General features: G+C 36.3%; 3 protein-coding genes and 1 non-coding gene across 5 annotated transcripts; 1 reads left to right on the top strand and 3 right to left on the bottom strand.

Annotated features, from left to right (window-relative positions):
* Positions 1-36,611: 36,611 nt before the first annotated feature.
* On the bottom strand, positions 36,612-36,718 carry LOC141676338 (small nucleolar RNA R71). Its single transcript, XR_012556935.1, has one exon. It is a non-coding gene; the product is annotated as a small nucleolar RNA R71 (small nucleolar RNA).
* Positions 36,719-46,749: 10,031 nt separating this feature from the next.
* On the top strand, positions 46,750-49,287 carry LOC141671865 (cytokinin riboside 5'-monophosphate phosphoribohydrolase LOG8). The gene is made up of 7 exons (XM_074478274.1): positions 46,750-47,064; positions 47,504-47,601; positions 47,721-47,751; positions 47,932-48,031; positions 48,130-48,200; positions 48,280-48,423; positions 48,993-49,287. Exons 1-7 carry the CDS (start codon positions 46,951-46,953, stop codon positions 49,068-49,070), a joined length of 636 nt encoding a protein of 211 aa, XP_074334375.1. The 5' UTR covers positions 46,750-46,950; the 3' UTR covers positions 49,071-49,287.
* A 10,655-nt stretch (positions 49,288-59,942) lies between these two features.
* Positions 59,943-60,715, bottom strand: LOC141672791 (uncharacterized). The gene has a single exon (XM_074479467.1). The coding sequence runs from the start codon at positions 60,502-60,504 to the stop codon at positions 60,121-60,123; it is 384 nt and encodes a 127-aa protein (XP_074335568.1). The 5' UTR covers positions 60,505-60,715; the 3' UTR covers positions 59,943-60,120.
* A 1,868-nt stretch (positions 60,716-62,583) lies between these two features.
* On the bottom strand, positions 62,584-65,703 carry LOC141671406 (eukaryotic initiation factor 4A-2-like). Of its 2 annotated transcripts, none has more exons than XM_074477645.1 (5): positions 65,511-65,703; positions 64,678-64,772; positions 64,446-64,552; positions 63,688-64,118; positions 62,584-63,451 (listed from the first exon to the last, which is right to left on the bottom strand). In XM_074477645.1, exons 2-5 carry the CDS (start codon positions 64,743-64,745, stop codon positions 62,816-62,818), a joined length of 1,242 nt encoding a protein of 413 aa, XP_074333746.1. In that variant the 5' UTR covers positions 64,746-64,772; positions 65,511-65,703; the 3' UTR covers positions 62,584-62,815. The 2 variants fall into 2 exon arrangements, with proteins under 2 accessions (XP_074333746.1, XP_074333745.1); XM_074477644.1 differs by having other exon boundaries at positions 64,678-64,755.
* Between the last annotated feature and the right edge of the window lie 6,386 nt (positions 65,704-72,089).

Raw genomic sequence — 72,089 nt, 5'->3', positions numbered from 1 at the left:
GCACACCTCACTTGGGAGTATAAGTTTCAATAATCTGGCCTCAGGAGCCCGAAGCCTTTTGTGAGGATTAGCCTCAGACTCAGAGGCCTCCGGTCGATTCTCCCCATTTAACTCTAGAGAAGGAGTGGGAGAATGAGCGGGAGAAGGGATAGGTGCCCAGGTATCGGCGTCCTCAGGATGAGAAGTCCTAGCCTCCGCCTTCTCTAAGGCCATCTTTTCTTCGGCCTTCTTTCTTTTCCTTTCTAGAATGACATGTCGGGAAGACACTGCAAGATATAAAATAAAATAAAAGTCAGGTACTGAAGTAATAGGTTGTAATAAATATATGAACAGAAAAAGAAAATCATGTAAGGAAAAGGTGTTACCACTACCCCATAGAGCAAAGAGCCAGTCTCTATCCCGACTACTAGATAACGGGACCTTAGTCATTTTCAGGGACACCAAAGCCCATCGCCTCTTCGGAGGATAGCTCTGGCATTACTAAGCAAGTTGATTTGACCTCCCGCCAAATACCAAACTCCTCCAGGTATATGCCGGATATATAACACCAATGTGTGTGGCTCTTCTTGTTGCTGGCACACCAATCTCCTTGGCAGTCCCTGCGGCCGATGGTATAGAACCCCAGACTTTTCCCACTCCTCCGGAAGTCGTAGTGGAACCAGAAAAGATGGGTAGACGGCTAGATGTTGTCCGCCAATCAACGATAATGGAAGGTGTTAATATGGATGAATCCATTTGGATCCATCAGGGCGAATATTATCTTCATTTGCTGAAAAAGCTTCTTCAGCAGTTTTAGAAGGGGAACTCGAAAGCCACACTTGAAAGCAGCCTCGGAGATCCCTGTCTTGTACTGTCTTCATAATGTCATCAACCACAGAAATTTGTCTTCCTTGAGCAATTTCAGGAATAGTCAGATGTGAGAATTTGCTTGCACCTACACTTTGAGCAAGTGGTTCTTGTGTAGCTGGGGCTTGAACAGGTGCATCTTCACTTTGAGAAGATGGTTCTTGTGTATTGTACCCCTTCTGTAGTGATTGAAGTTTGATTTTCTTACTTTAAGAAATAAATGAAGTCTTTTCTTTCCTCTTGATAGACTTCTGTAGATCAACTTCCTTAACAATTTCAACTTTCTTGGTTGTGTGAGATGTAGAAATTGTCTGATCAGGAATTGTCACAATTTAGTCAGGAATTGCTTGAGACCTGTCAGGATATGATAAAGATTTATCAGAATTTGTAGATTCCTGATCCAGAGCAATATCAACCAACACTTGAAGACCATCTGGTTTTTTGTGAACCTTTTCTACTAACTTTATTAATCTTTTTTTCTTAGGTTTAGCAGCTACAATCAAATTTTGATATTTTCCTGCACTAGCACCAGTAACCTCCACTGGTCTAGCAGGCTTCTTGAACACAATTGGACCATAACTGTCACTTTCAGTGTATGATAATTAATCAACCAGCTTCATATCAACTCGAATTTTCCTTTTCTTTCTCTCTTCAATTTTCTTAATGTGTGTTACTGAGGAAACACTTTTCTTCCTTACTCCACCTTGTTGCTTCAAAGATATAGGTGAGAGTGAACAACCTTTAGACCTGATTTTCTTTGAGACAATTAGACTTAGCTATTGTCTTTGATTTTTCAAATGATTCCTTTTGAGAAGAATAAAAGGTTATATTGTGTTTCGATTTAAGTGAAGAAAAATGGACATTTTGGTCACGAGCAGGGTTGGATGTGCCCTGTCCCACAATGTCAGGATTTGGAAAATTATATTTGTTAGACATTTTGTTAGACAAAAACACCCACATTCTTGAGGCAAACACAATTTCTGATTAAGTGAAAAGTAAACAGTGTGTATGCAATACCAATTTTCTTTATCAGAATACCCTTTGTAAAATTTTCTGATTCTTGCTCAAGGACCTGTTTTCTTGATCTGTTCCAATATCATTTATATGAAGATATCTTGAAAACGATTAGTTATACAAGTGTAAAATATGAATTTCGAAATATATGAATTCAAAGTTACATATACAAATATCAAGATAATGAACACTCATAAGTTATGAGCTAGAGAGTAAACAAGAAGAGAACTTTCATTAATAATATTTAAATTCATTACAAGACATACCACAAAAGATTTTTAATCCTAATTTCTAAGAACTAGAACTACTCTTCCTTAATCTTCTTGTTGTCCTCCTTGTTCTTCATCTCTCGCCTTCGATATATGTGAGAGATGGATGACGCAAGAGAAAAAAATATTCTCTTTAAGTGCCAAGAGTTCAAGTCGACGTTCCTCTATCTCCTCAGCTCGCCGAACCTCTTCGAAGCGAACCTCCAGATTAAAAAGATGTAATTCAAGTTGATCATCCCAACACAGATTATTAAAGATCATCTATGGAATTTCAGCAAGATGAAAATTTTGCACATTGATTAGGACTCTTAGTCCGAAAGGGTCAAAGTAGAGTCTTCCTTCTATAGGATTAAGAGCAAGCAAATATATGCCATATTTTCGAGTGAAGAAGTAAGCCATTGTGAGAATGGGGGTGAATTTTTGAAGATTTTAGATTTAGAGATTTGATGTTGTGAGAGAGACGATTGAGAGTGATTGAGATCTATGGGAAGTAGGAGACATGATTTTATAACCAAAACTACTGGGAATCTAAAGAGACACTTTGTTTAACCGTGTAATAATGAATATTGCATGCATAATATTATGTGTATCTAGGAAAATAACACATAATATCTTTTCATGCACCTATTCCTAATATAAAAAGAATAATGATGACAATTTGAACATGATTATTCAAAATAGAATAAAAAAAAAATTGTAACACTTAAAAATCACAAAAGAAATAATGTTACCGTCCTTTTAAAGAAAAGTCATGTCTTGTCCATCACTTGCTGAGATAAAATTTACAATTCAAAATCAGAAATTTAATCATGATTTCTCCCCCTCAGCATTTGCATTATTGAATTTATTAGAAAAATCAACAAATCTCACCAGCCTTATCCTTAGGGTTTCTTTGATTTTCACCCTGTCCATCACCTAACTCACTCTCCTTCACACTCCCCTCTTTGTGTTTGGTAGTTTTTGCAATTGGTTTCTTTTGAAAGAAACCAGAGGGGGCTTTCTTAGCTTTGGATTTTGAAATTGTTGATTTGGTAGCTTGGGTAGGCATCTGTTGGGTCATTGACACAGATGCCATAACTATACTTGAAGGCAAAGAAATTTGTGAGGTTGGAAGAGTAGAGACAGTGGTGCTTACCTCACTTACTTGAGGGCCCTCCATGATTGGAAAGTAGAAGAGGGGCACCTCTTTGTGGTGACTTACTCTGTTTAGATCTGCAATAATTCTCCTTTCTTGAACCCAACAATTCAGTTTGTTGGTTGGGTTCTCAACAAAAATGTTCTCAATGAGATGGTTAGCAAGCATCATAAAGAATCTAGCATAGTAGACACTTTTACCTCTCTTATTAAGTTCCCCTAACTTATAACCTAACTCAAACATGATCATGTCACTGAAGTTAAAGTACTTATCAATAACTAGCATGTAAAGCATGTTAAGCATATCAATGTTAACAGAATCAAAATTACTCACTTTACCAGAAAATACCTTAGTTACAACATCACACAGATGGCTCCATTCTTTTCTAAGACCTAGCCTCCTAATTTCACTTAACTTAGAGGTAGAAAGTGTATAGTGTGACGCCCTCCAAACCCGGATCAGAAATTTGGGGTTCACAACACACACACTCAATATATAAATACTGCTTATGAAAGTAATGTATGCAAAAACCCTTCTTACCATAACCATGGATTGCAACAGGTTAAAGTATGAAAACAAGCCACAACCTTAACTTCTATTATATCGTACTAAATCTCAACTAGTTCTGCTTGCAACTGCTGATATCATTCTTACAATATTACATAACTCATCTACATTATAAAGCTCCTGCTAACTCAGTCCATCTTAACCTGGAATCCTAGCTCGCACTCTGGACTGGGAATCCTCGTTACCAACAATTTCCTTTTTAACTGTAAAATAAGATAAACATATTTGCAAGAGTGAGCTAACCAGCTCAGCAAGTCATAATAGCAATAAATGAGGTTCAACAATGATCAGTTGAAATGATTCATAAGAATCAAGTTTCTGGATAAGCAATGAATAAAATTTGATATTCTTTTCATTTTTAAAAAAACCAAGGTTAGGCTGCTGATCAGTGACGCACTAACCCCGAGTAAGGCTCCCGGCTTTGCTCTATATACTGGATCCAAGGCACGTATTGGCCTAATCTGACCATGAATCTGGTCTGACCACGAATCTGGTCCACATTTATAAAACCATCCAATTCTAAAACAATTCAATATGATAGCCATTGCAATTCAATAAAAACAGAATCATAATTAACATTGATAAAGCATTTATCTCAGAGCATAAAACATTTCACAGGTATCACCAGGGAGTATCAAGGTGTAAGTATGAAGAACGGCTTCAAGCCTGATGAAGAATCAAGTATCTGAAGAAAAATGGTTCAATGATAATACAGGGTATTGATCTTTGATGTGATAGGTTATTCCAGGGTGTATAAGTTTTTGTATGCTCAAGAAATTATGTTGAAAACTTGGTTCATGGTGTGTATGTATTTGTGGAGTAGTATTGTATTTGAGTGGTTTAATATCTGGAAAAATCAACCAGTGGTGGTTTACAAGAAATAAAGCTTACAGCTCAAGCTCAATGATATGATCAGGGTTCAAGGTTGAATAGTCTAAAATGCTTGCAATATAAAACAAGATTTATTTTGAATAATAACAACATGTTATGAGAAAGTTCAGAAATATTTACAATACATCTCGAAGAAAGGTTCAGAAGGACTTGCCTTATCATAGATGATTTCCAACTTTACTTGTAGTCATTTAACAGTTCTACTCATCAATCACTTTTCTTCTTTTTCTATGCCTTGCTTCTATTCGTCAATCACTTGCCTTCTCTTTCTATGCTTCAATTTTATCTACGGATCACTGACTTTCTTTTTCTATACCTCTCTTACTCTGCTTGATTTCTGCACAAAAATAGATGATTGATTCAGAAAGAGGTTTTCGAGAGCTTCGTTTTGATATATTGCACGCCCGAATCAGAGTTTGATAACGCCTTCGTTTGTGCGATTGATTTTCAAAAATGCGGTATTTTATTAGGGTTTTCTCTGATTTTCAGTGGTTTGTACTATCTGATTATGACTTTACGTGTGAAAATGAAATAAGAAAAGGCTATTTATATTTACGGAATATTAGTACGCTCTGGATCGTGTTGGATCGATAAATATATTTCTTAGCCCCTAAGTAACTATAAATAAGATCGTTTTAGATAAACATTATCCCGTTTTGGATAAGCACTTTTCTATTTTGGATAAGCACTATCCTGTTTTGGATAAGCATTATCCTGTTTTGGATAATTATCAAAACCGGGATTTTATAAAATGATTTGTGCGAAGATAATGTTATCGAAAAGGGTTAGCATATCAAAAATATTGCGTCGGGCCGCGCACGGGTCAAACCATAATCAGGATCGAAAAGTCAAAATACGGAAAATGTCTGGAATTACCAAATTAGGTTAGGGGAGTTTTCGGAAGAGTTTCGGGTTGTAAAAATGTAAAAACGGTTGAGGTTGGATGATTCCCGGCTTTAGAAAATGATTTTGTAATTATTCAGAAAATAATTAATAAATTCATAAATTAATATAAAATCAAATAACACTCCAAAAATTACCAGAAAAATACCTTAATTATCTATATTTTATTCTGGACATAATAAAATTAACATACTTATACTTTACCATATATAATCATTCACATAACAACACCAATCATCAGATAATTCACCAAAAATCACAATAAAATCACATAATAATTATTTAACAATAAAAATAATTACACGTTATGTCCCGGATATTACATCCTTCCCCCCTTAAAAGGATTCTGTCCTCAGAATCACAAGGATCTGATAATGATATATTCCAGTATCTCACTTCCATTTTTCTCAAGTTGAACTCTCAACCTTACAACTTTTCATAAACTTTTACTCGCAACATCATTCATTACTCAACAACCTCTCGCTGACATCATATTCTATTAGTTGCTCCTATGACTTAACTCAAGTCTCCATTTTATATATAATGGAGCTTAATTACTTTCCGTGAATATACACATATAAACACCCTATTAACCATGTATACGTGTGGCGGTGAAGCCAACTCACTTACACTTAACTTGCCTATTTTATCATTTCAAAAAGACCATCATAATGCCTATTAATTCTCTTTTCTTTCTAATTCTAGTAATTCGTGCTCATGAACATTTTCAATAGTTACTGGTCATTCAAACCTCATTCCCACATGTTTCTCTGTTCAATCAACCTAATTTGTAATCGCTCCTAATCGCATTCGAGGCTCTTTTATCGTCCCCTTAATCTTCTTGTCCATCTGCGAATGATATATTGAACCCAAGGCGTATTCGATTTCTAACGTTCTCAAAATTACTTTAGAATTAAGAGTTAACAAGAAAATCTTGACCGGATGTGATTGGCGCACAGCCGTAACATCATACCTTAATTTCCTTGGATCACAATCGAGTAGATTTGCCGAGCAAAATTCTCTTACTACTTAGAAGAAAATATACTAATCTGGAGGCATCACCCACTTATTCTAATCCATATTATCATTTTTTGGTTTTAGGGAGTCCTCATACGAACTAACTGTAATGCTCTTTCTTGACGTCTAGTCACATATAACGCTTATTCTTTCTTTGTACCATCCTATCAGAAATCTTCTTTGACATCTATGTCTCGTAACATATTCTCGGAGTACCTTGAATCCCTTGAGTAATCGTAGCCAAATTCCTATCTTTTAATTCCTCCTTTCTTACTGCCCGTTCATCTAGGAGTAGTATATACTATTCCGGTTTAACATAATTCATTGTATTCTGAATACTCCTGTCAAATCTCAAATCAAATAATATTGATCACTTACAATCAATTTCTGGATCTGATGACGTACCACCATTTCTTCAAGCAGCAACTAACCCACTGATTGGACAAACTTTGGTTCTCAAGTGACTTTACTACGACGTTTCTTGGCAAAATGTATCCATCTAGTCTTTGATGTCCCGCCTTAACTCTTGGGTAGGTATAACATTTATCTACATGTTTCTCCCTCATTTCATCCTTATGTCTGGTCACTAGATAGCTTCTTTTAGCCCTTGGTACTTAGTCATACTTCTGGGACACATCCCCTACCTCAATTTACAAATGTTTCCTAAAATTTATCATCTTACTTCTGTCCCTCAGGTTACCCATATCTTACCTATAAAGTTTCTTTATCATCCTTTTGATTCCACTTTCTTTCATATTTCCATTCTTCATTCTCATAGCTCATTCATAACTGAACTCCTGATATTAATACTCATTTTGATGTCATATCAAATTAGATATCAATACAAACTTTGATGCTCACAATATCCCATATTGAAGTAAACATCAATCATCTATATTAATACCACTTTTGATATTTAACAACAACCTAAGTATCAATATCAATCAGAAACTGAACTAAAATTGTATCTCACACTTTATCTAAAACAGAATACTTGTTAAATCATTTATTATATGATTACCAAAATAATTTGGAACCAAGATATCCTTTAGTAAAACTTTATTACCGATGATAGAATCTCTTTGATTGGCTAATAAAATCCATATTGTTGTAGGTACTTATCTCTTCTTTATTCCACCTCCCTTCTTCTATTTCTTCCTTCCTTCTCTTTGCTCTATCTTAAATCTTTAGTTCTTAAAAACATTCTTCTCACTTGTCCATACAAATAACTTTCTATTTCTCTTACCCATTACTAAGGCCATTTTCATCCTAGTATCACACACTTGCAGCAATTTCTAAACTCTACTGGTGTCCTTACCTTCTCCAAATTCCTCATTGCTTTGATTTCGGATTTGAAAGTCACACCAAATTTGACTTAATCTAATTGAAATCGATTTCCATCAAATGGCCATTAATTGGTAAAATTAACCAATTAACTCACTTAATTGATCAATTGCACAAAGTGATGACTAGCTAAATAAAATCAAAGACCAATTATATATAGTCAGACTGGCTGTAACAACCTCTTTCAAGGATCGAGATCAAAATCATTTGGAGTATTAACATGAATATCAATAACACACGGAAGTATACTTTCTATCTTTAAGAGTAGGGTATTTTCCGAAAATTTGGGCAGCATCTCCTTTATATTATTGACTAACATCCGGACTCAAGCCGACACCAACAATCAATCAAACAACCAACAATCAACTCACAAGTAGACCAATCAACTCACCATTTCACCATCACATATAATATTAACCAGTACAACCCATATTTTAGTTCAACTTAAGATTATAGCGAACAATTCTTATTAGATCATACCCTTCCTCATATCATTTGATTATAACCGAATATCACTACTGAGTACAATTATAAATTATTCTAATTTTTTTTCCAGTTCATGTTTCTTTTCAAGCTCTCTCTTTAACAATTCGTCTATCCTCGACAATACTTGTTCTTATTAGTTAACTCGTTCAAATTCTAATAACCAACACATGGTCTCAACCAACACTCTCATAATATTGTGGAAGAATTCCTTTGGTTTAAAAACATCACTTCTTAAAAATCCTTGCAGTTGAATTACCATATCTTCATCTCCCCTTTATGTCTCTCATACTGAACTTCTTTCACTGGCTTAGTTACGAGTATCAAGTTTACCATAACTCATTTACTTAAGTGGTAAAATCCAACCATTCCTTGAAGAACACCTTTGAAGTTTATTCGTATCTAGCATTTCTTCGATCTTGAACCTTCATGACCAGTATCTCTTACATGATTGAGGTATACTTCATCTTCAGAATGTATTAATCGATTATCTTGTTATTATTAATAATTTCTTCTTTTGCTTCTGCTGTCCAATCAATCATTTGCCTTATCCGATATACGCAACTTTACTTTCTTATTCCTCTAATTAATTTACCTCATACGGTTCGCCAACTATTCCAATTCACGCCAAAATCTCATACTTGCAACGTATCATGTATACAGATTTTCGCCTCTGATTTGATGTCCTCGCAATAATCCTGTTATTGGCATAATGGTTCTTCTCTATACGTAAATGTCCACCATTTTTCGGCTTGCAATTATCCACACTTATCATATAACTCCATCAGCTACACGAGTTCATTTCACTTCCTTTTAAAACATTCAAGGAATAAACATTATACAAGAAGGAATTTGTGTATATGATTCTGATTAGAAACTTTTTGTAAGGGATAACAGTACAAGGAAACAATCGAAAGGATTCATAAATCAAGAAATCAAATTTGAAGAAGAAAAAATGAATGATGATTTAGATATGAGTGAGACAACCATATTTGTACTTCAGATGACCAGTCTTTCATACTATATGGCATACAACACATGATTAGGTGGCGTCCCACCAGACTCTTCGTTATTCCGACAAAGAGTCACACCATAAAACTGCTTGTCTCAATCAGAAAATAAGTCTTGATGGGAAAAATGATTTTTTGAAAGGAATACAACAATTTTCTTATCACCTCATAGAGCTGATTGTGAATTAAGTTCATACTTTATTAAAGATTCATAAGAATATATGGTATTTTAGAAAAGAATGACAACATTGGTCGTCATCCACATTTCATCTGTTTATAGGTTCAACGCTTGTTCGATCAATATATTCCATTCCGAGTCATATATTGACTTTTAAAAGTTCTCTGAAATGCCTTCTTCAATCGATCATTAGAGTAAATTCCCATGTATTAGGTCTTGTATCTTTAGCATCGCACTTCCATGTTTAATATTTTTATAATTCGGCCCTATTTGCACTCTTATGAGATTTACAATCATATCTTCCAATTTCTCTTATGTTACTGACCATTCAACATATCAACCCTTTTGTTAATAACATTCTTCCTTTAGAAAAGTCTAGAGATTTTCTCAATCTTCTTTGATCATACTTGGCTTCTCGTGAATCGACGTATTCTTTGAACTCTAATCGCCTCAGAACTTGAATAAACAGCTTCTCCGTACATTGGTCCTGTTGTTAAACTTATCGAATAATATTTGCACTCTTCTGCTAGGAACAATCAAATCTTCTCCATAATGGTGGGTCCACTTGGCTTTCTAAATGAACCACACTAGCTTCTAGAACAAGCATTCTTCTGAATAATTTAAATCTTATTACAAACAAGAAACTCAAGAAGTAGTTTGACAACCAAGTTTTTAAATCTTGTTTTGTTTAATGGACTTTTAGAAAATTTTGTGAAGAAAAATCTCTTTTGAAAACTGTTTAAAATTTTGAAAATCATACAACTGGTCGTCATTACTATATGAGTTGGTTGTTGTCCTTCTCAACAACTATAAGATATCAAATTAGGGAAACACTCAGATAAGAGCTCATTTATTCTTGTATACCCTCTACCCCTTATTGGGTCCATTTGCCTTTATTGGTTAACAAAAACTCTAGTTACATTGTATATTACCTTATTCGTTGCTTCACTTCTAATCTTTCATACTGGTAACATTCTCATCATCATCTCTTATGATTACTAAGTATAACAAATTTATCCAGTAATCATCAGATCTATTTTATAACACAAAGTCGATTTATATCACATTACTTCTACACGTATCATGTTTGGTCATAACATCATCATCAAATTCCAAGAAAACTCTCGATCTCCAATCCTCTCAAATTTATTTTAAAAAAAAATCCCTCTAGCTTACTCCACAAGATAATCATAGAGGCATACTCATCAATAGATCCATATAACCTGGTAGTAGCTATCCTTCGGGATAACTAAATTCTCTCTCTAGGTCTCTTCGTACCCCTCTTAATATCTCGTGTATTCACCATATGTTATAGCTCTCGAATCCATCCTCCTAGGTGCGGTTACTTCATAAGACGGGTTTTAAATGGATGGTATAGAACAAGGCGTGGGGTAGACAAAAGAGATGCACTCACAGCTGAATATCCGGTAGAACCAGAATCAGCATGTGGGGAATTCTCGAATAGGTAGTCTCACATCAGGGGATGGGATAATAACTTGAAAAGGTGCAACCGCCGCGACAGGGGTGATATGGATAACACCGGTGGAAGATTAGGGCATGAATCAGATGATAGTCCTCCAACTAAAGGTTCCGAATGATCAGACGATCCTAGGATAAAAGAGTCTTTCATAGCCCCTATCTGACAATCGCATCGCTAGATAAGAATCTCGAATCTCATCACGAATCATACCGAAACTTATTATACCATCACACTCAACCTCTCGACGTCCTATCTTTCTATTTCTTACTTCTAATCTTACCCTCTACCCATTCCCGAAAATCTAGGCTTGTTTTAGTGACTTATTACCTGTAGCTCTGATACCAAACCTGTGACGCCCTCCAAACCCGGGTCAGAAGTTTGGGGTTCACAACACACACACACACACTCAATATATAAATACATGCTTATAAAAGTAATGTATAAAAAGACCCTTCTTACCATAACCATGGATCGCAACAGGTTAAAGTATGAAAACAGGCCACAACCTTAACTTTTATTACATCGTACCAAATCCCAACTAGTTCTGCTTGCAACTGTTGATATCATTCTTAAAATCTTACATAACTCATCTACATTATAAAGCTCCTGCTAACCCGGTCCATCTTATCCTGGAATCCTAGCTCGCACTCTGGACTGGGAATCCTCGTTACCAACAATTTCCTTTTTAACTGTAAAATTAGATAAACAAATTTGCAAGAGTGAGCTAACTAGCTCAGCAAGTCATAATAGCAATAACTAAGGTTCAACAATGATCAGTTGAAATGATTCATAAGAATCAAGTTTCTGGATAAGCAATGAATAGAATTGGATATTCTTTTCATTTAAAAAACCAAGGTTAAGCTGTTGATCAGTCACGTACTAACCCCGAGCAAGGCTCCCGACTTTGCTCTATATACTGGATCCAAGGCATGCATTGGCCTATCTGACCACGTATCTGGTCTGACCACGAATCTGGTCCACATTTATAAAACCATCCAATTCTAAAAAAATTCAATATGATAACCATTGCAATTCAATAAAAATAGAATCATAATTAACATTGATAAAGCATTTATCTCAGAGCATAAAACATTTCACAGGTATCACCAAGGAGTGTCAAGGTGTAAGTATGAAGAACGGCTTCAAGCCTAATGAAGAATCAAGTATTTGAAGAACAATGGTTCACTGATAATACAGGGTATTGATCTTTGATGTGATAGGGTATTCCAGGGTGTATAAGTTTTTATATGCTCAAGAAATTCTATTAAAAACTTCGTTCATGGTGTGTATGTATTTGTGGAGTAGTATTGTATTTGTGTGGTTTAATATCTGGTAAAAATCAACCGATGGTGGTTTATAAGAAACAAAGCTTACATCTCAAGCTCAATGATATGATCAGGGTTCAAGGTTGAATAGTCTAAAATGCTTGCAATATAAAACCAGATTTATTTTGAATAATAGCAACATGTTATGAGAAAGTTCGGGAATATTTGCAATACATTTCGAAGAAAGGTTCAGAAGGACTTGCCTTATCATAGATGATTTCCAACTTTACTTGTACTCATCTAACAGTTCCACTCATCAATCACTTTCCATCTTTTTCTATGCCTTGCTTCTATTCGTCAATCACTTGCCTTCTCTTTCTTTGCTTCAATTCTATCTAAGGATCACTGACCTTTTTTCTATGCCTCGCTTACTCTGCTTGATTTCTACACAAAAATAGATGATTGATTCAGAAAGAGGTTTTCGAGAGCTTCCTTTTGATAAATTGCACGCCCGAATCGGAGTTCGATAACGCCTTCATTTGTGCGATTGATTTTCAAGAACGCGGTATTTTATTAGGGTTTTCTCTGGTTTTCAGTGGTTTGTACTGTCTGAGTATGACTTTACGCGTGAAAATGAAATAAAAAAAGGCTATTTATATTTACGAAATATTAGTACGTTTTGGATCGTGTTGGATCGATAAATATATTTCTTAGCCGCTAAGTAACTATAAATACGATCATTTTGGATAAACATTATCCTGTTTTGGATAAGCACTATCCTGTTTTGGATAAGCACTATCCTATTTTGGATAAGCATTATCCTATTTTGGATAATTATCAAAACCGGGATTTTATATAACGATTTGTACGAATATAATGTTATCAAAACGGGTTAGCGTATCAAAAATATTGCGTCGGGCTGTGCACGGGTCAAACCGTAATCCGGATCGAAAAAGTCAAGTAACGGAAAATATCCGGAATTACCATATTAGGTTAGGAAGGTGTTTTCAGAAGAGTTTCGGGTTGTAAAAATGAAAAATGGTTGAGGTTGGACGATTCCCGGCTTTAGAAAATGATTTTGTAATTATTCAGAAAATAATTAATAAATTCATAAATCAATATAAATCATATAACACTCCAAAAATTACCAGAAAAATACCTTAATTATCTATATTTTATTCTGGACATAATAAAATTAACATACTTATACTTTACCATATATAATTATTCACATAACAACACCAATCATTAGATAATTCACCAAAAATTATGATATAATCACATAATAATTATTTATCAATAAAAATAATTACACGCTATGTCCCGGATATTATACTTAGCCCATAGAATTTAACATGGTAACTAAATTAGCATTAGTGTGTGGAACAGTAGTAGTGTAATCTGGAATTTTAAAGCATGCTTTGATAATGTCACTATTAATGCAGAATTGCTTACCTTTAAGAGAGAAAGTTATGGTCATGTTAGAAGATTGGTACACAACAGTTGTCCATATCTCCTCCACAACTTCACAGTAGATTGTGGGTGATTCCAGCATAGCATAACTGAGTTTGCAGCTCTTCACAAAGTCCATAATTTTATGAAAGTCTCCAGATTGTGGAATCTCCTTGTTCACAAGATCTACGAAGTTGTTCTTTTCATAGATGAATCCAGAGCGGGACATGATTTTGATTACTGATGCCATTGTTAAGATATACAAATTTACAGAGAGAGTATTTGCTTTTGAGAAGAAAGGAGTTAGAGAAATTGATTTGAGAATGATAAAAGAATAGAATAAAAATGAATTCTGCTTTTATACCATCTCAGAAATAAACTGTCAAAATAATAAAGTGAAATAAAGTAACCAATCAAATTAGCCCAAGATAGCCATTTAAAAACTAAATAAACTGTCAAAATTCTGTCAATTATCCATTGTGTTATACTTACAAATTGTAAGTATACCCGATGGATAATGTTCATAATTTTAACGGCTAAGATTGAGACAATTCGACGGATGAGAATAAAACAATTATCCGTCGGGTTATAAAATAATCCAGAAAAGTAATTGGTTTTTATTAATAAATAATATTCTGACGGATGGTCAAACTCGATGGTCATGCTCATTTCATACATACTTTGCATCAGTTTGGCAAACTTCTTGCAAAGTTATTAATCTGTAAAGCCAAATATAATATCATCTACATAAAATTGAACAAGTATACTAGAGCCATTAACATTTCTAAAGAATAAAGTTTTATCAACAGTACCTCTTGTGAAGTGATTTTTCAAAAGAAACTTTGATAAGGTCTCATACCAGGCTCTAGGTGCTTGCTTCAGTCCATAAAGTCCTTTCAAGATATAGTAGATATATTCTGAAAAATTTGGATCTTCAAAACCAGGAGGTTGACTGACATGGACTCCCTCCTCCAAATCTCCATTCAGAAAGGCACTTTTGACATCCATTTGATAGACCTTGAAATTGGCATGAGCTGCATAGGCTAAGAAAATTCTGATGGCTTCAAGTCTTGCAACAGGAGCAAAAGTTTCATCAAAATCTATTCGTTCTTGTTGACAGTAGCCCTTAGCAACCAATCTAGTTTTGTTCCTAACCACTATGCCATTTTCATCCATCTTGTTTCTGAATACCCACTTGGTGTCAATTGGATTCTTTCCTTTAGGTTTGGGTACCAGCTTCCATATCTTGTTCCTTTCAAATTGGTTTAGCTCCTCCTGCATAGCTAAAATCCAATCAGGATCCAACAAAGCTTCTTCTACCTTCTTTGGTTCTTCCTTAGAGAGGAAGGTGCTATATAAACATTCTTCTTCAGTTGATTTCCTTATTTGAACTTAGAAAATACATCACCAATGATAAGCTCAAAAGGGCGATCTCTAGTCCATTTTCTTTGTTAAGGTAGATTAGCTCTAGATGAAGAGGCTCATTATTGTCTTGAGGTGTGACTGAGTTTTAATTATGAGAAGCTCCCCCTGAGTTTGTGAATCTTTGATTTAAGAAAGGGGAATTTTCTGTAGGTGATCTATTCTAACTTTCAGCTTCTCTCATTGTTCAGACAGGTGATGCAATTTGTATCTCGACGGATGAAGCTGATTGTCTCCCGACGGATGAAGCATTTTGTTACTCGACAGATGTTGAATTATTTAATTCATTAGTTGTAGATTTTTCTGCATTATCCTTAGACACTGTTTCTTGATCATTTTCATCATCATTGTCATCACTAACCATCTCCACATTATTAAACTTAAGGCTTTCATGAAAATCTCCATCTTGCAGTCCTTCAATCTTTTTATCATCAAACACAACATGTATTGATTCCATAACAATGTTAGTACTTAGATTGTAGACTCTATATGCTTTTCCCACAACATATCCAACAAAAATTCCTTCATCTGCTTTAGCATCAAACTTTCCATGTTGATCAGTTTGATTCCTTAAAATGTAACATTTGCAGCCAAAGACATGAAGAAAATTTAGGGTTGGCTTTCTATTCTTGAACAATTGGTAGGGTGTCATGCACTTCGCTTGATTAACCAAAGAGATATTCTGAGTGTATCAGGCAGTATTCACAGCTTCAGCCCAAAAATATATTGGCAACTTTGATTCTTCAAGCATTGTCCTTGCAGCTTCAATAAGAGATCTGTTTTTCCTTTCTACCACTCCATTTTGTTGTGGGGTTCTAGCTGCAGAAAACTCATGCATAATCCCATTTTCTTTACAAAATAATCTCATCACAGAATTCTTGAACTCAGTTCCATTGTCACTCCTGATTCTTCTCACTTTGAAGTCAGGATGATTGTTGACTTGCCTTATGTGATTGATGATGATTTCACTAGCTTCATCTTTGGATTTCAGAAAATATGTCCAGGAGAACTTTGAGAAATCATCTACAATTACTAGGTAAAATCTTTTTTATTTGAGATGGACAACACATTGACTGGTCCAAACAAATCCATGTGCAATAATTGAAAAGGTTCTTCAATTATTGAATCAAGCTTCTTTCTGAATGATGCTTTGATCTGCTTTCCTTTCTGGCAGGCATCACATAATCCATCCTTAGTAAACTCCACTTGAGGAATACCTCTAAATAGTTCTTTCTTGACAAGCTCATTCATGGTCTTAAAGTTTAGATGGGACAACTTCTTATGCCATATCCAACTTTCATCTTGACTTACTTTACTGAGAAGACAAGTTACTGATTCTGCATTAGATGAGTTGAAATCAGCTAAGTACACATTTCCTTTTTTTACTCCAGTGAGAACCACTTTGTTGCTCTTTTTGTTTGTCACAACACAGGCTCCTGAATTGAAAGTAATTGAGTTGCCCTTATCACAAAGCTGGCCGATACTCAACAAATTATGCTTGAGACCATCCACTAGAGCAACTTCTTCAATAATGACATTATCTTTTGAAATCAAGCCATATCCCATAGTATAACCCTTGTTGTCATCTCCAAAAGTGATACTTGGGCCAGCTCTTTCCTTAAACTCAATGAGCAGGGTAGAATCTCCAGTCATGTGCCTTGAGCAACCACTATCCAAATACCAAAGATTCTTTCTGTTTCCATGCACACATCAAAATCAAATCAAGTTGACTTTGGTACCCAAGTTTCCTTGGGTCCTGCCTTGTTAGCTTTCTTCTTTGGGTTCTTAGGTTTGATCTCATTTAACTTTAAAATTTCTTATTCATCCTTAGTCATTTGAGTTGGACCTTTGAAACCAATCATTAGAACATAATTATCATGCACATTTTGATTAACAGGAAAAGGTATGCTATTTGCAAATATGTTATTCTAGTAAGGCATGCTAAATGGCATTTGAGGTATACTAAATGCGGGATAATAAGGATTAGGTGCAAATGGCATATTAGCAAATTGTGCATTCATATTCTAAGCAGACATAGCATTCATAGGCATGGTAGGCATGGCAGTCATGTTGGGAAAAGAAGAGGGTGCAGACATGGAAGTAGGCATAGCAAGTTTGCAAATAACAGACAAGTGATTAACACTACCACACTTTACACAAATTTTTCTTGGTGCATACTTATCAGGTGTGTATTTGTTATGTTTGTTAATTCCTACTTTCTCATTTCTATTTTTTTTTCTTTTTAGCTTCTGTTTTAACCTCAATCTTTTCTAATCTGTCATTCAATTGCTTGATAGACAGATGACCAACATTAACTTTATTTTCCTTCCCGACTTGACTTGATTCTCCTGGATTAAAGTTCTTAGAAACTGATCCATATTTCTCATTCAATTTAGCTAGCTTAGCTTTGCTAACTGGTTTATTCACAGCCGACGGATGTGGCTCCTTGTCACTCGACGGATAATCCTTTTGATAATCCGATGGATGATTTTCATCATCCATCGAGTCCACATCTATAAACAATCCTTCAACCAAATTAGACTCAAGCTTCTCTTTACTCTTTTTCCAGGCTGCATCACAAAAGGACTCAATACGTTGAACTTTAGTAATTTGAGCATGGACATCTCTAGATGATTTCCATGCCTTAATCACTTCCTGTTCTCGTTCAAGCTTCTCTTCTTTCTTTGAGGACTCAGTGTATTCATCCTTAGCAATCTTACACTTAATTCTCAATTTCTCAAATTCAATAAACTGATACTTTATCACACTATTCCTCTCACTTAAAAATAAATTATTTTCTTTAATTTTAGCATTTTCCTTAGTGAGGGACTTAAGTGTAACACGCAGGTGATATAATTCTGTGGACATGTCATTTATTGCATCATTACACTCAGATTTAGATTAATGTGCTAGGTTAGTGGTGATTACCTGATTTCTTGAAGAACTTGTTTCTGTTTCATCAGATTTGGCCATTAGGGCTAGATTGACATAGCTTGTTTCTTCATCTTCATCCAATCCATCTGCAGCCCAATCATTCTCCTGTGTGATGAAAGCCCGTTCCTTTTGTTTGAGCAACTCAAAGTATTTCTGTTTATAATCAACGGGCTCAAAATTCTTTTTGCTGGAATCAGACTTTCTACATTCACTGGAAAAATGACCAGCCAAGCCATATTTGAAATACTTGAATTTTGACTTATCAACCATGTTTCTGTTTGGCTTAGCTGCTCCAAAATTCTTCTTGAATTTGAGCTTGGAAAATATTCTGGATAAGAATGCTAGATGTTCATCAATATCATCCATGTCATCTTAGCTCAAGTGATCTTCATTTTCAGCTACCAGCCATTTACCCTTGTTTTCACAGACCTTTGATGTAGACTCGACAGCTTCTACCTTCATCTCTTTCTCCTTCTCTAACTCTGTAACCAGTGCTATGGACCCTAATTTCTTCCTTCCTTTCTCCATCCTCTCATCTTGCTCTATTTCAAGCTCATAGGTTTTCAAGATGCCATACAGTCTCTCCAAGGTGAACTCCTTGTAATCTTGTGAATTTCTCAATGAGACTGTCATTGGTTTCCACTCTTTTGGAAGAGATCTAAGGAACTTGAGGTTAGAGTCTTTTGTTTGATAGACTCTTCCATGCAATTTCAGAGTATTTAGTAGCTTTTGAAATCTACTAAAAATATCAGTGAGAGACTCACTTTCTTCACAGTGGAAATGCTCATATTGTTGAATTAGTAGCTGCATCTTGTTCTCCCTTACTTGCTCAGTACCATCACAAATAATATGGATTGTGTCCCAAACCTCTTTGGATGTTTTACAATTAATGATGTTATCAAACATATCACCATCAAATCCATTGAATTATATATTCATGGCCTTTTTATCTTTCCTGACTTGCTCAATGTCAGGATCTAACCATTCATGCCCAGGTTTTGGAACAGATGACTCATTGCAAGTTGCAGCTCTCATTGGTACATGAGGACCTCTCTCTATGCAATCCACATAGGCCTCATCTTGGGAAAAAAGATGTAGGTGCATCTTCACCTTCCAATAGTGATAGTTGTCTTTGTCCAGAAATAGAATCTTTACTCCAACATCCTTTTTGTTCATCTTGTTGTTTGTTGTGATCTTTATACTCTTTGTTCTTCAAGAGCTTACTCTGATACCAATTATTATTCCCTAACAATACAACAAGAATTACAGAAGAGGGGTTGAATGTAATTTTGGCTACTTTTTCAAATTTAAATAAAGTTTTAACTTGATAATATAACAGTGTTTGATTAGCAATGGTGCGGAATAGAAGAGTGATAGAAATCAAAATACTATGTAATAAAACACAAGCTTTTAAAACTTTCTGGTGGATTTGAAAGTATCCACCATATATATATTGTTAGGTCACACTTTCACTGTAGAGGGGGTGAATACAGTGTTTATTACAATCAAATCAAACTTCAAGAACTTATGTAACAGAAAACAAACTTTATTGAAACAATAAACTCTGTTACAATCTGGAACTGTTATCTCTCAGTGATGAACAAATATCACGAGAGCTGCTAGGGTTACAGTAAATAATATTCTCGATAATGATAACACTTATAGTGTAAACCCTATGTCTGTGTTTATATATTACACAGTTACAAGATAATCGCTAATTGATATGGAATATAATTCTGCTTCCTAATATATATCAATCAGATATCTTTTCTTCCAAGTATTCCATTCTTTACGGAATTCCTTCTTCATGCATATCTCTTCTTATGTTTATCTTGATCTTCTTAACTTTAATCAGCTACTGTCCTTATCTTATCGTCCTTCAGCACTTAAGTTCTGATATCTATCTCCTGATGCTTATCTCCTGATAACATAAGTACTGATATCCCTTAAGTCCTGACGTCCAGTATAAGTACTGATCAGTTAAGTACTGATTTGTCCTGTTCAAATAAGATCTGAAATCTAAACATAAAACATATTAGCCATGACATTATCAAATATATCTAACAATCTCCCCCAACTTGTAAATTAGCAAAATATACAAGTTTTAACAGATATTTGATGATGTCAAAAACATTAAGTACAAATGCATGAGAATTAGACAAGATAACTACAACTTACAGTCCTTAAAGCTTTTACCAATTCAACTTCTGATAACAACTTTAGTCTGTATACACATCAGAATTTAAGCAGTTGTAGATCTTCGACTTGGCTTCATCATTTTCTGATCTCTCTGATGTCAGGAGTTGTTCTGAGATAATTCTTCAACAAACATTTCTCAGCATATCTGAGTTCATCAATCATTCTCCGTTTGACATCTTTAAGCTCTGCAGTATCTTCACCAGTTTGAAATATTGCAGCTCTGAGATCATTAATCTTTGCTTTTCTCAACTCCTGATCTAGTCTTATGACATAAGCTTTATCAAACTCTAGATTAAATTCAAGCCCCTTAATACCAAGATATGTTCTGATCTGTGCAGTATTAGGCTTCATATCAACAATATTACCATTGTGATTTCTGTACTTTGGAACATATATGCTGTCAGACTTAACAAAATAAAGTCTTTTCTGTCTCTGAATCTGTTCTTTCAAATAGTTTGCAGCAGTCCCTGTCAATCTGTCATCCACTTGAAGTAAGAATAATACATGCTCCAATTCTTCAAAATACTTCAATGGAATGGCATTTTGTCTTATATGATAAACCCTACCATCTGTCATGAAATACAACAAGATGTGTTCCTTCAAGTAGGTATGGTAAACCATTTGTACAGATTCCAATTGATTCAATCTTTCAGGAGTTGCTCCAATTCCTGGTTCACTCAAGGAAGTTGGATCATTAGTAGTATTGTGTACTCTTCTTTTATCAGCACTTCCCAATCCAGTTTGCTTCCTTTCCAGTAACTACTCTAGCTTCAAAACGACTTGCAGTAGTCTTCAAAGGTTGAGTTTGTTTTGCTTTAGTGAATCCTGGTAGGAGTGTTTTTGATCTTCCTTCTGATATCAAGTTAACTTGAGCTGTGTCAGAGGTTACTTGCTTCTTTTGAATATCAGAACTTTTAATTTCTTGACTCTGAACAACTTGAGCTATGTCAGAGGTTGTTTTAAGAACTTTTCTTGAAGTCAGAGCAAGATTATCTTCTTTATCAATAATTTCTTCATCAACAGGAGGTACATAAACTTTAACAGGTTCACCAACCTTTTCTTTACCCTTGGATCTTGGATCTATCTTTGGTTGTGATTTAGCAAATGTTGCTTCAGTTTGTGCCTTTTCTTTAATCACAATACCTTTCAGTTTTGGAAGTGACTTTTTACCAGAAGCTTCAGATTTAGATGTGGCTTTCTTTGATTTAAGTCTAGCTTCTTCTTCCTTTAAACTTTCCAAGTCCATTCCTGGATTTTCTTGAAGAAATAACTGTCTTGACATTTCTTCATCAAGATCTAGAAGTTCATCAGAATTTATTCTTTTACCAGTATCAGAACTTATTCTCTTCCCAGTATCAGAACTTATCCTGTGACTTGCAATTTCAGCATTTCTTGATGAGAATCTTTTACCTTGACTATGACCTCCACCCATTCCAGAGTTTCCTTGGTCATCTTTTTCATCATCCTTTCCTTGCAGTGTCTTGTCATCCTTGCATTTGGACTTAATCACTTTCTCCCCCTTTTTGGCATCAGCAGGAAGAAGAAGAGAGATAAGCAATTCCACTGAAGATTGGATTTCAGTCAGTTGTGATTGCTGAGAAGATTGATTTTGCAGAATTTTATCAATTTGTGCTTGTTGACGATCTTGAGTCTTCTCAATATAAGCAATCCTGTCCATAGATGGTTGAAAGAACTTTTTCTTATCAAGTTTCCAAACTTGTTCTTGTTTGAGAAAGTTCTCCTGAATCTTGTGTATTTCTGCATGAGTAGTTGAATGAAGACCTTGTAGATGTTTAGTACTCAATGTAGTGACACGAAGCTGAGTTTTGAAATCATCATAATTTAACATTTCATCAGCTTTAGTCAAGTGCTCAGTAAGATGTAACGCGGATGGAATACATGAGACCGAGTTCCATTCCTTAGTCCACTCCTGTCCTGCAGGAGTTTCACTCCAAGGCACTGGTGGTTCCTCTGTAACAAACTTCTTTACTAGTTCAGACTTAGAAAGAGGAATGTGTCCTGAAGGACCTGCTGCATCAGTATTTGCAGTTGGAGCAGCATCACCAGTATCTCCAGCATGTGCAGCATCAGAACTTATAGAATCAGTATCATCTGATATAATAGCAGTGTGAGTAGCAATGGAGGCATCAGCATCCTCTAATTGCTGATCTGATGCTAAGTTCTGATCAACAGCCATATCCTGATGCTCACCTAAAGTCTGATCATCAGTGTCTAGATGCAGAGAAGGTGACTTAGATAATTCCGGAGTTTGAATAGCATCAGTAACAGGTGTTGGCAAAAGATTTGTTGCTGTTGGAGCTTCTAAGAAAATTACTTCAGGCACAACTAAGTGTTGATCAGCAATATCAGCACTTGTGCCTTGATTACCAAGAGACACAGATGGGAAATTAGCCTTGTCAGATACAGTTTTCTGAGATGGAGTGGATGGAGAAGAAGTAACTGGATCAAATTCTTTTTCTTGTGAGATCAGAGATTCCTGATCCCCTTCCTTAGCTGCTTCCTCCTCATCATCTGAAACTGGCCTTTTTGCCCTCTGTTTCTTGTATTTCCTTGGTAATTTAGAGTCCTTGGAAGTTACCACAGGTTCTGAAGAAAGAATCTGGTCCTCAGAATCTGATTCATCTCCTATCTTCAACAAACAAGATAGCGAGTCGAATGAGTCGCTCTTGCTGACGGATAGCTTCCCGCCTTTCCTCCTCCAATCGATCAAGATGAAGCTGGTAGTCCATCTCGAAGAACAGAAGTCGGTTCAGCACCGCCTATGGGACAGAGCCCCATATCTCTTCAGGAATGGCAGTGACATGCCACTCCTACTGCCAGTCGGCGCAGCTTAGCTCCATATGAAAATTTTGGTAATTCAAAAACATGTTGAATCGGACCATGATGTTTTTGAAAAAGAATATGAAGTTAAGATTGTGAGAAAAATTGATGGAAAGACTAATGTGAAGTGGCTGTTTATATAGGCAAGAGAATGCCAGGAGACGCGAAGATATTTAATGCTGACGGATAGAGTTAAGTCTACCTCGTCTCCCTAGACTTGAAAAAGAATAACAGTCATTTGAAAAGGAATGTGCACATGTAACAAGAGTGAACTGTTCAAGGACGAGTGCCATTAGTCCTAACCATAGACTATTAATCTTCCACTTCAACATATTCTAAATTATTCTGAGACTGTTACCAAATTTTACTCACAGATAAGTCAAGTAAAGGGTTAGACTGAAAAATCAGAACTTAGACCTATACCAGAACTTAACAGTCATCAGAACATAATGTCTTAACTCGAACAAGGAATATCTATCTTAGTAAGTTTTCATACAAGTTCTGAGTTATAGTCTTCAGAACTTAATCATCAGAACATATAACTAGAACGTGTCCTCAGGATTTGTGCAAGGTGACACAATGACTGTTTGTCTAAAAGAACATAGACCACCACAAAAATTTCATCATTCATATGGAGTGATTTGTGTGTGCATTAAGCTAAATAACTAATAAAGAGTAAAGTCTGATTTACTTCAGTACATCTTAGAAATAAGTCATAATGAAAATTTTGCTAAAGAGCTGTCGTTATCCTGAAACCTACTGATAAATGAGTTCATGCATGAGTCCACCTCAACTGTTTTTGTGCTAATTTTATGCATCTTTTTAAATTCTATTTTACAGTGGCTTCTCAGTGTAAGTGAATTACGACTGCTTATCAGAATTTATGCTATTATCAGAGTATTTCTCCAGTAATCATAGAGTGTGAAAAGTCACCAAGAAAATATTTTATTTTTCTAATGCATATTTACTTAATACCAGCTATGCACTTGGGTCGTCCCATTCACATTTTTACTCTAGATCTCAAAGGAGTACCTGATATTATTCTTTGATTCTTTTTCTTCTTCTTTTGATAAGTGAGGTTTATCAGCACTTAGTACATTCAGCAGTTTTACTAGAATCAGAACTTAAACAGATGAGTAGCATTATTCTAATTTGGGACTTAGTAATAAGATGAATAAAGTAAACTAAACTAAGCTCAAGTATCAGAATTTGCTTGTGTCATAAGATTTCCACAGAAATAATTACTTCTTTCATGGGATCATTTGTTTATTGAAGACTAGTAGGTCAATATCTAGTACAATTATCCTCATAGGATTGAATGATTACTTAAACAGATATATCACTTATTAGAGTTAAGAGATATATATCAGACAACAGTCAGTACTTAAAAACATTTATCAATTAAGCACAGAATACACAAAGAGATTAATTCTGTAAATACTGATCATAAAGTCTGATAACATAGAACAAGTTTAAGCAGATTTAGAGAAAGAACCTGAAATCATTCCAAGTTCATTTACCAATCTTGTAAAGGTAGCTTCACACAGTGGTTTTGTGAAGATATCTGCTACTTGTTGATCTGTGGGAACAAAATGCAATTCCACTGTACCTTCATCCACATGTTCCCTGATGAAATGGTACCTGATGCTGATGTGCTTTTTCATAGAGTGTTGAACTGGATTACCTGTCATAGCAATAGCACTTTGATTATCACAGTAAATAGGGATTTTGAAATATGTTAACCCATAATCCAGTAACTGATTCTTCATCCAAAGAATCTGTGCACAGCAGCTTCCTACAGCAATATACTCTGCTTCTGCAGTTGATGTGGAAATTGACTTTTGTTTCTTGCTATACCAAGAAACCAATCTGTCTCCAAGAAATTGGCAGCTTCCACTTGTGCTTTTCCTGTCAATTTTGCAACCTGCAAAATCTGCATCTGAGTAACCTATTAATTTAAAATCTGATTCTCTAGGATACCATAATCCTAGATCAGCTGTTCCTTTAAGATACTTAAAGATTCTTTTTACAGCTGTTAAGTGAGGTTCTCTTGGATCTGCTTGAAATCTTGCACAAAGACAGGTAGCAAACATGATATCTGGTCTACTAGCAGTTAGATAGAGAAGTGAGCCAATCATACCTCTGTAATCAGTAATATCTACTGAATTACCAGTATCCTTATCCAGTTTTGTTGCAGTGTCCATGGGAGTGGATGCACTTGAACAGTCTTGCATTCCAAATTTCTTCAGCAAGTTTCTGGTGTACTTAGATTGACAAATAAAAGTGCCTTCTTCACTCTGCTTGACTTGAAGGCCCAGAAAATAACTAAGTTCTCCCATCATACTCATCTGATATCTTGACTGCATTAGTTTGGCAAACTTTTTGCAAAGTTTGTCATTTGGAGACCCAAAAATGATATCATCAACATAAATCTGGACCAAAAGTAAGTCCTTGCCATGGTTGAGATAGAACAGTGTTTTGTCAATAGTTCCTCTGTTGAATCCACTTTCCAGAAGAAACTGAGCTAAAGTCTCATACCATGCTCTAGGAGCTTGCTTAAGTCCATAAAGTGCTTTATCAAGCCTGTAGACATAATCTGGATGTTTGGAATCTACAAAGCCTGGAGGTTGTTCAACATATACTTCCTCCTCCAATTCTCCATTGAGAAAATCACTTTTCACATCCATTTGAAAGACAGTAAACTTTTTGTGAGCAACATAAGCCATGAATATCCTTATGGCTTCTAACCTAGCAACTGGCGCAAATGTTTCATCATAGTCAATTCCCTCCTGTTGAGAATATCCTTTTGCAACCAGCCTTGCCTTGTTCCTTACAATTATGCCATCACTGTCAGTTTTGTTTCTGAATACCCATTTTGTACCAACAACAGATCTATTCTTAGGTCTTGGCACTAAGGTCCAGACTTTGTTTCTTTCAAATTCATTCAACTCTTCCTGCATTGCTTGCACCCAATCAGCATCTTGAAGAGCTTCTTCCACTTTCTTTGGCTCAGACTGAGAGAGAAAAGAATTGTAAAGACATTCATTCGAAGTACCTGTTCTAGTTCTGACACCTGCATCAGGATTTCCAATTATCAAATCAGGTGTATGTGATTTTGTCCACTTCCTTGAAGATGGAAGGTTTTCTCTAGAACTGGATGCTCCCCCATGATTCATGCTGTCTTCGTTTTCATTTTCTGATGCTCCCCCTGAAACTATGCTCTCTGAGTTGGATCCTTCAGTATTTAGATTTTCAGCACGGTCAATACTTGGCTTATCAGAACTTGACGAATCAGAACTTGAAGAGCCAGATGTATGTTCTGATGCTTCTTGAGATGTGATAATATCTTGAGTATGCTCCCCCTGCATTGGTGCATCTTTCTTTGACGTAGTCACCACAGTTTCAATAACATCAGAGTTTAATCCATCAGAGTTTACAGTATCAGGTCTTAGACTGTCAGGACTTAAGGTATTAGAATATGAATCTTTATTTTCAAATCTCAGCTGATCATGATCAATGCAATCTTCAAGTCCAGTGATCTTCTTGTCATCAAAAGAGACATTGATAGATTCCATGACCACTTTTTGTTCTCAAATTATAGACTTTGAAGGCTTTTGTGGAAAGTGGATATCCAACAAAGATTCCCTCATCAGCTTTTAGATCAAACTTGGATAGCTGTTCAGGATGAGTCTTGAGAACAAAACACTTACATCCAAATACATGAAAGTATTTCAGATTTGGCTTCTTGTTCTTCACCATCTCATATGGTGTTTTTCCATGCTTGTTAATGAGTGTTGCATTTTGAGTAAAACAAGCAGTCTGCACAGCTTCAGCCCAGAAATAGGTTGGAAGCTTTGCTTCTTCAAGCATTGTTCGTGCAGCTTCAATGAGAGTTCTATTCTTCCTTTCAACAACTCCATTTTGCTGTGGAGTTCCAGGAGCAGAAAATTCCTGCTTTATTCCATGATTTTTGCAGAACTCTTCCATTATCAGATTCTTGAATTCAGTGCCATTATCACTCCTCAAAATTTTCACAGAATCTTTGATCAATTTATCCAGATGTTTGACATGATCAATCAGGATAGATGCAGTTTCACTTTTTGTGTGCAAGAAATACACCCATGTGTATCTGGTGAACTCATCTACTATGACCAACGCATATTTCTTCTTTGCAATTGACATGACATTCACTGGACCAAATAGATCAACATGAAGTAGATAATAAGGCTCAAGAATTGATGATTCAGTCTTGCTCTTGAATGAAGATTTTCTTTGTTTGGCCTTCTGACATGAGTCACAAAGACCATCAGGAGCAAACACTGATTTTGGCAGTCCTCTCACAAGATCTTTCTTGATCAGTTCATTTATCTTGTTGAAGTTTAAATGAGAGAGTTTCTTGTGCCAATTCCAGCTTTCTTCAATTGAGGCTCTACTCACTAAACAGATTGCAGAACCATCAGAACTTGTTGAAAGCTTAGCTTCATAAATGTTACCACGCCTGAATCCCTTCAGAACAACTTTTCCTTTAGATTTACTAACTATTTCACAATGTTCTGCAATGAAATCAACATGATAACCTCTGTCACAGATTTGACTTATACTCAGTAAGTTGTGTTTAAGTCCTGAGACCAGAGCTACATCTTTAATGATGACATTCCCAAGATTGATATTGCCATATCCCAAAGTTTTTCCAATGTTGCCATCTCCATAAGAAACACTTGGGCCAGCTTTCTCCACAAAGTCTGATAGCAGGGCCTTATTTCCAGTCATATGTCCTGAACATCCACTGTCCATAACTAAAATATTTTTCCTGTTGCCCTGCAATCAAAAAGACCACTAATTATTAGTTTTAAGGACCCAGACTTGCTTGGATCCTTTGGCCTTTTTAGGTTTGTTAACATTTGCAGCGGATTTAGCATCAGATTTTATGTTAACAGTTTTCTTATCAGAACTTATACTACCAGACTTTGAATCAGAACTTACACTAGAAGGAACAACAGAAACTTTCTTTAAAGAAGGTTTTATTTGATAATAATCATAGTACAAACTATGATATTCCTTACAAGTATAAATGGAATGCCATAAACTACCACAATGAAAACAAGGATTTTGTGGTTTGTATCTAACAGACTGACTCTTAACTCCTGATTTTGAAGATAAGGAGTTAATATTCTTATTCTTCCTGCAAAAAGAAGCCAGATGGTTAGAACTTCCACAGTTATGACATGCTTTCCTAGGAGCATCAGGAACAGATTTATAGTTATTGCTTTTATTCACACCTTCCTTTCCATTCCTGTTTTTCCTAGGTGATTTTACCTTGTTTGTATTCTTAACATCTTTCAGCTTATGCATAAGTTGCTTCTTTGTCATTAAGCCTATGTTAACTTCAGCTGTCTTTTCCTGTTTTAGTTTGTCAGAAGCTAATTCCTTTTTAACTTCTGATTTCTCATTTTCAGATTTTTCAGTTACAAACTTAACAGGTTTTAACTTCGGCTTTTGCTTATCAACAGGCTTAATTTCTACAGTTCCTTTTTCATTCTTATTTTCTCCATAACCTAAGCCCTCTTTCCAGTTTCCACTGCTTAGCAAATTTTGAGTTGTTTTGCCAGAGTTAGTCCAAGTTCTAATAATCTCTCTCTCCTTTTCTAACTCAGTTTTTAGAGATTCATTCATTTTTAGCACTTCATCCCTAACATAAAAAGCATCATCTCTATCCTTCTGAGTTTGATGGAACATGACTAACTCTTTTTCTAAGAAATCATTTCTTTTCCTAAAAGCAAGATTTTCAGAAGTTAATCTTTCACATGTTAAAGTTTGATCTCTATAACTAACAAACATGGTTTTAAGATATCTTCTCAACTCATTAATATCATCAGTATGAAAAGCATAAGTAGTCTGAGGTACCTTTGTTTCAGCAGCTTCAGAACTGCTCTCAGAACTTGATTTATCAGCATTTGCCATCAATGCATAGTTCTCTTCACTTTCAGAGTCTGAGGTGTCTGTCCAGCTTTTCTGCTTTGTGACAAGAGCTTTGCCTTTGTCACTCTTGGTTTTCTTGCAATCAGGAGATATGTGGCCTTTCTCACCACAATTATAACATTTAACATTGGCGTAATCTCCTCTGTCAGACTTTACTCCTCTTCCTTCAGATCTTCTGAAATTCTTCTTATCAGAACTTATGCCTTTCCTGGAAAACTTCTTTCCCTTCCTGAACTTCCTGTATGCAATCTTTGTGATTCCTTTCACCATAAGAGCACACAGCTTCATTATCTCCTCATCAGCATCAGTTTCAGGCAAGCTTTCAGAATCTGAGTCATCATCACTCTCAGAACTTGATGACTCAGTATCAGACTTTATGAAAAGAGCTTTACCCTTGTCTTTCTTTGAGGAAGGTGCTTTGGGGGATTCCTCTTCAGCCTTGAGAGCAACTGTCCTTGACTTTCCTCCTTTCCTCTTGCTTCTTTGTTCCATCTCAAGTTCATGAGTCTTGAGCATTCCATAGATTTCATCAAGAGTTGTTTCATCAAGATTGTAGTTGTCTCTTATTGTTGTTGCCTTCAAATCCCAGCATTCAGGAAGAGCTAACAGGAATTTTAGGTTGGTATCTTCAAGATCATACTCTTTATCAACCAATGACAAATCATTCAAAAGTTTGACAAATCTATCATATAAATCATTCAGTGACTCATTGGATTTTGAGTCAAAATGTTCATACTCTTGAGTGAGTATTGTCTTCCTGTTCTTCTTAACTGTTTCAGTTCCTTGACACCTTGTCTCCAGTGCATCCCATATCTCCTTGGCAGTCTTGCAGTTGATTACCCTGTTTGACATTACATTATCAATGGCACTATACAGTAAGTGTCGTACCTTGGCATCCTTAGCAATAGATGCTATATCTTCAGCAGTGTAATCACTCTTTTCCTTTGGTACAGTCTTTGCTGCTTCACCTGCAACTACAACAGCGAGCTTGGTAGGTTTGTGAGGCCCTTCCTTGATTCTATCAAGGTATTCTGGATCTGTTGCTTCCAGAAACATGGTCATCCTTACCTTCCATATGGGATATTCAGATGGTCTCAATATGGGAACTCTGATAGTCTCATATCGACTCTGAATTGATGTCTTTGATGATTCCTCAGTTTTGGTAGGCTTAGTTGGAGTTTCTGTGTCAGACATGATTGTGTTTGGATCTTTAACTGTATGTGTGTTAACAGAAGGCTCTGATACCACTTGTTAGGTCACACTTTCACTGTAGAGGGGGTGAATACAGTGTTTATTACAATCAAATCAAACTTCAAGAACTTATGTAACAGAAAACAAACTTTATTGAAATAATAAACTCTGTTACAATCTGGAACTGTTATCTCTCAGTGATGAACAAAATATCACGAGAGCTGCTAGGGTTACAGTAAATAATATTCTCGATAATGATAACACTTATAGTGTAAACCCTATATCTGTGTTTATATATTACACAGTTACAAGATAATCGCTAATTGATATGGAATATAATTCTGCTTCCTAATATATATCAATCAGATATCTTTTCTTCCAAGTATTCCATTCTTTACGGAATTCCTTCTTCATGCATATCTCTTCTTATGTTTATCTTGATCTTCTTAACTTTAATCAACTACTGTCCTTATCTGATCGTCCTTCAGCACTTAAGTTCTGATATCTATCTCCTGATGCTTATCTCCTGATAACATAAGTACTGATATCCCTTAAGTCCTGACGTCCAGTATAAGTACTGATCAGTTAAGTACTGATTTGTCCTGTTCAAATAAGATCTGAAATCTAAACATAAAACATATTAGCCATGACATTATCAAATATATCTAACATATATATATATATATCAAATGAGAACCCTGTGAAGCTTTGAATAGGTCACAGCTGCTTACAAGTTTGAGCAACTAAACTTCAGAGAAATGCTTATTGAATACAGTTTGATATGTTTCTCTGAAAATAGGCTTGCTTAGTTAATTATTCTACTTGCTACACTCGGTTTATATATCACCAAGTTTACATGACAATAAGACAAGATAATAAAACAAAATATATCTAGTCTAACTCCATGCTGCTTCACTACTCTATTCCAGCATCTTTGAATATCTTCACAATTGCATGGAAATGATAATGCTTCTTTGTTCTCAAATTCCTGCTTAACAGGCTGCCACATTTCTTTTGTAAACACCCAATGCATGTGACTGTGTTGTCACTGTCAACAGCTATTTGAATTTGATCATTCATCGGGACTATGCTTGTCATCCGTCGGGAGCTTTGTTGATCATCCGTCGGGAGTCTTGTAGATCATCCACCGGGAGTCTATTTGCCACTTGACTCTATTTCACTTATACAGAATTACAAGACATCTCATATTTATAATTAATCAACATATTCTGCATATCAATCTACTAGTCAATATGACTTACAGAACCCTAAGCAATCTACTGGGATAATACATGTTGTTTGAAGAAATGTGCTATAGTTCTTATTTATTACATAAGCTACTCACTCGATGGATGTCAATTTGTCATCCGTCGGGACTATATTTGATCATCCGTCGAGTGCTACAAATTTCACTAAGGTAAATGTACTAAGGTGTTTTGTTTAACTTATCATCAAGTTCACAACATATTCCTAACACTGATAGTCTTACATTTCTTTCCCTCAACATGTGTATTTTCATCAGGATTTGCCTTCTTTCCTGATTTGAGACTTTTTTCCACAAGTAGACTTCTTACAAAATCTTTCTTCACCAGTTCATTGAGATTATTGAAGTTGAGATGAGAAAGCTTCTTGTGCCAATTCCAACTTTCATCTACTGATGCCTTGGTTACCGGACAAGTTTTTGGACCATCAGTATTTGCATAAAGTTTGGCTTCATAGATATTTCCATGCCTGTAAGCTTTGAAAACCGTTTTCCTTGTGATCTTATGAACTACTTCACAATGAATATCATAGAACACGACATAGAAACCTCTGTCAGTGATTTGACTAATGCTCAACAAATTGTGCATCACTCCATCTACCAGAGCTACGTTTGAGATGACGACATTTCCGATGATAATATTGCCATATCCCAGTGTTTTTTCTATATTTCCATCTCCAAAGGAAGCCATTGGGCCAGCCTTCTTTTCATATTCTGACAAAAAGGATTTATTTCCAGTCATATGTGATGAACAACCACTATCCAAGACAAGCACATTCTTCTTGTTTCCCTGTAATCAGAAATATGGAAATTGGTCAGAATTTTTGAGAACCCAAATTTGTTGGGTTTTTTTGACATCTTATGCATTTTTACATTAGCAAACTTTTTGTCAGGATTTGGTCCATCAGGATTTACTCCATCAGGATTTGTCTGGACATTTTTTACTCTATAAGATGTATGCACATTCAGTTTAGCAGTTCTATTTAAAACATCAATTTTATTGAATTTTGGAAAAGGATCATAATTGTTGTGATACAAAATATGATAATCTTTACAAGTGTAAATAGAATGTCAACTGCTTCTGCAATGAGAACAAGGATTTTATGGTTTGTATAATACTGATCTACCACTAATGTCAGATTCAAGAACTGACTCGGATTCATAGACTGACTCAACTCCTATTTCATTAGTTCCAACACACTTAACTGGAGTAGTGTTATATATGGATTTATTGATATTCCTATCAGCAAATTTGTTATGACCTATACATTCTTTCCAGTTCTTATCACTGATGAAATCATGAACTTTCTTTCCCGAGGTCATCCAAGTTTTAAACACCTCTCTTCCCTATTCTAGAACTTTCTCTAGCCTAGCATACCTGATGTTTATCTGAGTTTCATTATGTTGTCCTTCCTTACATGCTTTTTCATGTTCATTCATGCAAACTAACTCAGCTTCTAAGAAATCATTTCTTTCTTTAATCCTCTTATTATAGGCAATCAAACTATCATATACAATAGTCTTACTTTTAAAAGTAACATGCAAAGAGTATAAGATAGTTTTCAGTTCAAACAAGTTATCAATATCAACAAGAAATACAACTGAAGGTACCTTATCAATTTTTGAGGCATTCTCTCCATGAGCTACCATAAGTGCATAGCGGTCATCATCATTATCAGTTCCTGATGAATCCATCCAGTCTCTGTTGTAGTTTGTTATGACCAAAGCTTTTCAAGTTGTCTTGGGGCACTCACTAGCCAGATGTCCCCTTTTATTACAGTTGTAACATGTCACCTTGGTCTTGTCAAACTTTCTTTCCTTATTGTACTGACCATCACTCTTTCTGAACCTGTTTTTGCCTTGACCAGAGAACCTTCTGTTGAAATCACCTTTTCTCTGTGGTCTTCCAAACCTCATCCTTCTGAAACCTTTCACCAGTATTTTAGCCATTTCAACCACTTGAGGATCATCCATATCGATCTCAAAATCCTCATCAGTATCTGTATCAGGATCTGATACATCATCAGTATCTGATTCTTCCACAGTGTTCCTTCTCCTTGACCTCTCACTGATCTTTTCATTGCCTTTGTGAGTCTCAACATTAAGAGCCACAAGCTTCATCTTCTTACCTTTTCTATTCTTTCTTTGTTGGATCTCCAAGTCATGAGTCTTCAGCATCCCATACACTTCATCCAGAGTCAAAGAATCAAGATCAAATTGATGCCTGATTATTGAGCCTTGTGTATCCCAATCTTCTGGAAAGGCTCTCAGAAACTTTGTGTTTGAGTCATCCCTTTCATATTCTTTTCCAACCAATGATAGATCATTCAGCAGTGTTAGAAATCTATCATATATATCAGTAATTGACTCATCATCCTTGGCATCAAATTGCTCATATTCTTGCACAAGAACAACTCTTATTTTCTTTAGCAAACCACTTATTTCAACAGAGAACCTTCTGTTGAAACCTCTGTCAGTGTCAGAGAACCCGACATTTGAGTCACTTGGATTCCAAGACGTTGGATTCAAAATCGACGGTTGGGATTGCAACGTTTGGAATTAAACGGTGCGATGGAAGTAACGATCCCGAGGTGATACAATTATCACCATTAAAGACAGTCGCACCTCCCCAAACGGCTTTCCTGTCCAATGGTCTTCAGAATCCCGAAGATTAGGGCTCGTCCGACCGATGGTCGATTGGGCTTGACAGTTTGGGCTTTGCTCAGCCTTTCCCTTACCGAAGCCCAAGGACATGTTGGAAGCCCATCTCTTTTAGCCCATTAATTCGGTTTGTGCCGATGAATATTGAGGCCTTTTGTGGGCCGAAAAATATTTGACAGATTAAAGAGAAGATGGGCCGGCCCGATCAGACTAAGACGTGGTTGATAAGTGGCATTTATATCCATTTAGAACATTTCGTAAGGGCTCAAATTGGTGTTTTATACTCAAGACGTTTGTGTTTTTGATGTGTTTTGATGTGTTTTTGTAGTATTTTGCATTTCAGGGCATATTTGAACGAAGGAATGGATATTGCATGTTTTATGCTTAAAAGAGTGTTAGTATGGAGCACACAAGAAACCAGCACGAGAAGGTCAAGAATGTGGAAAAATTCAGTTTTTCCAGAAGCTCAGGGCGGCAGTGCTAGTCTTGCGAGCGCCGCGCCCGTTTGAATCGTTGACAAAAACTCAGGGCAGCCACGCAGGATTGCAGGGCAGTCGCACTATGTCGGGATTCCAGAATCCAGATTCTATTATAAGATTGATTTGTTGGACTCCTGATCTGTCGGGCTGGTATTTAAAGACTTCTAAAAGACATTTTTTAAAAAAAGAGCAAGGAGATAGCAGCAAGAAGACCTAATAGCACAATACAGTGAATGAGAAGAAGATCTTATTTTTACTTGTGATTCTTTGCTTAAGTTGTAATCTTGGATGCTTGTTTTCTTTGTTGTTTGAACCTAATACTTTTGTTAACGTACTTTGTTATTATTATTAAGTTATCTCAGTTTATTTATCATGCTTTCAATGGAACCCATGATGATGATGAATTCAGTTATGAACTTCTAACAGATTTGCTTGTGGATTTCTATAGTTAATCGTTTTGATACCTAAGTGTGTGGTGATTGTATGATATCCTAGTATTGGTTGAGCGTATTCATCTTATGTGCATCGTGAACATATAAGATAGTTTGTTAATCTCTATTGAAGCGACAATGAATATAGAGATTTAGAACTTGCCATGCTAGCATAGGTCCATGTATTTATTATGCATGATTCGTAGGTAATTTTAACCTCTTACTTGCCCTATATAATCACGATAGATAACTTGTTCATTAAACTTTTATGTTGTCAAGTTCGATAGACATACAGGGTCTCAACATAATTGGTGTCTATTCAGCTTATATCTCTTTTGTGGATGTCTAGTAGTAGGGTATTCGTACAACGAAAGTTGGCGTTTACTAGTTCCGTGTTATCTGATTAGTTGTCATCACCATTGCATGTTAAGGTTAAGAACAATGACTTTGAATGAAGTATTTAATGAAGTTAGAATCCCAAGTTTGTCATATAGTTAATTCAATCACTTTTATTCTAGGTTAATTGCACATTAGTTTAATCTTAGTTATAAACATCTCAACTTGTTTTTGTTAGCATTGAGAAATAGCCATACCATTGCTGCATAGGTGCATAATATTAAGTTAACTAAAAAGAGTCTCTATGGGTACGAATCTGATTTATATCTTATGCTACTTGTGAACGCATATACTTGTGTGTAATTTTAGCGCGTGTTTTCGCCCTAATAAGTTTTTGGCGCCGCTGCCGGGGACTCGGTGTTTAATTTAGTTTATGTGCTTGACATCAGTGGTCGTTAAAGTTCACTGACTCGGAGATTTTACTTACTTGTTTGCTTGTTGGTATTTCAGGTACTCTAAAGATCATATATGCGAACACGTTCTCAATCTCGTAAGGAAGCACTAGAAGAAGTCGAAGTAGTTGAAGAGGTTTTTGAAGAAGTTGAGAAATTTGAAGAAGAAGTGATCATTGTAATAGGAGATCAAGCAGCGAATCTGAAGACTTTGATGGATTATTCTCAATCGAAGATTAATGACAATAAGTCTAGCATTTTCAGACCAGCCATCGCGGATAATACTTTTGAAATCAAATCTAGCAGGATTCAGTTAGTGCAGAATTCAGTCCAGTTTGGGGGTTCTCCAATGGAAGATCCCAACATGCACATTAGAGATTTCATCGAGATCTGTGATACTTTCAAGTTCAATAATGTTTCTGACGATGCTATAAAGCTGAGGCTTTTCCCATTCTCTCTGAGGGATAAAGCTAAGTGTTGGTTGCATTCGCTACCACCAGGTTCTATCACTACTTGGGAAGATCTTGCTCAGAAGTTTCTTATTAAATTCTTCCCTATGGCAAAGACATCTGCAATCAGGAACGCTCTCACTCAATTTGCGCAGCAATCAGGAGAGACTTTATGTGAATCTTGGGAGCATTATAAGGAGATGCTTAGGAAGTGTCCTCATCATGGAATGCCTGACTGGATGATTATCAACTGCTTTTATAATGGTTTGGGAGCACAGTCTAGACCCATGTTCGATACAGCATCAGGTGGAGCCTTATGGGCTAAGAGCTACGATGAAGCTTATGAGTTGATTGAACTGATGGATGCTAATGAATACGAGAACCTAACTCAGAGACTACCTCATGGCAAGGTAGCAGGAATTCTGGAGGTGGATACAGCTACTGCTATAGCTGCTCGGCTTAAGGCTTTAACGATGAAGGTGGATTCTTTGGCTAATTATGGAGTTAATCAGATCAAAAGTAATTGTGAGCTTTGTGCAGGTGCGCCTGAAACTGAGCAGTGTGCTATTTTTAGGGAATCAGCTCAGTTTGTAAGCAACTTTTAGAGGTCGCAGCAACCAGTTCCAGCCACTTATAATCCCAACAACCGTAATCATCCTAACTTCAGCTGGAACAACAATCAGAATATGGTGCAACAGCCTTATCAGCAGTATGCAGCAAAATAATTCAACCCTCCTGGTTTTCAACAACCGTAATATGCACCAAGACAACAACTCCAACTTCAACAACTACTGCATGGAAGTACAAGTCAATCTAATTGAAAATTTGAATTGGAGGAGTTGAGGCTCATGTGCAAGAGCCAAGCAGTTTCTATCAAGACTCTGGAGAATGAAATTGGGCAGATTGCCAATATTTTGTTGAATCGACAACCTGGTATACTCCCTAGTGACATGGAACTTCCAGGTAAGAGGGAAGCAAAAGAGCAGGTTAAGGCAATTATATTGAGATTTGGGAAGGTTGCAAGCCCTGAAAAATCTCAAATTATAGAAAATGAAGTTGTGGCTGAAGAAGAGGTAATGAAGGATGTCGAGGTGGAACCAAGGAAGAAAGCTGTTGTCAACACTCCTCCTGAGGGTAATACGAGGGAAAAACAAGTATATCCTCAACCTCCTTTTCCTAAAAGGTTGCAGAAGCAGAAGTTGGATAAGCAATTTGTTAAGTTTTTGGAGGTGTTCAAGAAACTTCATATCAACATACCTTTCACTGAAACTCTTGAACAGATGCCTAGCTATGTAAAGTTTATGAAAGGTATTCTCTCTAGGAAAGTGAAGCTCGATGACTTAGAGACCGTTTCTCTTACGGAGGAATGTAGTGTTGTGCTGGAACAGAAGTTGCCTCTGAATCTTAAAGATCCTGAAAGCTTCATTATTCCTTGCACCATCGAAAACTTGTCGTTCGACAAGTGCTTATGTGATTTGGGAGCTAGCATCAATCTGATGCCTTTTTCTATCATCAAGAAGTTGGGTTTACTTGATCCAAAGCCTACATTTATGTCCATGCAGTTGGCCGATCGTTCTATTACATATCCACGAGGCATTGTGGATGATTTCTTGGTCAAGGTGGAAAAACTCATCTTTCTTGTTGACTTTGTAATTCTTGATTTCGAGGAGGATAGAAAGATTCCCATAATCTTGGGAAGACCATTCTTGGTTACTGGCCGAACCTTGATTGATGTCCAGAAGAGTGAGCTCACTATGCGAGTACTGGATCAGGATGTGACCTTTAATGTTTTCAATGCCATGAAATTCCCTGTTGATAAAGAGGAGTGCTTAAAATTGGAATTGGTCGATTATGTGGTTACTTCAGAACTTGATCAAATATTAAGGCTGATGTCCTAGAAAAAGCCTTGTTTGGGAATTCAGATAGTGAAGATGATGAAGGTGATGAGCAGTTGCAGTATTTGAATGCTTCTCGTTGGAAGCGAAGGCTGGATATGCCTTTTGAATCTCTTGGATTGTTAGAACTCAAAAATGCTGAGGGGCGTCTCAAGTCATCTATTGAGGAAGCTCCAACACTCGAGCTTAAACCTTTGCCTGAACACTTGAGGTATGCATTTTTAGGTGATGCATCTACTTTTCCTGTTATCTTGCATTTGACCTTTCAGGTAGTGATGAGGAAAAGCTCTTTAGAATTTTGAGAGAGTTCAAGTCGGCAATTGGATGGACTATAGCAGATATTAAGGGAATCAGCCCTTCTTATTACATGCATAAAATTCTGCTAGAGGAAGGAAGTAAGACGACTATTGAGCAACAAAGGAGGTTAAATCCTATCATGAAGGAGGTCGTGAAGAAGGAAATTCTTAAGTGGCTAGATCCAGGCATCATTTATCCTATTTCTGACAGTTCTTGGGTGAGCCCAGTTCAGTGTGTGCCGAAGAAATGAGGCATCACAGTGGTTGCTAATGAAAAGAATGAGCTCATCCCGATTCGAACAGTCACGGGGTGGAGAGTGTGCATGGATTATCGAAATATGAATAAATCCACAAGGAAAGATCACTTTCTACTTCTTTTCATTGACCATATGCTCGACCGGTTGGTTGGGCATGAGTACTACTGTCTTCTAGATGGCTATTCGGGTTATAATCAGATTTGCATCGCTCCAGAAGATCAGGAAAAGACTACCTTCACTTGTTCGTTTGGTACTTTTGCCTTTAGAAGAGTTTCTTTTGGGTTATGTGGTGCACCTGCCACATTTCAGAGATGCATGATGGCCATCTTCTCTGATATGATTGGTCATAATGTGGAGGTGTTCATGGACGATTTTTCTGTGTTCGGGGATTCTTTCAACGAGTGCTTGCAAAATCTAGGTGTAGTTCTTAAAAAGTGTGTTGAGACTAATCTGGTTCTTAACTGGGAGAAATGTCACTTTATGGTGTAACAGGGCATCATTCTTGGGCACAAGGTCTCTAGTAAAGGTCTTGAGGTGGACAAAGCCAAGGTGGGGGTCATTGAAAACCTTCCTCCACCAATTTATGTTAAGGGAATCCGCAGTTTTCTTGGTCATGCGGGTTTCTATCGGCGGTTCATCAAGAATTTCTCTAAAATATCTAAACCATTGTGCAGTCTATTAGATAAAGATGTCCCTTTCAAGTTTGATGATGAGTGTCTAGATGCTTTTGAGAGCTTAAAGAAGAGCTTGATCACGACACCTGCCATAACTGCACCTGATTAGAATGAGCCTTTTGAAATGATGTGCGATACGAGTGACTATGCAGTTGGAGCGGTTCTTGGGCAAAGGAAGAACAATATATTTTATATGGTCTATTATGCTAGTAAGACCCTCAATGGTGCTCAACTGAACTACACTACTACTGAGAAGGAACTCTTAGCCACTGTCTACGGTTTTGGGAAGTTTCGATCTTATTTGCTTGGGATGAAGGTGACAGCTTTCACTGATCACGCTGTAATTCGCTATCTCATCTCGAAAAAGGACTCGAAGCCTAGATTGATTCGATGGGTTCTTTTACTTCAGGAGTTTGAGTTGGAGATCAAGGATAGGAAAGGTACTGAGAATCAAGTTACTGATCATCTCTCTCGGTTAGAAGATCCAAGTACAGCTTCACATGACAAGACATTGATAAATGAGTCTTTTCCCGATGAGCAGTTGTTTGGGGTGCAAGTAGAAGAACCGTGGTTCGCAAACATTGTGAACTACCTTGTGAGCAACGTTATGCCCCTGGACTTGACTTATGCTCAATGGAAGAAGTTTCTTCATAAAATAAAGTGGTACATGTGGGATGAGCCATTTTTGTTTCGGCAAGGAGCTGACCAAATCATCAGGAGATGTATTCTGTATAACGAGACTGCCATTCAACTGTTTATGGAGGCCACTATTGTGGAGAAAAGATAGTAGCTCGTATCCTTTAAGCAGGAATAATTCTGGCCTATATTGTTTAAGGATGCGCATCAGTTCATTTTGAAGTGTGATCGCTGCCAGTGTGTTGGTAATATGTCAAAGAAGGATGAGATGCCTCTTAATGTGCTTCTCGAGGTTGAGGTCTTCGATGTTTGGGGAATTGACTTCATGGGGCCATTTGTCTCGTCGTGCAACAATCAGTATATCTTGTTGGTGGTCGATTATGTGTCAAAATGGGTCAAAGTCAAGGTTTTTCCAACAAATGATGTGAAGGTAGTGCTTAACTTCCTTCACAAGCAGATATTCAGAAGATTTGGGACTCCAAGAGTCATAATCAGTGACGAGGGATCACATTTCTGCAATCACAAGTTCACTGCTATGATGCAGAGATATAATATGAATCATCGCATTGCTACAACCTACCATCCTTAGACTAATGGTCAAGCTGAGGTGTCTAAAAGAGAGATCAAGAGAATTCTGGAGAAAGTTGTATGTCCATCGAGAAAGGATTGGTCTTTGAAGCTGGATGAAGCTGTTTGGGCATATCGAACAGCATTCAAGTCTCCGCTAGGCATGTCACCGTTTCAATTGGTTTATGGTAAATCATGTCATTTGCCTGTGGAGCTAGAGTACAAGGCATATTGTCTTTGAAGAAACTGAACCTTGATCTAACTACAGCTGGTAAGAAAATGATGGTTCAATTGAATGAACTCAACGAGTTCTGACTTCAAGCATATGAGAATAACAAAATGTATAAGGAGAAAGTCAAGAGGTGGCACGATAGGGGTCTATAAATCATTTGTGCCGGGGTAACAAGTTCTTTTGTTCAACTCTCGTTTTCGTCTTTTCCCTGGAAAATTGAAGTCGATATGGTCAGGGCCATTTGTTGTCAAAATTATGTTTCAACATGGAGCGGTGGAAATTTTTGAGAATGATCCAGGCCAGGCATTCAAGGTGAATGGGAGAGTTTGAAGCATTACTATGGAAATACGGCAAACCGTGAGGTGGTTAGTGTCGTTTTATTGTCCACTTGATCTCGAAATTCTACGTCAAGCTAGCGACGTAAACCAAGCGCTTCTTGGGAGGCAATCCATATTTGTTGTACATTAGTAGTTGAGAAAAGAAGAAAGAAGGAAGAAAATCAGAACAAATTACAAAAAAATCAAAAAAACAGGGCAATTTTTCCAGGAGCACGGCGCGCCCGCGCTGGGAAGTGGGGTCGGTCGCGCTGAAACAACAGAAAGTGAGTGCAACCGCGCTCCCAAGCGGGGCGGTCGTACTGAGCCCCAGAAAAAGAAAAAAATAGAAAATTTGAAAGTCAGAAATAAACAAAAAGCAGTTTATACCCCTTTCTTAGCTCTGATTTTCAATCTTATTTTTCCCATACTCCTACTACTCCCACTAACCTACAATCACTACCCCATAACCCTAACCTAATTCTAATTCTCTATATATACATACACCTATATACATCCATCTCCACCTTACTTTTATTCTCTCAAACCCTAAATATCTCTACACACCTCTCTTATCTCATTTACTTTTTTCCAATGGCACCAAAGAGAGCTCGTACTCAAGGAAGCAGCAACACTAACCCTGCCTCGACCGATACTTCGAGTGTTGGGGGTACAAGGCCACGATTTGTCACTCTGGCGAATGAAGAGTACACAAGGTTGTTGTCTAAGCAGATAGCAAAAGAGAGGGGTTTTCTACTTTCGGGTAAGGATGGTAAGCTTCTCGAGATGATCTTGGAGATGGGATGGGTTTCTTTTGTGAGGCACCCGAGGTTGTGCCTATGGGTATCGTTCGCGAGTTCTATGCAAACGCAAAAGCTGATAAGAATGGGTATTCGTTGTGCGTGGGTTGACAATGGACTACACCCCGGAGGCTATTGGCAAGGTTATCAACCAACCTGTGAGGCAGCCAACTCAGGAGGAGTGGATTAATAAGACGGGCGAGGACTTTGATTTGGATTTGATTGTGGCTACGCTGTGTATCTCAAAGACATAATGGAAGTTTAAGAGTGGATCGAACGAGTATCTCAATTTCCCTGCTTCATGCATGAACGGGTTTGCTCGTGCTTGGAATGCTTTTATTTGTGCGAATATCATGCCTTCTTCTCATGTGCATGATGTGACTGTGGATCGTGCAAAGTTGTTATGGGGGATTTTGCAGGAAGATAATGTGGATCTCGGTTCTGTTATTCATCAGGGTATTTTGCGGTTTTTGCGTCGAGGCACTACGGGGTCTATCCCTTATGCCTCGATTGTGACCAAGCTTTGTGTTGCGGTAGGTGTTCATTGGCCCGCACACGAGCAGCTTCAGTTACCGAGCGCCCCCATCGATAGTTCTACCATCTTAAGCATACAGGAGTGGTATGGTGGGAAGGCTAATGAGAAAGGACTGGGTACACCTATGATCATTTTCCGAGTGGCCAGCCAGCCGATCAAATGTGTGCTAGTGGTTCGACTCAAGCACGTAGAGCAGCGTGGAGACATCAGATTAGTGAGGCTAGTTCTTCGCAGCAGCAGCAGCCGTAGGAGATAGAGGATAATGCTGGTTTAGGATTGACGCAGTATAGGCGTTTAACGAGGCGGATGGATGTGATGTACGAGTCGCAGAGCAGGTTTACACAGGATCTGACTCAGCATTGGGTACAACTTTTCGATCCACGGGGGTTGACATACAGTGGCCAGTTTTTGGAGAGGATTCTTTGTATCCGCCTCCTGACACTCCACCCACGAAGGTGATGATCCTTCTTCTTTCGAGTAGGTATGTCTTGATTCCTTGCTATAACCTTCACTGATGACAGTGAAATTTTTAAGTTTGGGGGTGATAGGTAAGGAATATTTGTATGCGAGTCCATATAGATGCATATTCATGATGTTTAGTTCATATAATTTGAATATTTGTCATATAGTTATTTGTTTTTGTTTTTGTTTTGCGTATTTGTTATCATGTTAGTATGTTGCATATAGTTGCATTGGCATTATATCATGATCCCTTAGGTTGCTTTTTCGATTAATTTGTGATGTTGATTCGAGTGTAGTAATGTCGTATAGAGGAATGTTAAGTCCTAACAAATTGATTTGCATGCTAGAAATAAGAAAATTTTCACTAAGTCTCTTAGGTTGCTTGAGTGCTAGATCATGATCATGACTTGTTTGTTTGTCGAGGTTTAATCACTTGTTTATGTCTAGAATTTATGTTATTCTCTTAGTGACAAAATAACATGGATTTTTAAAATTGGAGAAAAACATTGGATATCAATTATAGTTGTGGCTAGGCGTCAAATGGCTAGTAGCCGGCTCATATTTATATGAGTAATCTAGGGTAGAGCGAGATGGAACTAAACGCACTCGTTCAGAACATGAGAAAAAAAAGAAAAAAATATGTGTTATGCATAATTGATTACGCATGGGCTCTTTAATAATCGAGTTATTAAGTTCTAGGGGACTTTGTGCCTAGTGACCTAAGGCTTTATAGTCTGGGATGCATTAACCTAACGCTCGCTACAAGGGTATTATTACATAAGTCTTTTGTGGACCTCGCTCATTTCACGATCAAATAAGCATGTTTGTGTTTTTTATGTGTTATCAATAAAAGCATGAATCCTTGTATAACTCTGATAAAATTGAAGTATTGTCAGTCATTTTGTGTTTATTGTTTATTTTGTTTATAACCTTGTGATTGTCTTGACGAGTAGTGAGTTATAATTATTGATCTAGTTTCGAGAGTATATTTGTTAAGCAATTGCACACACGCACGTTTTTGACTTATGAGTTGATTTATGAGATTTGATTAAACTTTGTGCGAATAATTGCATTCATTGAAATGTTGTTTATTGATTGGTTTAGTTAACCTGAGGGGATCATTGCATTCATGTTAGTTGCATTCATGCATTTTTTTTGAATCTATAATGCTTGAGTACAAGCATCGATTCAAGTTTGGGGGTGTGATAAGTGGCATTTATATCCACTTAGAACGCTTTGTAAAGGATCGAATTAGTGTTTTGTACTCAAGATGTTTCTGTTTTTGATGTGTTTTTGTAGTGTTTTGCATTTCAGGGCATATTCGAAAGAAGGAATGGATATTGTATGTTTTATGCTTAAAAGAGTGTTAGGATGGAGTCTCGGTCGATTGCGCACAAGAAACCAGCAGGAGAAGGTCAAGAAAGCAGAAAAAATTAGTTTTTCCAGAAGCTCAGGGCGGTCGCACTAGTCTTGGGAGCGGTCGCGCCCGTTTGACAGAAACTCAGGGCGGCCACGCGGGATTGTAGGGCGGCCGCGCTATGTCGGGATTTCAGAATCCTGATTCCATTATAAGATTGATTTGATGGACTCCTGATCTGTTGGGCTGGTATTTAAAGACTTCTAAAAGACATTTTTCAAAAGAAGAGCAAGGAGATAGCAGCAAGAAGACCTAATAACATATTACAACGAAGGAGAAGAAGATCTTATTTTTAATTGTGATTCTTTGCTTAAGTTGTAATCTTGGATGCTTGTTTTATTTGTTGTTTGAACCTAATACTCTTGTTAATGTACTTTGTTATTATTATTCAGTTATTTCAGATCTAGTTTATCTCATTTTATTTACCATGTTTTCATTGGAACCCATGGTGACGATGAGTTCGGTTATGAACTAATCGTTGTCATGGGATTCTAACGGATTTATTTATGGATTTCTATAGTTAATTGTTTTGATACCTAAGTATGTGGAGATTGTATGATATCCTAGTATTGGTTGTGCGTATTCGTCTTATGTGCGTCGCAAACATATAAGATAGTTTGTTAATCTCTATTGAAGCGACAGTGAATATAAAAATTTAGAACTTGTCATGCTAGTATAGGTTCATGTATTTATTATGCATGATTCGTAGGTAATTTTAACCATCTACCTGCCCGATGTAATCACGATAGATAACTTGTTCATTAAACCTTTATGTTGTCAAATTTTATAGACATATAGGGTCTCAACATAATTGGTGTCTATTCAGCTTCTATCTCTTTTGTGGATGGCTGGTAGTAGGGTATTCGTGCAACGAAAGTTGGCGTTTACTAGTTCCGTGTTATCTGATTAGTTGTCATCACCATTGCATGCTAAGGTTAAGAACAATGATTTTGAATGAAGTATTTATGAAGTTAGAATCTCATGTTTGTCTCATATAGTTAATTCAATCACTTTTATTCTTAGTTAATTGCATATTAGTTTAATCTTAGTTATAAACATCTCAACTTGTTATTGTCTTAGCATTGAGCGATAGTCATACCATTGTTGCATAGGTGCATAATCTTAAGTTAACTAAAAAGAGTCTCTGTTGGTACGAATCTGATTTATATCTTATACTACTTGCGAACGCATATACTTGCGTGTAATTTTAGCGCGTTTTTTCGCCCTAACAGTGGTCTGTTAGCCATAACGTCCATATTCCTTCTTCAACGCAACTGACCGACAACTCCAGAAGAGAACGTTGATACGGGTTATATACACTGGACGGACTACGTCCCAAAATACACACAGACATCAGTACTCTCTCGTATTCTAAATTACCCATACTTAAAACTGATTATCTTATTCCCACACCGGAGGTGATCGGGGGATCATCCTTCGCATTTTTCTATTTGCAGGCCGAAGTCTACTTCTCTGAACGAGGACGGGGTCGACTGAAATGAAAGACTGTTAAAAATAACGTTTTTTGGGACAAAATGCTGAGAATACCCATTCTGGTAGTGTAGTGCTGAAAATACCCGTTTGGATATGCATTTGCCATTTCGATATCCTGTTTTGTACTAGATACCCATTTGTCAAATGGGTATTCAGTTTATATTTTTTTTTCTTTTTTTGTGATACGCAAATGCGTATCCCAATGGTAATACCCAAACCAGAAATGCGTATTTTTAGTAATTTTTGTACATACTCAGTTCTCAAATGCGTATTACAGTTACCCAATTACAAAATGCGTAACCAAAACGGTATTTTCAGCATATTTTTTATAAATGAATATTTTGAGTAAATTTAACCCCAAAAATGAGTATTTTTAACCGTTGTCCGACTGAAATTAGGTTATACCATCGATAAAAACCGGATAAGAAGAAATTGAGTTGTTATCTGATTGATTACGAAATAATAAATATAAAGTTATTATCCTGGTAAAAAAATAGAGTTATTATTAAATACGTTATACGTCTAGTCTATAAAAATATACGTGCACAACATTAACTAGGCTCACAAGCAGACAAGAAGACGTTGGACCAGAAAGGGAATGAAGTATGTGGGCTTCTTATGTTCCTTTTTTTCATCATATTTTCTATACATACATTCGCTTACATCTTTTACTGTATGTGTATGTATAATAAAACACACGCACATGATTAATAGTGCAGTAGCCCAGTTGTCTTTTTGTAAAATTTTGATCTTTTCAATTTCAATTCTTGTAATATTAATATATATTCCAAGATATTGTCTAGCCCTTTGATATATCTTCTTTTATTCATTTACTCTCTGTTCTTTTGTATTTTTGTTTCAAGAAGAGTTTGATACAATTTAATGGAAGGCAATACAAGTGGAAGTAGATTCAAGAGAATCTGTGTTTTCTGTGGAAGCCATCCTGGCCGTAGAAAAGTTTTCAGTGATGCTGCTCTTGACTTGGGTGATCAACTGGTTTGTCTCCTTATCTTTTTCGTTCTTTTTTGGATAAAATTTTGATCTTTCTTGATTTTTCAGTGAATTTATAGTTTTTGGTTATGAATATGAAATGGGTATTTTTTATATTTCATTCTTTGTTTTCTTTGTGTGTAAAAAATTGATTTTTTTGGTGTTTCAATGAATTTATAGTTTTTTGTTATGAATATTGAATGGTTTTTTTTTATTTCATACTTTGTTTTTTTTGTGTGTAAAAATTTGATCTTTTTTGGTGTTTTAGTGAATTGGGTACATGTAAAGTTATGATACTTGATGGGAATTCTTGTTCTTGTATTCTTGTCTGTTCTTTAGTTATGAGAGGGATGTTTATTGCATTTAAGTGTACTTGTTTCAGTTTGTTTTAAGTTTAAGACTTGATAGGCTTAGCTAATGTGATTTAAATTGATTGTTGTTGCAGGTGGATCGAAAGATTGACTTGGTGTATGGTGGTGGTAGTGTTGGTTTGATGGGATTGATTTCACAGAGAGTTTTCGATGGAGACTGTCATGTACTTGGGTAAGTAGCATCTAGACCTCTGTGTGATACACAGATATGTATGCGTGTAGAGTAGGCTAGAAATTCTTTTGGTTCAATCATAGCAACATGTTAATGAATCGATTGTTCTTCAAGTGCAGAATTATTCCTAAAGCCCTTGTGCCTCTTGAGGTAATTTTTCTTTCATATGTAACCAATATTTTTAGATTCATTGGACTCCTGTAGAACTATGCGTTAGATTTACGCGTCCGAGCGTTGAAGGTAATTCAGTTTTGATGGTACTCAAAACAACTAGGAGCCTGCCAAAAATGCTTGAGCAACTAAAGTAAGTGTACGTTTGCAATATGATAGATATCTGGTGAAACTGTTGGAGATGTAAGAATTGTTTCAGACATGCATGAGCGTAAAGCTGAAATGGCCCGAGAATCTGATGCTTTCATTGCTCTTCCAGGTAATTTTTGTGTTCCGATTTTCTTGATAAAAATATTAAAATATTAATAGTGTTCCTGAATAAATTTTAATAACATTATCGATTTTACAAAACTATAGGAGGATATGGAACCATGGAAGAACTATTGGAGATGATCACCTGGTCGCAACTTGGAATTCATAAAAAGCCGGTATTGTATTTATCTTTCACCATTTAAGATACCTATGAAGATGCATCCCTTGTTTTTTGACGTGTAGTTCTATGTACAGATTGGTCTCCTAAATGTTGATGGTTATTACAACTCTTTGCTAGCATTGTTTGACACTGGAGTCGAAGAAGGTTTCATCAAGCCCAGTGCTCGGGACATAATTCTCTCGGCTCCAAGTGCCAAAGAACTTTTAGTACAGATGGAGGTACATATTTTATCTAATTCAGATGCTTTTGTGCTCTGCTTCCAATCTTAATTTAATTGCTAAAAGATCTCACATCACTTGATGATGCTTTTGTAATTCATCCGTGCTCTAAGAAATTTAGCAGCTTGTTAAAGTTTATTTTTGTTCTAGCAATAATTCAGAAAGTTTATCATGTAGTAGTTTGTAAACTTTGGGGAATTCTTAATAATAGAAGTGAACTAATTGTTCAACATGCTAGTCACATGAATTTGAGTCAGCATGTTTCATGCTGAAACAACGAAATTTCATGGGCCTAGGGGAAGAAAAAAATCCATTTTTTTCGAATAAATTTATTGCCTTCTTGTCTCAATAGTACAAAAGAAAGTGGTGTGAGGTTTGCATATTTATATCCGAGCTCCTTCTATCTTCTTGCTATCGTAATCTGAAACTAAGTGAAGTTGAACATTCCCCAGGCCCTAATTAGTTTCTGTTAACAATTAAATATTGATTATTTTTTAAGATATCACTATTGGAATTTTTTCTTTGAGGTGAACAACGGCTTAGTACACTGTTTTTCTATTCCTTTGTAGCAATACATCCCTTCCCATGTCAATGTTGCTCCTCATGAGAGTTGGGGGATGGAGGAGCTGGGCAAGTATCCAAAGTAACAAGACCCGCAATGACTTTTCTCTGAAATAGGTTTATCTTGCATTGATGCGTGATATGATTGATCCTACTAAGCTGTATACGAGAATATGTTCAGGTGTGCAGCAGATAGTGCTAATAGTAATGTTTTGTCTTTCCATTCTTGTGATTTGATTGAACAAGTCATTCTTTCTTTTTTGCCAAGTAATATTAATTTATATTAGTATGGTCAAGCATGAACTGTTTGCTTGTAGAAACAATTATTTCATAATGCAAAAGCTTTTTAAAAAGTTCTGAGTTAAACTTACTATTCCTAACCACATTTCTCTCTGTAGTTTCAATGTTTCATTGAATGTTTACCTAGCTAATTTACATAAAGTAAGACCAGAAGCGAGACTCTTAGTGAATCGCAATAAATTAGATTAAAGTCTTATAGAAAGAACAAGTAAACTAGTAAAAGAATTTGGATTTTTAATAAGATTTTTAAAATGTGCTGTTATTCAGTCTCTTCAGGTTTTGTGTATGACAGTTTGGTGTCATTTTCCTTATGATGGTTCATCCATTATTGTGAAATTCATGAAGAAAAATTATGAATATGATTGTATATAATGTTGCACTCTAATATTTTGGTATCTTGAATTAAATTTCTACTGAACCTGCACAGAAGCATAGAGATCCTTAAATTTACTAGAAATAGTACTAAGAATGATAGGGGGCACCTGTTTTATGATGAACTCGTCAAATTATAAGGTGGAAGCGTAGATAGGGAAGAGCCTTTTTAATTTGTCTCTCTTAAAGTGTCTCCTATTTGAATTATAGTCTTCTTTACTTTGGTGTATTATGATGTGGCATCGTTATGATTATTCAAGTTGTGCTAGTGTCTTAATGATGCGTAAGTTCAGTGCTCTCCTTAGTAGAGCCTACATGGTGGAACCACGTCCAAGCTGTAGTGGACCTTATGATCTGATAACTTCAATGATTCAAGGGAATTTGGCACCTTCATGGAGGGCCTCTTTATCTTCTACGTGTTGATGATAAAGGACAACAACTTGGGTCTCTGAAGTAAAATGAAAAGCCATTAACTATTTGTGTCGTTTTTTTAGTAATACAGAAAAGTCATGTGTTTTCGGGCCTAGTTGACCCTTTGGAGTAGAAGAAGGAAAGTTGGTAGTTGGATGTAGTCGCATCGTCGTCTGGGGGCCTTCATGAGTTGTAACAGAAAGACAAGATTGATGCATGATAGAAGAATTGTGTCATGTTGTTATTGTAGTTCTGTCATCTGCCCATTATGTTCCTACGAACTGTTCAAGTGATACATTTGCAGCGTTTAAAAGATATTTGTTATTGGTAGCTACCATATAATATTAATTGTTCTGAACAAAAATGGGCTTGATATGTAGCAAGAGGGGCTAAATAGTTGCCCAAATGTAAATCGATCAAGCCCATGAGACCTTTATAGTTGATCATCAAACAAGTAAACACCCGATCCTTTGTATGGAGTGAGTGACTCATTTTAACAACTATTTCTCTTCCTTTTTTTAATCCAACACCCGCGCAAAGCATAGAGAGGTAAGTTGACAAACTCCTTGAGCAAGAATTTTATGATCTAGGGGCTCTGAGATTCTTAATATCACCGTTATAGTATACTTCATATCTGTATTGTTCCCGTTGCTCAGCTGGTTTGCAGTCCCTCTTGCAACCTAAACGCCGCGGCTTCTTCTGTTTTTACCCCTCTTAGTTTAGTTTGTTAAATAGAAGATCATCAATGTTTAATACATGTTGGCTCGGTTTATCGTATTGTTCAAGTATTTGAAAATCATGGTTCTGTTCCTCCGTTTTTCATTTTATTATTTTTGCTAAGCTTTTTGTTCTACATTTTCCTTGTAATATAAAAATTTTATGCAAGATAAATTACTATATGAAAAAAATCCGCCCCCCCCCCTGAAATTTTTTTCTGCCTCGGTTGTGGCTTGTGGAGTACCGTTTGCGACTAATTCACGCTCAATCAGCGATGAGATAATTATAAAAATGTATAAAATAAACTTATAAAATTTTGTTATTTCTCTTTGTTAATGAAAAACTGGGAAGAAGTCTGATTCAGTGTTATATCGAATTCTACTGTTTCAATACATTGTATGACTCAGGTAAGTGAACAACTATTAGTATACGTGGACTTCAGATACAAGGACCTTCATTTAAAGTGTTTCGAAATAGAGAGAGACGGGCATAAATCTAATTATTAGGACTTTCCCGTGTTCCATTTTTGGAGATGTGCTCCACTTTAGGAGGTTTTGAGGCTTTAGTTTTTTTTGTCACTAATCAGGCATAACGCCTTTACAATTAAGTATATCTCCTAACTAAATTTTAGGAATAAGCAAGAATCGAATTTAGGACCTGAGACGACAAAATAAATCTTTAACCACTTAAGCTATCTCAAGTGCTTTTGTTTAATTCCGATGTATTTCTTTTCAAATTTTCCCTTCAATTATTATCTTAGTTTTGAAATTCAATGAATCCAATTCAGTTTTGCGTAAAATCGAGATAAAATTGGATTGCATGGTGTTTGAGAGTTTGCCAGTTCCATGCCACAACAACCCGAGGTCGTGGAACGCCAATCCAATTCATAACCCTTGAGTTTCTATCACACTAAAATTAAGCGGAGGGTAAAATGTAGACATACCATGCCTCTGCGGAAGATTCCTATGCCTCTACAGAAGATTCCTCCAAAGAAAAGGGGGATTGTTTTCGTAAATGTTTACAAATTGTTAGCGCATCGAAAAGATAATTTCTCAAGAAGGAAAAAATTTGATATCAATGTAGATAAAATTTATAGGGTCCTGTCTATGAAAAACAGTTATTATAGACCGTTTTGTAACAAACACTTTTTCCACCGTTGGATGTGCATCATATGGTTATGATTAAAAACAACATAAAGGGGACCGTCAAATTGTCCGCGGTACGGTATAATTACGGAAATATCCCTAGCCCTGGATCGCGGATAATTTCAGCGGTTGAGAACGTTTTTTCTTTAACAAATACCTAGCAAACCACCCAGAAACACGGTTTAAACACACAAAACACAGATAGACAGTGTAGAGAGCAAACACAGGGCAAACACAGAGACAATACACAGCAGCAACCGCAAGCACTAAACGCAACAAATCGAGCCTTGAATCGTTCCCTTTTTTCTAATTAAGGTATATAATCGATCCCTTTTTGTTATTTTCATTTTTATTGATATGATTTTTTTGTATTTTTATTGTTGTGTAGATATGATTTTTTGTACGTAATTCGAATTTTATGTTTAATTAATGTATGAATCATAGTATGATTAAATTCGAATTAACGTATGAATTGTAGTATCATTAAATTCGAATTTTTAGATTTTTTAGGATTAAAAATTTTGAATTGTTTATTTGATTGGTTAAATTTGTTGATATGTAATTAAATTCGAGTTTTTAATTTTTTAGTTTAAAATTTTAATTTGTAATGATAAATTTAGGGTTAAATTTTTTAGTGTAAAATTCGAATTTGTAATGATAATTTAGTGTAAAATTCGAATTATAGTATGGTTAAATTCGAATTTAGATATAATTATGAATTTATGGTTAAATTCTTTGATTCTAAAAAAGAAATTAGGGTTAAATTTAGAGTTAAATTTCAGTGCATAATTTTTTAGTGTAATTAACATTTGATTTAGGGATGATTTTTATAATAAATTGTTAATTAATTTGAGTTTTGGTAAATAGTTCGAACAAATGGGTGTATAATTACGAATTTTGTTTGCAATGTAGTTGAAAATCAAAATTAAATTCGAATCTATGGGTAATTAATTCGAATGTATTGTGTACGTGGTAATTATATATGTGGTTTATCGTGTACGTGGTGTTTTTATCGTGGTGATTGATGAATTCTGTTTACAATATTTTCAGGTATGGCTAATTTTGATGATTTCGGGAATATGTTGTCGGGTCCTAACGTGCATAACGTTATTTAGGATAATCGATATCACGTTAGTGAGGATGTTTGTGACGGTCCAGGAAGAGAGGAGTTGCAGGGCTATTTGGAAACAAGTCATTGCACGATTTGAAGTTAAGGAGACCACAAAGGGAATTATTGCACATGCTCGGGTTTGGGATATTTGCAGACCCTCATGTTGTCTTGGCTACTGACACTCGTTTGATATCTGCTTTGTTAGAGCGTTGGAGACCGGAGACCAACACCTTCTTCACGTGACAGGGGGAGATGATTATTACACTGGAGGATGTAGGGTTTATTCTCGGATTGCCAGTTCAGGGGGATGCACTGACTTGTGGTGATAAAGAACAAGGATGCTTAGTTTGTTAATAACTGGCTTGAGCCTTTGACCGAGGAGGATGTGGAGGAGGCTTTGTATCGGAATAACATCAAGTTAGGGTGGTTATTTGATAGATATGGTGCACAGAAGCCTGTGAAAAATAATATATTGGCCACGGTTGTACATACTAAGGCGTATCTGCTATTCTTGATGGGTTGTATCCTCTTCTCTACCAACAACCGGTCTTTTGTTCATGTTTGGTATATGCACCCACTGATTAATATGCGGGAGATTCCTTATTATGGTTGGGGTGCAGCTGTGTTAACTCATATATACAGGGGTTTGGATGCTGCAAAGAAGGACAATAAGAGCATTGCTTGTTGCACGTGGGTGTTACAGGTTTGGTCTTACGAGAGATTTCCTCGTATTGGCGTACCTTTACGGTCTCCCGGTCAGGAGGATTATCCAGTTGCTAAGGGATGGGCTTATTCTACTCATCAGGGGGTTTCAAAGAAGCGCAGGAAGACAGGTCCTCACTACAGCTTACTGTTCTATAGGGGTGAGTTTGATGGTGTTGCTGGTGATGAGGTGGTTTGGAGGCCATATGCTAGATTCGACGATATTATGGACAGGGAGATGATACAGGCACAGTTAGCTGGGTGCGGTCGATTTCCCCTTGTATGTTATGATGTGGTCGAGTGGAAGCATCCGGACAGGGTGAGCAGACAGTTTGGTGCTAGTCCCCATATTCCACGAGCTCCGGTGGACATGGTTGGCTATAGGGGGCCAAAGGAGGCCACAGTTTCAGGAGAGGATTGACTTGTACGGTGGTTCATTGATATTGGCAAATGGACCAGGTTTTGTTCAGATTTGGATGGACTTGTTGATGTCTCGGTTGACATTGCTTCTGAGGCAGATTACATGGTGTGGTATGCAGATATATCGTATGCGAATAGGGAAGAAGAGGGACTTATATGTCAGCCTCAACAACTATACAAGATGAGGGAGTTATATGATAGCCTCGAGGGATATGAGGTTGTAAGTGTTTTACAAATATACATATTTCACATTACACCACACATTACCAAATTTGCATTCACACGTATTTCATCTTGCACATATAATAGCCTTGTGGAATTAATCAAAAACTGTATGTTTTATTTGTAGATGGTTGTCGGGATTAATATGTTGAAGCAGCTGGATGCTAGGGTTCTTCCAGAGTTTGTGGAGTAGTTTGGGAGAATTTCTGGTACCTTCCTTACACCATTCTCCTGGTTGATGAAGAAGATCAAAGGACCTGCCTATAGACCTCCCATATTTGAGAACATAAAAGCACTTCATTGCACCTTCGGCTGATGACTTTGACATTACAGCCATTCCTTCCCAGGATGTAGTGACATGACACTGCCATCCCAGCATGTGTCTCAGCCCCCCCCCAGAATGTTGCCTCATCCAGTAGACCTGCGAAGCTTGCATCCTGCAGGATGAAAGAAGAAAAGTAGAGTATCACGAAGAGTCTGAGCATGCAAAGAAGAATGAGATATATTCAGATTGGGGATGGGGCTTTGGGATGGAGCCGAGGATTCTCGGTGGTCTTACTGTTCAGGACTATCACGTCCATACATCAGCGATGCAGAGCCTTACTCCAGGAACATGGGTTGATGACATGATCATATACACTTATATGATATTGTTCGTTACTCTTGCATTCATTTTACTTGTTACATATATTTTACTTGTTACATTCATTTTACTTGTTGCATACATGTTACTTGTTGCTAAGTACATACATTTTCCTTCATATTTATTTTCAGAGATTGCTAAGGAGTCGGGAGGAGGAGATTCACACTAGAGGTATATGCGAGAGGAAACCCGTCTATTACTTCATGGATCCCTACTTCATGGTACTTCGGAAAGGACATGTGAAGAAAATCAGAAAAGTATCTAGGATCGGTGGAGATACATTACAGAGGGCATGAAATAAAGCATTAAGTAGTTTTACTGGTTTTTCCACTGCTAATGTTGGGCCTACTATTCTCAAGGCGGACTACATATTCATCCCATATTGTGTTGGAGATGTGCATTGGATTTTGTTCATGTTTGGTACTAGACGATTTGAAGGTCTTATCATAGATTCAATGAATGACGAGCCGTCATATCGGGAGGATATACGAGTGGTGGTATGGTCTTTTACTTGTCTACTATTAATGTCTTCTATATAGTCCTTACCAATTGTATATTGTATTCATTCTCTAATCATAATTTCATTGCAGTCATGGTTGTTGCCGATACTATTGCATATGATACAGCCAGTCGAGGGGCGTGACCTTGTTTCAGCTGAGGTCCTAGCTCTACCAGCTAGACCAAAGCAATGAAACTTCAATGATTATGGTGTTTATGTGATGAAATATATGAGCTACTTCACACAAGGATATGACTTATCCGCGGTACCGAATTGGTCGCAAGAGGAGGTGGATACCTTCAAGTATCGGATAGCCAAGGAGCTTCACCTGGGGAAGACAAGGGGGATTCCCGGGATTCGTATGCGTAGACATCACGAATACTACACTACTAATTATATTGCAATGCTAAATACTAAAAATTCAAATTCATTAAAAGATTACAACATTCCGTTACAAATACTACACTATTAATTATATTGCAATTCTTGAGAATTTTTAAGATCTTCTAGTCTACTAGCACAATTTCTTTTATCATGGCCTTCCCTTTGACAGTAGGTGCACTTTCTTGTAGGCTTCTCCTTTTTACCAATCGATTCTATGAGACTTTTGAAACGAACATCCTTTTTACTCCCTTTAGTTTGGGACATAATAGGGTCAAGAATTCGATCTTCATGAGCACTTGCATTTGGAGCATGAGAATTGCTTTTGTAAGATTTAATTTCATCAACGCTCATTGCATAATCATATCGTTTCTTGGATGCAATGCTACTTTGACAAAAACTCATGATTAACATTGTCATGCTATTAAATCGATCGGTTGAGGTCATCTCTTGACTTTGTCCAACATCCAAGTCGTAAGGCAACACACCATTAACTCTATTGGCATGCATTATCCACCTTGAGTTTATGAAATACGGGGGAATTTACGAAATCCATTTCTTAGTGAAGACCGCCAATAGGTGTCTACAAGGTAGCCCCGAATGTTCAAACATTCTACATATACACATTCCCAAATTTTCTCGAATGCAACAAAATAAACATTTCTTCTCGTTGGCTCAGACATGGCCCTATAACAACTATAGTATGTATAGACATCCCCTCTTCTCTCCCCATCTTCACAAGCTCGTCGGTTTTTTTTAACAAAGTATTTTGAAGACTCAAATAATTCATCTTGAAATCTTCAAAACATTTCCTTGGTGTAAATACAAGAAGCATGATACTCCAATGTGGTATGCATTTTCATGGGACGTTTTAGATTAATCGTGACATAATCTTCTTCCTTCTCCCTCATGAATTTCCTTCCCCATGCTTTTTGGGCATTTTCAATGAATTCCTTCAAACCCATTGTCGAACTCACATAATTATCAAAGAAAGAATTCATCCCCCCACTGCTCGATGTAATATTTTGAAACGTCAAAAATGTGTTTCTAGTAAATACAATAATCCACTTGTGTTTCAACTCATATAACCCATTTAACCATTTATGATCTTACAAGTGATACTTTTCCACAAACGATCCCCATCTAGCCTCAAAAATATCTTTGGTGAGAGATTTATATATATAATGGTTGAAGTCCGTCTTGAATTTCGGAAAAGCCGAATAATAATGAGCTAATTTCTCGGGGAATTTTTGACTTATATGCCAAGAACACAATAAATGGGTAGTATTTGGGAGTACATTAATAGCGTTTGACATGACTTGATCTTGATCTGTGATTATAGTCATTGGAGGCTTATTCCCCACACCTTCAAGCCAAGTACGAAGGATCCACTCAAAAGTCGACGCGTGTTCATCCCGCATCAATGCAAACCCGAAAATCACCGATTGATAATGATGATGACTCTGGTAAATGGTACAAATGGCATTGCATATCTATTTGACTGATAAGTGGTATCAAAAGTCACAACATTGCCAAAATTTTGGTAGGCCATTAAACATCTCGGATCAATCCATACTAGACACTTCAAACGATTCTCTTCATCAACTTCGGTCCTAATAAAAAATTCAGAACCACTTTCTTCATTCAACCTATGCAACAAGTCCAACCCCGCTTGGGCGTCACTAATATCAAACCTTTTCTACCTCTCGTCTCTTATCACATTCCCAATATGTTGAACATTGAAACCAACTTTATCATTACCTCCATGAATGTTACCAATCACATTCATCACTTGACAATTACGAACCCCCGAACCATAAAGCGTTTTAATCAAACTACGGGTAGTGGTGTTGACATGTCTTTCGCGTTGTACCAAATTCATCTTACTATGGGAAACAAGATCGTGGTTGTGTACCAACTCAAGGCTATTTACCTCCCAAAGACGTTTTTTCTTTTGATAATTGACATACATCCTCACCTTGCACTCACTTTTAGGAAGAACCTCTCTACGCCGTTTATTTTTACTACTCTCGGCGACAACACTTTTTCCATAAAGCCTACAAACATATAAACAACCATATATCTCGTTGTGTTTATTACAATGGTTCGCTTGAATTTTAATAGCAAACCATTTCTTAAAGCATAAGCCCTAAAAAAATGACCGGCCTCATCCACACTTTGAAAAAATTGATTCAAAAATGGAACTCCCCCCATCAACATTTTCATACATTTTTGCATCCTCTACGTTATCATCTTCATCCTTACCCTCAACATTATCATTATCATCTTCAAGCTCATTTTCATGATTTTCATCTTCAACATCAACCAAATCGTCATCTAAATTAATAAATTCCTCATTTTTATCTACAAACTCACCATTTTCAATAAATTCAGGGGTTTTAGCTTTTTACTAGTATTTAAATCATCAACATGTAAAATATGATCAATAACCTCTTTTTTTCATTTTTACGTTTATGACGAAACATATGAGCAAATAAATTATCGGTCATGAAAATTTGAAATTGAAGATAAGAAATATACCTTAAATTGACAAAAGTACTTGAATTTATTGATAAAAATGCCCCAAAATTGCCTAACATGTATTATTGGAGAGTAGAGTTTTGTTGTGGATTTTAGTGTTTTGTGTGGTGAAATGAGGTAGTGTTGATTTGCTGGGGATAAGGGGGCACCTACCAATCGCGGACAATCTCTATGTTATCCCACCCATTCATTTCCTCGTCACAATGGAAAAAGTATTTGTTACAAAATAGTCTACAACAAACGGTAGTTGTATACCGTTCCCCAAATTTATATACCAAACTATGAGTTATAAACTATGAGGTACTCAAAATGTTGCTTGCCCCCATCTGTATATTTTGCTACCAAACCCAGCACTTGAAAGTAAATCTGTCATGTTCATATTCTGACAAGATAACCCAATTCTTTGGTACATTCAAGATTATTGTTTCCAGGATGAAAAAATTGAAGTATATAATTAGAGTTTGCTAATTACCGGGGAATCTACACAGGAGGATAGTAGTGCACTAACACAAAGAGTAATAGACAGGATCCCCCGAATCCTAGAAAAGATACAGGATCCGTGAGAATTAGGGAAATATCAGTCAATATCGATGAGGAGTCGAGGAGAGAAATTATAATACTACCATCATTTTATGATTTACACTAGTTTTACAGGATCCTCCGTAAAAACCACACAACGTTGATATGTTTACACCAAGTGGCACAAATTTGTGCCTGGGGTTTGAATGTGACTGAACAACATTAAGCCAGCATGTGATTTTGATTTTGGATTAAATATTTCAGCATATCACTGATCCCACAGTCATCATTAAAGACTAACTAATTTGAGGAATTGAGGAGGTGAAAATCCGAAATCCGAAATGTTTCACCAAGTATCCCCCAATTATCTCATGAGTTTATGACGATCTCCTTTAATTCGATACAAAATCGATCTCATTGTCTTCTAATCCTATGGGTATAGAGCGGGCAATTTGGTACACGACACGAAACGATACGAAAAATTGGATTTTAATTTTTGGTACACGAAATACGAATGTATACGAACACGAAATTACACGATAGATTTAGTGTCAGTTTTCAATTTAGGTACACGAAAGTACACGAAATTACACGAGATAAATATATTTATAAATTAATATATAACACATGCATATATTTATGTTTATAATATAAATATAATATAAATATTTACAAGTTTTTATAAAATATTATGTAAATATATATATATTTATATATGCACTCTCCATATTTCATTAAATTAACATTAAAATAGATTTTTATATATATTATATGTATATATATTAATTTTTTATTTAATATACACGAAAAGTACACGACACGATTCGAATCGAATATGGGTTTCACATATAGTTACACGAAATCATTTCGGGTCGAATATGAGTTTTATGTTTACGTACACGAAACACGAAATTACACCACACGAAAGTACACGACACGACCCGATTGCCCACTCTATACGGGTACAGGTATAAATTACTGAGAAAGAAGATGATTGAATATATAATCAAGTACAATCCAATACCAAATTACATAATCAAACTAGTTTCATGTGAAGAGAAACAAACTCATTACGCAGATTGTTTACGCAGATTGTTGACCTCTAGTGAAAAGAAAACAGCAAACGCAAGTAGATAATAGCAAAATTAAATAATCACAACCAACCGTAAATAACCCTCGAGTACCTATCTTTAAGCCACCTGAAGCTCTTCCTAAAAGACCCTTTAACTTTTCCTTCCACAGTATAAACTTTATAGCTAGCAACCCTCTTTTTCCTCTGAAACTCAGGATCATTAAAACTCCAAGATTTCGAAGATGATCCGCTTACACTTTTCCCTTTCTTCAACTTCAAATCCTTATTGTTACTAGCATGATCATCCATTTGGGTTACACGTGGTTCGTATGAAGAGCCATACGAAACACTATAAGACCTGAAATGATCATTAGGGTTGTTTGATGGAACAATACTATTGGGTCCATAGTATCTTTCCATCTGCATCCTCCCATCACCAAATGAACTTGATCTGTAATCTCCCATTAGTCTATCTCCTTGAGCTTTTTCAAGAAGAAATGTTTGGGTTTTAAGGTGTTGACTGAGGTGAATGGTGAGGAGACAGAATAAAAGAGATGTAAGGTTAGAAATTACTATAGAATACAAGAGGAGGAGAAGTGTGACCGACAAGTTGTGGTTGAAGTTTGTTTTTGTATGCACAAGAATATTAGACTAGTGTTAGTTTTAATTTGGTTAGAAATAATTTGTAGACACCTTCTTTAATGTTGTACTCCCATTCCAATACTTATGTCCAATTATTAGGCTGTTAGACTAGTCAATGAAGTATAAGCCAAGGTACCTACTTGAGGTTTGTCCTAATATTACTAGTTCATTTTTAGATGAAAACTTATGGAGCTTTCTTTGACTGATTCTTTTATTCTTTAAATAATCTATCAAGCAAGAGGTTGTTTACTTTTCTAATACATACTTGTGTTATATAACTTATTAGTTTGTTTAAAGGACATTTCTTGGTTGTGTTATATAACTTATTAGTTTGTTTAAAGGACATTTCTTGGTTTACCAAAGTAAAAAAAAATAAAAGAGGACATTCCCTTGGTGTGCAGCTCCCTCTTTATTCATTGTTTTGGATACCTAATCCTTGGTCATACCAGAGATGTGGGGATGAGAACAATACATTAGAGCTGCAAGCAATTCCACCGTTCACATTTCTGACTAATTAATTGAGTTCAAATCTTTTTGCAAGTAATTAATTTGACAAATTAAAACTTTCAGAGTCAATTTAGACTAGCTGTATGTGTTTAGTTTCATTTAGGTCGGGAGTAATTCTGTGTTTTTTGTATAAATTTGCCTGCCTTTCGACCAACAAATCGAAGTCAGCACTCTATGAGTTGAAAGAAAATGACTTGGAACTAACAAAACTCAACGTTGTCACCATACAAGTACTTCAGAAAAGTTCACACATGAGATAGAAAGGCCACATTAGACCAAAAAGTATATTAGTCGCAGGCCTTGAGAAGTTTAATAGTAATATATTTTGTCATATATTCCTGTCTCTACAACTCCAACAATCTCCAGAATCTGACTAACAGAAGGATAAATTCTTATCTCCTTGAATATTCTAAACTTTTACAATTAAAATAATCTTCACACAGATCTGCTAATAATCTTCACATAGATCTGCACTTGTTAGGCCTCCATTTATTTCCTGTGCTCCTTAAAATAGTAGAGAGAATTTAAATCCGCATCCAAACATAATATTACTCTGGCTACTTAACGCACCAGAACACCATTGTTGTCACAGCAGTCGACTAGTCGCGACTAGTCGACTAGTCGGTTTGAGAGGATCGATTTGCGAATTGTCGACTAGTCAGTCGACTAATTGGTTGACCTATCAAATAGTCGTTTGACTTGGTCACCTAGTCGGTTGACTAATGCAAAATTCAATCAAAATTTAAAATGAAAAAAATAAAAAATTTCTAAAAACCTACTAAACATCAGCAAAAATCAACATGCTAATTTTAACTTAAATATCTTTATGTGGGTGTATTTATGTATGTATAAATTGATTAAAGCTGAATATACATGTGGTATAATCAATTAATATATTGATATAGTCAACTTATTTATGTGATATATAAAAGGGAAAATAGATATGTTTGTGTTTAACATTTCTATTTTGTGATTGATATACATATGAAATATGAGAGTGTTGGACTTTTATTATGGAAAGCCACGCATATAAGATATATATTATTACATAATAATTAATTAATTATTATTAATTTGTCATTGACTAGTCCCGGACTATTCAACTAGTCGACAAGTTGGACCTCCATCGACTCGACTCGACTCATCGACGTGACAACCATGCAGAACACATTTCCAAAAAAGAAAAATGACAAGGATGAAAACCATAATAATAATTTGGCCTAGCTAGTTGTCAATTTTGAATAGAATAAAAATAATATATATGAAAGTACAACCATGCATACACATACCCAATTGAGAGAGAATAACAACCATGTATCATGTCTACCAACTCTTCATAGATAGCACATCCTTTCTTTATTGATAAATTTAACCTCTTGATAAAAAAAGCCTAGATGAGAGTCAATTCAAACTTGCAAGCTATATTGGAAAGTTAAAATACAAAGTAATCTCCCGAAAATTGCAAATGCATATTCAGTTTACAAGCTGGCTGGAAATGAGTGGTCCCAATTGCAATTGATGAAATCCACCTCCATGGAAGTTCAATAAATATTCTACTAGTAAATATTATAAAATACCATGACTTTTGCATGAACAAACAATTTTACCTCATCGCATCAAAACCTTACTAAAGGAGATCAGCAACGTTGGCTGGCAGCTCCTCAACTACTACATTGTAAAACTTCTGTATGTCAAACAGCATCCTATCATCATCCTTGGTCACAAAATTAATTGCAACACCTTTCCTTCCAAATCGACCACTACGCCCAATACGATGAAGGTAATTCTCTGGTTGGGTTGGGAGATCATAGTTGATGACAAGTGACACTTGCTGCACATCAATACCACGGGCCAGCAGGTCAGTGGTGATGAGCACACGGGAGGACCCAGATCTAAATTCCCTCATGATGATGTCTCTGGTGTTCTGATCCATGTCTCCGTGAGTAGCAGAAACTGTGTGGTCACGACTGCGCATTTTGTCAGTGAGCCAATCAACCTTCCGCCGGGTATTAACAAATATGACACTTTGGGTAATGGCCAAAGTCTCATACAAGTCACAAAGTGTCTCCAGTTTCCACTCCTCCTTGTCAACATTAACATAAAACTGTTTAATACCCTCAAGAGTAAGCTCATCACGTTTGACAAGGATCCTCACAGGCTTGTTCATGAATTTCCTGGTGATCTCAAGTGCCTCTGGAGGCATGGTTGCAGAAAAAACCCCAACCTGAATTTTAGGGGGCAGCAACTGGAAGATATCATAGATCTGACAAGACAAAGGAGTTTATTAGAAATGATAAATAGCTTTGACAAAAGCCAACAATCTGGATTCTTTTCCGTGGAACAGATGATGAGCATTAATGAAAAGACTATATCTGAGTAACTAAATGACTCAAAATTTATAATGTCTCAGCAAAGTATTGAAAATTAATAAGTCATCAGTTGCGTAATGCTTAACACAAGACGCTAAAGTGAGCAAATAGCCGGTGGATGGACTAGTACCTGATCCTTGAAACCTCTTGAAAGCATTTCATCTGCTTCGTCAAGCACAAACATTTTGATATGATCTGAACGAAGGGACTGCCTCCGTAACATGTCAAACACTCGGCCAGGAGTACCGACAACAACATGTACCCCACTAGAAAGGATGCGCTGATCTTCTCGGACACTAGTCCCTCCTACACAAGCGTGAACCTTTACACCAAGATAGTCACCAAGTGCTCGCATAACTTTCTCAATCTGTTGTGCAAGTTCACGAGTAGGTGCCAGGACTAATGCCTGACATTCAACAACAGCATAGTCTAGTTGCTGTAGAATTCCAGAGCAGAAGGTTGCTGTTTTTCCAGTTCCAGACTGTGCTTGTTGAATAACATCCAGTCCCTTGCAAAACGGAACAATACCCCTTTGCTGAATGGCAGAGGGCTTCTCAAAACCTTTAGTAGAAAATAACAAGAAAAAAGTTTGAACCAGATGAAACAATAATATCTGCTTTGCCAGCATGTCTAAACAAAAATTGGGGTTGAACAACTAATGGATTGCAGCTATAAGTTATCAGTTGCACCAATAAACTGATAACCTGCACAACTTTAAGAAAACTCTAACATTGAAGTAATAATTAAAACAATACAATGCTAGACAGAAAAAAATATTTCAGTCGCATTACCTGTTTTAGATAAGTTTTTTAATGAAAACCTTGAAGAAGAGAAATGAAGAAAAAAATGAAATGCAAAATCAAATTACTCAAGGCTAGAACCCAATACCGTATGCATATATGCCTCTCAAAAGGTTTTCTTGCAATCCCATTGCATCGAAACTTTCGTGGACCTCATCATAAGAGGTGAAGAACTCTTGTCCATCAGCCCCAAGTCTGTTCAAAAGAATTTGCAGAACAAATTACATATACGATATACCATCATTGATATGTAATCGAAATGCAGATCTTAATTTTATGAGAAACATATATTTATTTGGGATTTATCAAAGTGAACTTACAGCTCAGTCATTTTTGCATCGAATTGACGAGCATCGAATTGAGAACCTTCTGGTGCAGCTCCAGCCATGACAAATAAACTAAAAAAACAGGGAAACTATTACCAATTTATAAGTATATTATAATGCATGAAAATGAGGCCAATTATAAGTAACGAAAAACACATGACAAATTAGGCTGCCAAACTGAACACATGAAAATTGAGGACAAAGTAACTGCAGGTCGGTTTATAACTGCATACCACTTAAAACAGCCTTTATGAGACAGAAATAAATAACAGTTCCGAACAAAAAATAACACAATAGTAACAGAAAAACCAAGCCATTCAAACCACCAAAACAAATATTGGATCGGTAAATGCCTGTAATTTCATTAAAATATTGATAAATCCCCAAAATTTGGAATAGAATTAAACAGTAAAAAAAAAATCCCAAAGCTGTTCAGATTGTTTCAAATATCATCAATTCCACCACATTTACGAGCCTGCTACAATACAGTTAACAATTCTCGATAACAGCGAGTAATTGCTTACGAGCAAGTACTATCGTAAAATTGACAACAGACACATCACAAAGCATCTTTTCTAATTATTCGGGGAAAAGCCGCAACAAAAACTAGCATCAACACTGGAATCTACACAAATTTTATAAACAAAAACACATTATTTTTTCAATTAACGTACTATAACAGAACACTAAAAATTAAAAACAAATCCAAATTTACAAAACACAATTAAATAACCAATAAAAATTAAAAAATTATATAAAAAAAAAGATAATAAATTTAGTGTCAACTATAAATACACAAGATTGTGTTGGTGAATTTAGATGATTACCTGAGGGTAGGGATGAGAGTGATTTGAAAGTTAGGGTTAGGGTTTCACAAACTCCTCGGATTTACGCCGCGGAGTTGATGAGCAATAATGTGGATCACAAACTATAAAGTAATCACACTGAAACGACGTAGTTTTACGTGAAGATAGCTGGGTCGTTGTGGTTGGTGTATGGACTAGGGATTTAGTGGGCTGAGTTTTGGGCGTGTGAAATTAGACATGGGACCGGAGGAGTTTTGTTGATGGGTATGGGTAAAGTTTGTCTAGAATAAAATAGTAATGTTTTTTTTCCATAAAAGGAAAAGATTTTATTACCGAGTCAAATCCTTACGTAATACAAGATTAAATCATGGTGGACATCTCCCACCTTCCATCTATTATCAGCTACTAAACAGTTATAACTCGATAAGTAGTGAACTATTCTATTCGCAAACCGTCTCACAAATTTTAACTTTATATTACAAGATTAAAATCATGGTGGACATCTCCCACCTTCCATTTATGATCAGCTACTAAACAGCTATAACTCGCTAAGTAGTGAGCTACTCTGTTCGCATACCGTCTCAAAAAATTTTAACTTTATATTTTGACTCTGTAAGCTTGAAAGAAGAGTTTTGCAATCTACTATCACCTTTCCAAGATATGAGAAGCTGGAAAACGAGCTTCTAATTAGCTGCACTACCTGTAAGCAATCGGATTTCAACACTACGTTCGCATATGCCTTATTTTTTATCCAATTTAGAGCTTCTCTAATACTAACAACCTCTGCAAATTTTGGACTTACTCTCCCATAGTTGCACTTAGAAATTGCTTCAACGCAACTGCCACAATGATCCCGAATAACAAAAGCATTATTTTATCTCTTAGGTTCTTGGAATAGAGTTATATTGGTGTTAATCTTAACGCTATTATTCTCTGGGTTTTGCCATTGTTCCTTACCGTCTTCTGGATTCATAAATGCCAAAAAATGATCAAATTCTTATCCTGAATAGATTTTCATTAGTTAAGGATTGAGAACACCGAATTAACAAGTTCCGAAGAATTGATACTTTTCTGCTTCCATATAGAATCATTTCAATTTTTTCCATAACAGCCAATAAATAATGACATGAACATGAATCTTTGCCTGGTCTTGCATATCAAATAAACGACTAAGCCATTCTGCAAACGAGTTTGAACTGCTTTGAAACACTAGGAGAGAGCTAAGCTGGTGACAATGATCAGCAAAAGAACAATTAACACGAATGTATTTTATAGATTTGTGGTCAACCTGACAGATAGATTTTATAAATTTATTCGTAAGTTATATCATTAAAATGGATTAATCGAGGAAAGTCGGTGTGCAGTCAGTCAGGGAACGACACGTATCCATTAAATTGGACAAGTGTCGCGTAATTGGGTTCAAAGGGGGGGGGAATCATCTGTTTCCGTGGGTGGGTATACATCAGTCTCAATCCCTCTCTTTTCTCTTGTTACTCTCCCCTGCAAGCCCTCTCTTTTACTTCTCTTTCTCCGACCCTGTATTCCGGTACCGTCGCCGCCGCTCAGTCCGGTAAGGCTGGTGGTTCTGATTGGTTTTACCGGTTTATGCATATATATATACACAGATGTATATACGTGTGTATAGTTGTGCGTGTTGTGTGTACTTTACTGTCCGTGCTGCTGTTATTTTTATTGTTTCCCTATCGCCGCCCCTCTCCGTTTCCTGTGAGGGCGGTGGCGCTTGGGCATCGTTGCAAAGGGGGCTTTTGTTTACGCAGTTGGTTATTGGTTCAGTTCTTGGTACTATGGTTCTGTTCTGTATTGATTCATGTGTGTAGGGATTGTGTTCCGTGTTCTCATTTTTCCGGCTTGTTGCCGGCTGTCTCTGCGTTACCCGATTACTTTGTGTTATGCGTGCGTTTGCACGCACCTGTGTTGGGAATCTGTTAATTATTGAAATTGTTGGTTTCTGCAAGAATTATTGATGGATTTCATGAAATAAAATAATTATTTTATTTGAAAAATTACTGAATAATCGGTGGAATCGGTATGGACACCTGAATTATTCAGGCACCGACTGATTTCGCCGCCGTCGGCGATGAGCCTCGGCGAGCCGACGGTGGACGGTGATGATATAATTCTGAGTCCTAAAATTTTAAAAGAAATAAATATAAAAACGCAAATAATAATTAGTTGGTTTAAATCAGTGGTTGAGATTTGTGGAATTGAAATGTGATTAGATAACTGTTGAGATGGACGTCGATTGATGTTTCGACGGGTAGTCCGATAAATAAAGGAGACGCTACCCGATTTCCGGAAAATCAACTATGGAAATACGGGGGCGTATTCGATAATTATCAAAACGTCGAGTGAATATATATATACTTATACTTTATACGAACTTGATTGTATGTTGTGGTAAATATTCTGTCCAAAACTCGGTAACCCTAATTTCGTAAAATGACAAGTATACGTATTTTCTGAAAATGAACACTGAACCGATTTCTCGAGAACGTGAACCCTGACTGTGGGATGTGTTATTGTATTGTACTAATGTATATAATTACGAGTCGGGTTTGAATATTATTGAGTAGAATTGGTGTTGAGGATATGTCAAGCATACCTAGACGTCTAACGTAGGGTATTTCGACCCTGTAGGTTATAATCGGGAACCTGAAAGTGGACGATGGACTAGAGATGACTTAGTAGTCAGTCAACGAGCTTATTAGAGTTTCAACAGAAAACCTGGGTGTCGAAGTCGAATCTAATGTGGTCTAGTGGTTGGACGTTAGAGCCTGAGCGACAGAGTCGGCTCAGAATTGATCAGTAACAGTTGTAAAGCCCTGTAAGGCAAGTACTTCTAAACCTTTTTCAAGATATAATGCAAATGTTTCTAAGTTCTCTCGTGAAATATTGTTAAGTATTCAAAATAGCTCTGTTTTATACTGTAAGTATTTTGAATCATACAACCTTAAACCAGAATCACCTCACTCGATTCTTGAGCCATAAGCCTTAAATTTTTCGTAGACCATCATTTGTTGATTTTCAGATACCAAATCGCACAAGTATAACACTACTCCCCAAATGTATAACTATCAAACACCAAACACTGGAACAAAATTGTTTGAAAACATAAAAACTTTTATACTCCAACCATTCTTTATAACATCAAAGAACTATACCTTGAAAAATCAGTATTCGTCTAATACCTGATCATTTTACAAGCTGAAAATCGTTTCCTATACATACCCTGATATACCCTTGAGATATCCATGAGTTTCCTTACATTTTTATTTAAGTGTTCAACCATCATTGATTATGATCTTGTTTTATCGAATTATATTGTTTATCATATTGAACTGCTTTAGGATTGGATAGTTTTATATATGTAGACCAGATTCGTGGTCAGACCATACCAATGGTCAAGTTAGGCCAATGTGTGCCTTGGATCCAGTAATTAGAGCAGTGCTGTGTGCTTGCTTGAGGTTAGTGCGTGACTGATCAGCAGCCTAACCTTGTTTTTTTTAAAAAACTTAAAATGAATATCCAATTCTAATGATTAGTTAAAAAGAAACTTGATTCCTCTGAATCATTTCATTTGATTATTGCTTATTCTCAGTTATCCCTATTAAGACTTGCCGACCTAGTTAGCTCACCCTTGCGATTCTTTTATATAATTTACAGTTGAAAATAATATGAATGATAGTGAAGTTCCTCCGTCCAAAGTGCGGGCTAAGGTTCCAGTTGAGTTGGATCAAGCTAGCAGGAGCCTCAGTCAGTAGAGAGATAGTAAGATTGTAACATTAATTTTATTATCAGTTGTAAGTTAAATTAGTTGGGATTTGGTACGTTGTAATAAAAGTTAAGGTTGTGGCTTGTTTTCATACTTTAACGTGTTGCGATCCGTGGATTTATGAAGCAGGGTCATTATAAATAATATTTCTTATACATGTTAATATATTGTGTATGTGTTGTGGACCCCAAACTTCTGACCCGGGTTTGGAGGGCGCCACAGGTTGGTATCAGAGCTACTGGTTATAAGTCACTGAAACAAGCCTAGATTGTCGGGATTGGGTAGAGGGTTAGGATTAGGAATAGGAAATAGAAAGATAAGACGTCATGAGGATGAGTACAACTATATAGTAAGTCTCCGACATGGTTCATGTTGCGATTCGGGATTCTCAGCTTGCGACGTGATTTCCAGACAACGGCAATGGCAGATCTTGATTTCCCAGTGTCATTTAATCATTTGGAGCTTTCCGCTCGAGGATCGTCATCTTCTCTCAGATTGGATTTGCACCTTGTTCCTCCACCAGCATTAATGGTACTACCTTCTGTTATGACAGTGCACCTCTTTAAGTTATTCTACGCTATTCTACCACCTCTTGTTATGAGACTACCTATTTAAGAACCTCCATTCGTTTATTCTTATTTATTGGAGATTCGGTTGTGAGTGTATCTCTTCAGTTTACTCTACACCCTGTTCTATACCCCCAGTTTAGAACTTGTCCTCTGAAGTAATTGTACCTATGAGTATGGATTCGGGAGTTGCAATGAATGGTGAGTATTGAGATACAAATAAAGGTGAGAAGAAGTTTAGGAAAAAGACTCAAGTGTTACGGAGGATAGCTGTTATCAGGTTACAAGAAGCTATTAGTGATTAGGCCACCCGTGATTAGTTTTGGGATGGATTAGATGAGTATTGAAAAGGGAATTAGAGGAGATTATGGATCTGGAGATTTCTTGAAGTTAGATAATGGTGTTATGATGATGGGACATATATTTTCACAAGATGATGTAACATTAGCCAATTTGTTGACAATTGGATAGCCTGTTCTACTTAACTACTGCAATGATAATATCGGGAGTATTACCAGTATGGAAGCTTTGATGTGGAGCTACGAAGAAGATAACATGCAACGACAACTGAAGTTTTCGTCGATTAAGGAAGGCAAATGGACCCAATAAAGGAGAAAAGGTAGATTGAAGTGAATGGACCTTTATGTCATCGATTCTTTAATTTGGTACCTTGTTATAGGTCGGAAGGACAACAACCAACTCATATAGTAAGGACAATCAGATTTGTGATTTTCAAAATTTTTAACAAGTTCTCGAAAAAAGATTTTTCCCTTATAAAATTTCTAAAAGCCTTTTTGAATAAAATGATTTTTAAACATTGGTTGTCAAGTTACTACTTGAGTTTCTTGTTTGTTAGAAGACCCGGATTACCTGGAAGAATGCTGCTTCAGACTTAGTATTGCTAATTCAGAGAATGAAGTAACCTGCGATTATGAAGAAGTTAATCATTCCTAACAGAAAGGTACGAATACTATTTTGATAAGATTAACAACAGAATCGGCGTACGGAGCAACTACTCATCCAATTACTAGGACTATCCAAGTTCAAATAATTCATTGATCTAACAGAAGCCTGAGTATGACTGAAGGAGATTGAGAAGATTTCCAGATTTTTCTAAAAGAAGAATATTATTAACAAAAAGATTGCCATGTTGAATGATTCGGGGTTATTCTAAATTGAATAGTGGCAATTCGAGGTTATCTGCTAGGGACGCCATTATGATTGAATTGTTAAAGTATTATACGTATAGGTGCGATGTTAAAGACGCAAGACGTGACAAGTAAGAATCTACCATAATGCTTAATTTGCGAAGGCATATCAACGTACTTTCTAAAGTTATTATATGACACAATGGAGATATGATCGAACAAGCTCGAAAGATGAATACAAGTGAAATATGGATGGTGCCCAATGGTATCGTTCTTGTCTTCAATATTACAGCGTATATTCCTTTTTGATTCCTAAATAAGTATGAACTTCTTTTCTTAAATAAACTCCTTGCTATGATATCGAAAAGGAGGATATTGCATTCCTTTCAAATTTAATTGTTTCCCTCAAGTTTTGCTTTCTGATTGGGACAAACAATGTTATGGTGAGACACTTTGTCAGAATGACGAAGAGTCGGGTGGGACGCCACCTAATCATGTGCTGTATGCCATATGGTATGAAAGACTGGCCATCTTAAGTACCAATGTGGTTGTCTCATTCATATCCAAATCATTATTTCTTCCTTCTTTTCAACTTCAAGTTTATTGAATTATGAATCCTTTTAGTTATTTTGTTATACCGTCGTTCTTTGCAAAAGTTTCTCAAGCAAATTAACGTATTATAAACCAAATGGACGAAGTTCCATCTACCTCTCATACATGGAAATGAAACAAGGGTATATGGCGAGGATCGCAAATCACTAGCCCCAGTCAGGGATGCACTAAGAGTCAAGGGAATCTACTCCAATGAGGAATACGTCTCCGAGAACGAGAAATTACAATTTTCCTGTAAAATATGTTATTCAGAATACGGATGTGGTGATGTGAATGATTATCGTGGATACCTTATACGTTAAAGTATTGAAATATGTGAGAGCAACTTGATATTTTAGCTCCCAAGGTTTTGTTGATAAGATGAATTACCCTATTGAATTGATAAGATTGTGATTAAAGGACTAGCAAGTCAAGAATGTGTAGTTGTTAAATAAGTGAGTACCAATGGCGGAATTGAGATTTCTGGCAATAAGTTGTGAAT

Source organism: Apium graveolens, chromosome 7 (genome assembly GCF_009905375.1).
Source record: "Apium graveolens cultivar Ventura chromosome 7, ASM990537v1, whole genome shotgun sequence".
Taxonomy (NCBI): Eukaryota; Viridiplantae; Streptophyta; class Magnoliopsida; order Apiales; family Apiaceae; genus Apium; species Apium graveolens.
This window is presented reverse-complemented; position numbering and strand designations above follow the sequence as displayed.

Bases quoted from the DNA above. Each gene is read 5' to 3' on its own strand.
- LOC141671865 (XM_074478274.1), top strand. From the start codon at position 46,951: ATGGAAGGCAATACAAGTGGAAGTAGATTCAAGAGAATCTGTGTTTTC. The intron at 48,032-48,129 runs GTAATTTTTGTG...ACAAAACTATAG, and splicing joins TGCTTTCATTGCTCTTCCAG to GAGGATATGGAACCATGGAA. The intron at 48,424-48,992 runs GTACATATTTTA...ATTCCTTTGTAG, and splicing joins AACTTTTAGTACAGATGGAG to CAATACATCCCTTCCCATGT.
- LOC141671406 (XM_074477645.1), bottom strand. From the start codon at position 64,745: ATGGCTGGAGCTGCACCAGAAGGTTCTCAATTCGATGCTCGTCAATTC. The intron at 64,553-64,677 runs GTAAGTTCACTT...TCTTTTGAACAG, and splicing joins GATGCAAAAATGACTGAGCT to ACTTGGGGCTGATGGACAAG. The intron at 63,452-63,687 runs GTACTAGTCCAT...TTGTCTTGTCAG, and splicing joins CAAGAGGTTTCAAGGATCAG to ATCTATGATATCTTCCAGTT.
- LOC141672791 (XM_074479467.1), bottom strand. From the start codon at position 60,504: ATGGGAGATTACAGATCAAGTTCATTTGGTGATGGGAGGATGCAGATG.